This window comes from Rattus norvegicus, chromosome X, assembly GCF_021556685.1.
Source record: "Rattus norvegicus strain SHRSP/BbbUtx chromosome X, alternate assembly SHRSP_T2T, whole genome shotgun sequence".
NCBI lineage: Eukaryota > Metazoa > Chordata > Mammalia > Rodentia > Muridae > Rattus > Rattus norvegicus.
Window position 1 is genome coordinate 136,779,590 of NC_141554.1, and position 60,948 is coordinate 136,840,537.

The window sequence follows — 60,948 nt, forward strand, 5'->3', positions numbered from 1 at the left end:
CTGTGAGGGTGGCAAGCAGGAGGGCCTGAGCTGCCTTTTCCTGGAGCCCCAGTGAACCAAGATGTTTATTCTTAAAAGCTAAAATGTCAGTATCTAATTTAACATCTCATTTTGAAATTTTGTGTGTGTGTGTGTGTGTGTGTGTGTGAGTGTGTGTGTGACTGTGTGTGCAAGTGCACATGCCTGCTACAGAGGATATCAGAAGAGAATACGTAGGAGATGGTTCATCTTTCTCAGGTTGTCAGGCTTGGTAACAAGTCCTGAGCCATCAATGACCATTATCCTCCATTCTTGAAATACTTCTTTTTCTGGATACCCAGACTTTGTAGTTAAGTCGGTATTTCTATTATTATTTAAAGACCAGCATGTACGTTTGTTACCAGTGCTCCAAACCTCTTGTACTTTGCGGGCGGGGGGATAATAGATTACATCAGTATATTTTAGAGTACCTATTATGTTTGTGTTCAAAGGTTATATTTTTTTCTTAGACTTTCCCCTGAAACACCTTCCCCTATATGTGTAAACCCTAGTTCTCAACCTTCCTAATGCTGCTACCTTTTAACACAGTTCCTCATGTTGTAATAATCCCCAACCATAAAATTATTTTGTTACTTCATAACTGTGATTTTGCTACTCTTATGTGTAATGTGAATATCTGATATGCTACCTTCAAAGGGGTCCTGCATCACTGGTTGAGAACTAGGGATGTAGAGTTTTGGTGATGCAGTGAATGGTTCCCATGATCTGTTGGCTGCTTTTGCATAGGACTCTGCCTGAACTTTCAGTGTCAACTTTTGTATTAGTGCTTCATTGCATGAAGTAGAGTGTCTTGAACTACCTGAGGATATGCCAGAGTCAGAAGCCAGTGGGTTTGTATACTTTCACAGTGTAAATTTATTCTGTGGATGGGCCTACTCCTCCACTTGTTATCTTAAACAAAGCTAATCCTTAATACGACAGATCTAAATAATCATGGTGTGTAGACAGAACATAGGTATTTTAGGGTTTCTATTGCTGTGACAAAACATCATGACTAAAGCAACTTGGGGTGGAAAGGGTTTATTTAGCTTACACTTTTAAATCACTGTTAATCATTGAAGGAAGTCAGGACAGGAACTCAAACAAGGCTGGAAAGTAGAGGCAGGAGCTGATGCTGTGGTCATGGAGGGGTGCTGCTTCCTGGCTTGCTCATCATGGCTTGCTTGGTCTGATTTCTTATAGACCCAGGACCACTAGTCCAGGTATGGCACACCCAAAATGGACTGGGCCCTTCCCTATCAATTGCTAATTAAGAAAATGCTCTACAGGCTTGCCTGCAGCTTGATCATATGGAGGAATTTCATTATCTGAAGCTCCCTCCTCTCAGACTTCAGCTTGTGTCACGTTGATATAAACTACCCAGGTACAATAGGAAAATTTTTTTAGAACATCAGATAAAAGTTTGATTGCTCTCTAGGGCCATGACTTACTTTGGCATCCATATTTTTGATTCAAAAGCCCTTGGAAACTTCCTTTCATCACTGATTACTGGGAGTACATGACTTTATGGTTAAAAGCAATATTCTGGTAGACTACTTTAAGTTCATATAAAACAAATGGTTTGGCATTAAATAAAACTATATTTATTATTTAGGCAATGTTTTTTGTGTTTGAAATATCTTTCATCATCATCATCGTCATCATCGTCATCGTCATCATCAATATATTTCTTTGTATATATGACACATTTGGTTGGGTGCCTCAGAAGCCAGAAGAAAGTGTCAGATTCCCTGGAGCTTGAATTACAGGTGATTATGCGCTGAGTTACATGGATATTTGGAACTAAACTTAAGTCCTCTGGAAGAGCAGGAAGTACTCTTTTTTTTTTTTTTGAGCTGGGGACCGAACCCAGGGCCTTGCGCTTGCTAGGCAAGCGCTCTACCACTGAGCTAAATTCCCAACCCCTGCAGGAAGTACTCTTAAGCACTGATTCATCTCTTCAACCAACCCCTGTGGGTATTTTTGAGACAGGGTCTCACTTTGTAGTGTAAGCTAACTCACTGCATAGTCCAACTTGGCTTTAAGTGCTTGGCAATCCCCTTGTCCAGCCTCAAGGATGCCGTGATTATAGATATAGACTACCTTATGATATTACACTATTGAGGAATCTTGATCTTGTTTATTCTGTAGTGAATGATTTTGGAAGAGAGGAGGAGGGAGGGAGAGAGTGAGGAGAGAGAGGAAGGAGGGAGGGAGGAAGGGAAGGAGGGAGGGAGGGAGGAGAAAGAAATAGAGAGCAAATATCCTGCTCCTTTTGCCTGCACTTTGTGATCACTTTCTATCCATCTCCTCAAGATTCCTAGTCATCTTCTCACAATAGGGAATTGTCTGAAGGTGATGACTTGATATCTACATATTAATATGTGTTTGCATTCAGATTTAATACAGAATTAGATCTACTCTTCTAAGCTGTCACAATATTCTGCTCTATGTTCTAGGCAGAATTATTACCACACAGACACAAAATGTTTACTATAAGTAAGAGAACTATGTGATCATGTAAACCGTAGGCTAAAAATAGGTCTAAGACTGCAATTCTGAATTATTGTCATCTTTTTCTGCAAACACGGACCTTCTTCTTTCCTTCTTTGACTTTCCTGAGGGAAAGCTGGCGATCTGTCTTCATTTTTAGGTGCCTTGCACTTCATACTATTGAGTTTACCTTTTCTCTCAAGGTCTCCAATTCAATTGTGAGAAATACAGCTGGAGTGAGAAATTACAACCTAACTTAGGTTAGAAAAGGAAGTCTCCCAACTTTCAGCTAAGGAACATGTTTAGGTAGCAATAACCCATCCTCAGATGAGTGCCTTCTGCAGTATAGAACCAAGAGCGAGAATGTGATGTAGTTTTCATCCTGGCTTCCTTTATTGTACTTTTCTAAGACCCTTTATTTTGCTTTTTCTATTTTTACTTTCTTTATTCTACTTTTCTCAGGCCAATTCTGGTACAAGTTTCTTTCTATATGGATACCATGCAGTTTAATGTTCACAGGTTCTTCTATCTCTCAATCTTGCTCTCTGTCTCTCTGTCTCTGTTTCTTTGCCTCACACTACAGGCAGCATGTAGTGTCCAGTGATTTCCTCAACCTGTTGCTATGTGGCCCTATAGGGTTTTTGTCCAAAAGGCAAACACTTAGAAAGAAAGGAAAACAACCTAACTTTTAAGAAGACTCCTGAAAAAACCAATAGAAACTAGTTGTTATATCAAATACAATCAAGAAGTTTTATTGGATCATCTTGTTGCAATGAAGTGAGCAGAAACATGTAGATGAATAGAGCAACATGTTATACTGCACAGTTTTCTCAGGAGTGATTTGATAACCCATTTACCACCCAAGGTGGTTCTCTCTTTCTTTGAATTTTAAATTCTTTGACAATTTTGCGCTTGTAGATGCTGTATTTTTTTGTCATTCACACCTCCATCACACTCTTTTGTCATCCACCTATGATGACTCTTTCTGACAGGTCTGCCAGTATGTTAAGAATGCTACTTAAAGTGTCTAAAATTTAGATAATTTATGATGCCTACTCTACTTCTTGAAGAAAGCAATATATTTTTGATAATTATTTCTTTTAAAATATTTTTTCTGCATATGGTATGTGTTTATGGTGTGCTCTCCCTGCCTCCTCTCTCTCTCTCTCTCTCTCTCTCTCTCTCTCTCTCTGTGTGTGTGTGTGTGTACATTTGTGAACCACGGTATAAGTGTAGAGGTCAGAGGACAACCTTGGTTCTCAGCCCTTACCTTTCATATTCAGACATGGTCCCTTCGTTGTTTTTTGCTGCTGTGAAATTCTGACTAGCTGGTCAGCGAGCTTGTGGGTCTTCTCCTGCCCTTTCTTCCTATCTCCTCTTTGTAAAACTGGAGTTATAGGTATGCATTCCTGCTCCCAGTTTCATGTGGGTTCTAGGAACTTCAACTCAGGGTCCTTACTCTTGATTGGCAAACACTTAACCTAGTGACTTATCTCCCTGCTCAGAAGCAGTGGCTTAAATGACAATCACTTCAGAAACCCTTAAGAGAAGGAACAGGTTTCATGATTTAGTTTATCATGTTATAAAACAGCAAATAGAGTTTACTCTTGACCTTCACATAACCTCACTTTAATCCACAAATTTATACCCAAATAGAATCTTTACTTGATCAGTCAGCCACCACCCACTGAAGATTAATGTGGCAAAAATGAAGATTAGTTTGCCTAGTCCATCTTAATATATGTAATTCTGATTGGAGATCTTCTATCTGTTTTTCAAACCCATAGGTTTAAGCTCTGGTACCTCTTGATTTTCTTTATAACTTACCTACTGTTGAATTCACTTATTGTAGCTGCTGAATGGGATTTGAATTCAGCATCCCTGGATCCCAGCATCAGCCAGGGATCATGACAGCCTGACAGCCAATGACTACATAATTCTATTGGTGATAGTTCTATTGGTTCTATTGGTGGCTGATCGATCTCTCTCTCTCTCTCTCTCTCTCTCTCTCTCTCTCTCTCTCTCTCTCTCTCTCTCTCCCTCCCTCCCTTCCTCCTTTCCTCCCTCCCTCCCTTTCTCTTCCTTCTTTCTTTCTTTCTTTCTTTCTTTCTTTCTTTCTTTCTTTCTTTCTTTCTTTCTTTCTTTCTTTCATCTAAACATCATCCTCTCTACCTCTCTAGACTGATGTGACACAATGTTTGGCCTAGTCAGTTTCTTCCTTATGACGTTGTTGATTGTCATGAACACTCAACTAATACAAACGGATGTTTGTGAGTCCTTAGCTCCAACTCCTCTAGGATACTTGATCTGAGTGTCAATACTGTTTATTGCACAGATACTTCTTTGCCTACACATTTGCGTCATAGTTTGGGACTTATGAAGCTCCTCCCGCACCTCATTTGGTTTACTGAGTATCTAAAACATGATGTGTTGTGTTGGAAGTTATTTTTGCACATGTAATATATTACTCAAGGTTGCAGAGAACATAACATTGTCAAAATAGATGGTTAACAACGTTTGAGAGCTGAGAGGCCCATAGACTAAAAATAGACATCTCTGCAGCCTTTAATTTCCATTACTAGAGAAAATATCTTTAAGGTGGAGTAACAGTGGTTAATAATATAGTGGAGAATAATTTATTCTCATTGGGAAACTAATAACCTCACGAGATGTAATTAGAGGTGCAACTTTGACTAGTTCCGTGGAAGAGCAGTTGCTTCAGATTCACAGAAGCTCCAGAGAGGAGAGGCGATGAAAACCGACAGGGGAGTAAAGGTGACAGCTGTGAAGAGAGGAGAAAAGTAGATGAAACAGAGAAATAGATGGAAGAATGGAGCAACTAACTTCGTCTACTTTATTTACTCGTTTAGTTTAGACCTGAGAGGTTATAAGAGATGGCAGTGCCACTACATGAGAAAAAACTTCTATCAATAGAGAATGAATAAAATCAGAGATGCCTCCCTCTACTGATTCCCTTTCTCTCTCCCAGTCTTCTCCCCTTCCTCTCCACACCTGATTCCCATTCCACTTCCTTTAGCACCCAATCCCCTACCTCCATTTGCCCCACTTCCACATCTATTTTATTTCCCCTTCTCAGTGAGAACCAGGCATCCCTTCTTGAGCCTTCCTTGTTATTTGGCTTCTTGGGGTCTTTGGATTGTAATGTTGTTTTCCTGTGCATTATGGCTAATATCCACTTATAAGTGAATACATACTATGTGTATCTTTCTGGGTCTTGATTACCTCAATCAGGATGATATTTTTTTTCTTTTTTTCTTTTTTTATTAACTTGAGTATTTCTTATATACATTTCGAGTGTTATTCCCTTTCCCGGTATACGGGCAAACATCCCCCTCCCCCCTCCCCTTCCTTATGGGTGTTCCCCTCCCATCCCTCCCCCCATTGCCGCCCTCCCCCACCAGTCTAGTTCACTGGGGGTTCAGTCTTAGCAGGACCCAGGGCTTCCCCGTCCACTGGTGCTCTTTCTAAGATATTCATTGCTACCTATGAGGTCAGAGTCCCGGGTCAGTCCATGTATAGTCTTTAGGTAGTGGCTTAGTCCCTGGAAGCTCTGGTTGCTTGGCATTGTTGTACATATGGGGTCTCGAGCCCCTTCAAGCTCTTCCAGTTCTTTCTCTGATTCCTTCAATGGGGTCCTATTCTCAGTTCAGTGATTTGTTGCTGGCATTCGCCTCTGTATTTGCTGTATTCTGGCTGTGTCTCTCAAGAGAGATCTACATCCGGTTCCTGTCAGCCTGCCCTTCTTTGCTTCATCCATCTTGTCTAATTGGATGGCTGTATATGTATGGGCCACATGTGGGGCAGGCTCTGAATGGGTGTTCCTTCAGTCTCTGTTTTAATCTTTGCCTCTCTCTTCCCTGCCAAGGGTATTCTTGTTCCCCTTTTAAAGAAGGAGTGAAGCATTCACATTTTGATCATCCGTCTTGAGTTTCATTTGTTCTAGGCATCTAGGGTAATTCAAGCATTTGGGCTAATAGCCACTTATCAATGAGTGCATACCATGTATGTCTTTCTGTGATTGGGTTAGCTCACTCAGGATGATGTTTTCCAGTTCCAACCATTTGCCTACGAATTTCATAAAGTCGTTCTTTTTGATAGCTGAGTAATATTCCATTGTGTAGATGTACCACTTTTTCTGTATCCATTCCTCTGTTGAAGGGCATTTGGGTTCTTTCCAGCTTCTGGCTATTATAAATAAGGCTGCAATGGACATAGTGGAGCACGTGTCTTTTCTATATGTTGGGGCATCTTTTGGGTATATGCCCAAGAGAGGTATAGCTGGATCCTCAGGCAGTTCAATGTCCAATTTTCTGAGGATCCTCCAGACTGATTTCCAAAATGGTTGTACCAGTTTGCAATCCCACCAACAATGGAGGAGTGTTCCTCTTCTACCACATCCTCGCCAGCATTGTTGTCCCCTGAGTTTTTGATCTTAGCCATTCTCACTGGTGTGAGGTGAAATCTCAGGGTTGTTTTGATTTGCATTTCCATTATGACTAAAGATGTTGAACATTTCTGTAGGTGTTTCTCAGCATTCGGCATTCCTCAGCTGTGAATTCTTTGTTTAGCTCTGAGCCCCATTTTTTAATAGGGTTATTTGTTTCCCTGCGGTCTAACTTCTTGAGTTCTTTGTATATTTTGGATATAAGGCCTCTATCTGTTGTAGGATTGGTAAAGATCTTTTCCCAATCTGTTGGTTGCCGTTTTGTCCTAACCACAGTGTCCTTTGCCTTACAGAAGCTTTGCAGTTTTATGAGATCCCATTTGTCGATTCTTGATCTTAGAGCGTAAGCCATTGGTGTTTTGTTCAGGAAATTTTTTCCAGTGCCCATGTGTTCCAGATGCTTCCCTAGTTTTTCTTCTATTAGTTTGAGTGTGTCTGGTTTGATGTGGAGGTCCTTGATCCACTTGGACTTAAGCTTTGTACAGGGTGATAAGCATGGATCGATCTGCATTCTTCTACATGTTGCCCTCCAGTTGAACCAGCACCATTTGCTGAAAATGCTATCTTTTTTCCATTGGATGGTTTTGGCTCCTTTGTCAAAAATCAAGTGACCATAGGTGTGTGGGTTCATTTCTGGGTCTTCAATTCTATTCCATTGGTCTATCTGTCTGTCTCTGTACCAATACCATGCAGTTTTTATCACTATTGCTCTGTAATACTGCTTGAGTTCAGGGATAGTGATTCCCCCTGAAGTCCTTTTATTGTTGAGGATAGCTTTAGCTATCCTGGGTTTTTTGTTATTCCAGATGAATTTGCAAATTGTTCTGTCTAACTCTTTGAAGAATTGGATTGGTATTTTGATGGGGATTGCATTGAATCTGTAGATCGCTTTTGGTAAAATGGCCATTTTTACTATATTAATCCTGCCAATCCATGAGCATGGGAGATCTTTCCATCTTCTGAGGTCTTCTTCAATTTCCTTCTTCAGTGTCTCGAAGTTCTTATTGTACAGATCTTTTACATGCTTTGTTAAAGTCACACCGAGGTACTTTATATTATTTGGGTCTATTATGAAGGGTGTCGTTTCCCTAATTTCTTTCTCGGCTTATTTCTCTTTTGTATAGAGGAAGGCAACTGATTTATTTGAGTTAATTTTATACCCAGCCACTTTGCTGAAGTTGTTTATCAGCTTTAGTAGTTCTCTGGTGGAACTTTTGGGATCACTTAAATATACTATCATATCATCTGCAAATAGTGATATTTTGACTTCTTCTTTTCCGATCTGTATCCCCTTGACCTCCTTTTGTTGTCTGATTGCTCTGGCTAGAACTTCAAGAACTATATTGAATAAGTAGGGAGAGAGTGGGCAGCCTTGTCTAGTCCCTGATTTTAGTGGGATTGCTTCAAGTTTCTCTCCATTTAGTTTAATGTTAGCAACTGGTTTGCTGTATATGGCTTTTACTATGTTTAGATATGGGCCTTGAATTCCTATTCTTTCCAGGACTTTTATCATGAAGGGGTGTTGAATTTTGTCAAATGCTTTCTCAGCATCTAATGAAATGATCATGTGGTTTTGTTCTTTCAGTTTGTTTATATAATGGATCACGTTGATGGTTTTCCGTATATTAAACCATCCCTGCATGCCTGGGATGAAGCCTACTTGGTCATGGTGGATGATTGTTTTGATGTGCTCTTGGATTCGGTTTGCCAGAATTTTGTTGAGTATTTTTGCATCGATATTCATAAGGGAAATTGGTGTGAAGTTCTCTTTCTTTGTTGGGTCTTTGTGTGGTTTAGGTATAAGAGTAATTGTGTCTTCATAGAAGGATTTCAGGAGTGATCCATCTGTTTTAATTTTGTGGAATAGTTTGGATAATATTGGTATGAGGTCTTCTATGAAGGTTTGATAGAATTCTGCACTAAACCCGTCTGGACCTGGGCTCTTTTTGGTTGGGAGACCTTTAATGACTGCTTCTATTTCCTTAGGAGTTATGGGGTTGTTTAACTGGTTTATCTGTTCCTGATTTAACTTCGGTACCTGGTATCTGTCTAGGAGATTGTCCATTTCCTGAAGATTTTCAAGTTTTGTTGAATATAGGTTTTTATAGTAAGATCTGATGATTTTTTGAATTTCCTCTGAATCTGTTGTTATGTCTCCCTTTTCATTTCTGATTTTGTTAATTTGGACGCACTCTCTGCGTCCTCTCGTTAGTCTGGCTAAGGGTTTATCTATCTTGTTGATTTTCTCAAAGAACCAACTTTTGGTTCTGTTGATTCTTTCCATGGTCCTTTTTGTTTCTACTTGGTTGATTTCAGCTCTGAGTTTGATTATTTCCTGCCTTCTACTCCTCCTGGGTGTATTTGCTTCTTTTTGTTCTAGAGCTTTTAGGTGTGCTGTCAAGCTGCTGACATATGCTCTTTCCTGCTTCTTTCTGCAGGCACTCAGCGCTATGAGTTTTCCTCTTAGCACAGCTTTCATTGTGTACCATAAGTTTGGGTATGTTGTACCTTCATTTTCATTAAATTCTAAAAAGTTTTTAATTTCTTTCTTTATTTCTTCCTTGACCAGGTTATCATTGAGTAGAGCATTGTTCAATTTCCAAGTATATTGGGCATTCTTCCTTGATTGTTATTGAAGACCAGTTTTAGGCTGCGGTGGTCCGATAGCATGCATGGGATTATTTCTATCTTTCTCTACCTGTTGAGGCCCGTTTTTTGACCAATTATATGGTCAATTTTGGAGAAAGTACCATGAGGAGCTGAGATGAAGGTATATCCTTTTGCTTTAGGATAGAATGTTCTATAAATATCCGTTAAGTCCATTTGGCTCATGACTTCTCTTAGTCTGTCTACATCTCTGTTTAATTTCTGTTTCCATGATCTGTCCATTGATGAGAGTGGGGTGTTGAAATCTCCCACTATTATTGTGTAGGTGCAATGTGTGTTTTGAGCTTTAGTAAGGTTTCTTTTACATATGTAGGAGCCCTTGTATTTGGGGCATAGATATTTAGGATTGAGAGTTCATCTTGGTGGATTTTTCCTTTGATGAATATGAAGTGTCCTTCCTTATCTTTCTTGATGACTTTTAGTTGAAAATTGATTTTATTTGATATTAGAATGGCTACTCCAGCTTGCTTCTTCTGACCATTTGCTTGGAAAATTGTTTTCCAGCCTTTCACACTGAGGTAATGTCTGTCTTTGTCTCTGAGGTGTGTTTCCTGTAGGCAGCAGAATGCAGGGTCCTCGTTGCGTATCCAGTTTGTTAATCTATGTCTTTTTATTGGGGAGTTGAGGCCATTGATGTTGAGAGATATTAAGGAATAGTGATTATTGCTTCCCGTTATATTCATATTTGGATGTGAGGTTATGTTTGTGTGCTTTCATTCTCTTTGTTTTGTTGCCAAGATGATTAGTTTCTTGCTTCTTCTAGGGTATAGCTTGCCTCCTTATGTTGGGCTTTACCATTTATTATCCTTTGTAGTGCTGGATTTGTAGAAAGATATTGTGTAAATTTGGTTTTGTCATGGAATATCTTGTTTTCGCCATCTATGTTAATTGAGAGTTTTGCAGGATAAAGTAACCTGGGCTGGCATTTGTGTTCTCTTAGGGTCTGTATGACATGAGTTCTGGATCTTCTGGCCTTCATAGTTTCTGGCGAGAAGTCTGGTGTGATTCTGATAGGTCTGCCTTTATATGTTACTTGACCTTTTTCCCTTACTGCTTTTAATATTCTTTCTTTATTTTGTGCGTTTGGTGTTTTGACTATTATGTGACGGGAGGTGTTTCTTTTCTGGTCCAATCTATTTGGAGTTCTGTAGGCTTCTTGTATGCCTATGGGTATCTCTTTTTTTAGGTTAGGGAAGTTTTCTTCTATGATTTTGTTGAAGATATTGACTGGTCCTTTGAGCTGGGAGTCTTCACTCTCTTCTATACCTATTATCCTTAGGTTTGATCTTCTCATTGAGTCCTGGATTTCCTGTATGTTTTGGACCAGTAGCTTTTTCTGCTTTACATTATCTTTGACAGTTGAGTCAATGATTTCTATGGAATCTTCTGCTCCTGAGATTCTCTCTTCCATCTCTTGTATTCTGTTGGTGAGTCTTGTATCTACAGCTCCTTGTCTCTTCTTTTGGTTTTCTATATCCAGGGTTGTTTCCATGTGTTCTTTCTTGATTGCTTCTATTTCCATTTTTAATTCCTTCAACTGTTTGATTGTGTTTTCCTGGAATTCTTTCAGGGATTTTTGCGATTCTTTCAGGGATTTTTGCGATTCCTCTCTGTAGGCTTCTACTTGTTTATTAATGTTTTCCTGTGTTTCCCTAAGGGAGTTCTTCATGTCTTTCTTGAAGTCCTCCAGCATCATGATCAAATATGATTTTGAAACTAGATCTTGCTTTTCTGGTGTGTTTGGACATTCCATGTTTGTTTTGGTGGGAGAATTGGGCTCCGATGATGCCATGTAGTCTTGGTTTCTGTTGCTTGGGTTCCTGCGCTTGCCTCTCGCCATCAGATTATCTCTAGTGTTACTTTGTTCTGCTATTTCTGACAGTGGCTAGACTGTCCTATAAGCCTGTGTGTCAGGAGTGCTGTAGACCTGTTTTCCTCTCTTTCAGTCAGTTCTGGGGACAGAGTGTTCTGCTTTCGGGCGTGTAGTTTTTCCTCTCTACAGGTCTTCAGCTGTTCCTGTGGGCCTGTGTCTTGAGTTCACCAGGCAGCTTTCTTGCAGCAGAAAAGTTGGTCTTACCTGTGGTCCCGAGGTTCAAGTTCGCTCGTGGGGTGCTGCCCAGGGGCTCTCTGCAGCGGCAGCAACCAGGAAGATATGCGCCGCCCCTTCCGGGAGCTTCAGTACACCAGGGTTCCAGATGGCCTTTGGTGTTTTCCTCTGGCGTTCGAGATGTGTATGCAGAGTGCAGTCTCTTCTGGTTTCCCAGGCGTGTCTGCCTCTCTGAGGGTTTAGCTCTCCCTCCCACGGGATTTGGGTGCAGAGAACTGTTTATCTGGTCTGTTTCCTTCAGGTTCAGGAGGTGTCTCAGGCAGGGGTCCTGCCGCTCCTGGGCCCTCCCCCACGGGAGCCCAGAGGCCTTATACAGTGTCCTCTTGGGCCAGGGATGTGGGCAGGGGTGGGCAGTGTTGGTGGTTTCTTCCGCTCTGCAGCCTTAGGAGTGCCCACCTGACCAGGCGGTGAGGTCTCTTTCCCATGGGGTCTGGGAGCAGAGAGCTGCTGCGGGCCGGGATCCGCGGGTGTCGATATTTTTTTTATCATCATTTTATGATGGATTCTTTTTAATAGCTGAGTCGTATTCCACTGTGCAAATGTACTACATTTTCTTTATCCATTCTTCCATTCAAGTATATCTAGGTTTTTTGTAATTTCTGGCTATGAACATAATTGAACAAGTGTCCTATGGTGGAGTCTGTGAAAGTGACTGTAGCTGAGACTCCTAGCAGCAGGGATATAGATGGTGATATGCCCACTTCCTGCCATGCTTGTAGACAGGAGCCTAGCATAACTGTCCTCTGAGAGGCTTTGTCCAGAATCTGATGGAAATGGATACAAAGACCCACAGCCAAACATTAGGCAGAGCTCTGGGGTTCTTCTTGAAGAGTGGGAGGAAGTGTTGAGGGAACTGGAGGGGTCAAGGATACTACAAGAAGACCTACACAGTCAACTAACCCAGGGCCATGGGGGCTAAGAGACTGAACCCCCAACAAAGGGGTATACATGGTCTGGACCTGAACTCCCTATACATATGTAGCAGAGGAGTGGCATACTCTCCATGTGGGTCCCCTAACAATCGGAGCAGGGGCTGACTCTGACTCTTTTGCCTGTCTTTGTATCCCTTTCCCCTAAGTGGGCTGCTTTGTCTGGTCTTCGTGGAAGGGTGTGCACTTAGTGGAAGGGAATGCTCTTAGCGATTTGATGTACCAGGATCGGTTGGTACCCATGGGAGCCTTCCCTTCTCAGAGGAGAAGAGAAAGAGGGAATGGGAGGAGGGGGTGTGAAGATGAAATTGTGAGGAGAGGAGGGTGGGAGGTGCAATTGGGATATAAAGTGAATAAATACATAAATTAAGGAAAAATTAAAAAAATAAAATATCTAGTCTCTTAAAAACACGTGTAAAATCTGTTCTCAACAGCATGCCTATGTAATTAACAAATAGTCGATTAGATTTTAATAGTTATGTTCCTGCTGTTACTGCTTTCTTTTGGTCTTCAAAGTACTCCTCGGAGACCTTTCTTATCTTATCTCAGGGTTCGTCTTCACAATATTCCTGTTGTCTGGAACCCCAATGTTCCTTTTGAACCTCTTACCCTTTCAGGATTTGTTCAGCTCATGTCATCTCCAAACAGCCTTCCTTGAAATTAGCCAAGGCATCTTCTGTCAATGCTCCTGAAGAACTGTAAACACAGACTGAGTACAGGACTTTCTGTGCCGGATTGTCGTTACTACTTCACAGTTTCTGATAAATAGAGAAAATGGAATAACATAATATGTGTTGAAGAAATGCTTTATGTGTTTGCTTACTTGTCTGCATATCATTAATTTCTTCCCATTCAAACGCCATTTAACATGCTTTCCCATCATCTAGTTCCACAAGTGAATTTTATAACATATTACTGGGTATCGATATTAAAGTGAGTACTCATAGAAATAATGTTCATTGGAGTCCTGGGAGTTCTGGGATGGTTTATATCAATCACACACAGACCTGAGAAAAATCAAACTTTAAAGAGAATGCTTGGAATAACAAAGAGTAGTACTGATTGGAGCCCAGATCATATTCAAGGTGTATTGGTATTTTTCTCTCAATAACTGTAAAGTATATTATGAAGAACCAATATATTGTGGTTAGGGCCAGGAATATATCTTAGTGGAAGAGCATTTATCTAGCCTGTGCAAGGGCCTGGGCTCAGAAATTGTAGCATCACAAAAAAGAATCAATGATTCATTTTGAATATCTTATTTAAATTACATGTACTTTCTTCTGTTTCTCTGTATGATGTGTGTTGGTGTGTGTGTGTGTGTGTGTGTGTGTGTGTGTGTGTGTGTGTATGTGTGTGGTGTGGTGTTTCTGTGTGTCTTCAGTTTCAAAAAGATAAGGTTTAGAATGAAGTATCCACATTAAAAGGTTAAATAAGTATGAATTCACTATATCTGTTATTTATAACATGCCCACAAATTCGTTGATATTCTTCATTCCAAAAGAACTTCCTGTTGGGTGTGGAGTGGACTCCTGACAGTTTGAGTGAATAGTGCATGGTGAACAAAAGTGTACTTCTGACAGTGGGTTGCAAAATATTGGGGATTTTTCTCCTCTTAGGTCTCTTCTAGTAAAAACAAGGTATTACATTATGAGGATTCTCAGGTAGCCCTATGGAAAAATCCACATTGTGAGGAACTGAAACCACTTGCCAATAGGAAACAAAGAATGGTCTCCTGCCCAAAAGACTTGTCAGCAATGCATTTGGAAATGAGTCAATTAGTCCTGGTCAAATTTTCAGATAACCGTAGCATACCTGGGTGATGATCTTTATTTAAAAATTAATGGACATGTGTGCATGCTTGCATGTTTCTGTGTATGATTTTGAGCATGTCATCACACATGTGTAGTTTAGAAGTCAACCTCAGGTGCTCAAGGCTCAATTGCCTCGTTAGAGACAAAGTCTCTTCTTGTTGTTCACTGCTGTATATAGCAGGCTTAACTGGTACATAAGCTTCAGACAAATGTCTCCTATAAAAATGTATTCAAAACTCTTTCCCAGGTCTCTTCCCAGGTTCTGTGTATCTGGTTTTATGTGGAGGTCTTTGATCTACTTGGACTTGAGCTTTGTATAATGTGATAAATATGGATCAATTTTTATTCTTCTACATGTAGACCTGCATACAGACCAGCACCATTTGTTGAAGATACATATTCCCCATCATATGACTTGTGTGTGGGTTCATTGCTGGGTCTTCAATTCTATTGCATTGATCTAACTGCCTGTCTCTTTACCAATACCATACAGTTTTTATCAATATTGCTCTGAAATACTGCTTGAGGTAAGGGATGGTGATTCCCCCAGAAGTTCTGTTATTGTTGAGGATTGTTTTCGCTATCCTGGGTTTTTGTTATTCCAAATGAATTTGAAAATTGCTCTTTCTCTCTCTATGAAGAATTGGAATTTTGATGGGGATTGCATTGAATCTGTAGATTGCTTTTTGGCAAAATGGCAAAATTTTTACTGTATTAATCCTGCCAATCCATGAGCATGAGAGGTCTTTCCACCTTCTGAGATCTTTTTCAATTTGTTTCTTCAGAGACTTGAAGTTCTTGTCAAACAGATCTTTCACTTGCTTGGTTAGAGTTACACCGAGGTATTTTATATTATTTGTGACTATTGTGAATGGTGTCATTTCCCTTATTTCTTTCTCAGCCTGTTTATCCTTTGAGTAGAGGAAGGCTACTGATTTGTTTGAGTTAATTTTATACCCAGCCACTTTGTTGAAGTTGTTTATCAGGCTTAGAAGTTCTCTGGAGGAACTTTTGGGGTCACTTAGGAATATTATCATATCATCTGCAAATAGTAATATTTCGACTTCTTTTCCAGTTTGTATCCCTTTGACATGCTTTTGTTGTCTGAGTGCTCTGGCTAGGACTTCAAGTACTATATTGAATAAATAGGAGGAGAGTCTGATCTTAGTCCCTGATTTTAGTGGGATTGCTTCAAGTTTCTTTCCATTTAATTTGATGTTGGCTACTGGTTTGCTGTATATTGCTTTTACTGCTTAGGTATGGTCCTTGAATTCCTGATTTTTCCAAAACTTTTATCATGCAGGGGTGTTGAATTTTGTCAAATGATTTCTCATCATCTAATGAAATGATCATGTGTTTTTTCCCTTTGAGTTTGTTTATATAGTGGATTATATTGGTGGATTTCTGTGTATTGAACCATCCTTGCATCCCAGGGATGGAGCCTACTGATCATGGTGGATGATCATTTTGATGTGTTCTTGGATTCAGTTTGTGAGAATTTTATTGAGTATTTTTCATTGATATTAAAGAGGGTAATTGGTCTGAAATTTTTTTCTTTGTAGGGTCTTTGTGTGGTTTAGATATAAGCACAATTGTGGCTTCAAAGAATGAAGTGAGTAGTGTTCTTTCTGTTTCTATTTCTTTTTTGTGGAATAGTTTGACTTTCTTTGAAGGTCTGATAGAATTCTGCACTGAATCCATCTGGTCCTGGGCTTTTATTGGTTGGGAGAGTTTTAATGACTGCTTCTATTTTTTAGGGGTTATGGGACTGTTAAATGGTTTATCTGTTCTTGATTTAACTTTGGCACCTAGTCTAGGAAATTGTCCATTTCATCTAGTTTTTTTAAGTTTTCTAGAGTATAGGCTTTTTTAGTAGGATCTGTGAATATTTTGAATTTCCTCAGTTTCTATTTTCATTTCTAATTTTGTTAATTTGGATCCTGTGTCTTTGCCTTCTGGTTAGAGTGGCTAAGGGTTGATCTATCTTGATGATTTTCTCACAGAACCAGCTCCTGGTTTTGTTGATTCTTTGTATAGTTCTTTTTGGTTTTACTTGGTTGATTTCAGCTCTTTGTTTGACTATTTCCTGCAATCTACTTCTCTTGGGTGTATTTGCTTCTTTTTGTTCTAGAGATTTCAGGTGTGCTGTCAAGCTCATAGTGTATGTTCTCTCCAATTTCTCTTTGGAGGCACTCAGAGCTGAGTTTTCTTTTTATGTTGCTCCTTCATATTCATTAAGTTCTAAAAAGTCCTTAATTTCTTTATTTCTTCCTTAACCAAGTTGTCATTGAATAGGGTGTTGTTCAGCTTCTATGTGAATGTGGGCTTTCTGTTGTTTTTGTTGTTATTGAAGACCAGCCTTAGTCCATGGTGATCTGATAGAATGCATAGGATTTTTTCAATCTCCTTGTATATATTGAGGCCTGTTTTGTGATCAATTATTGAGGCCTGTTATATGGTCAATTCTGGAGAAGGTACCATGAGGTGCTGAGAAGAAGGTATATTCTTCTGTGTTAGGATTAAAAGTTCTATAGATGTCTGTTAAATCCATTTGTCTCATAACTTCTGTTGTTTTCACTGTGGCTATGTTTAGTTTCTGTTTCCATTATCTGTCCATTTATGAGGGTGGGGTGTTGAAATCTCCCAATATTATTGTGTGAGGTACAATGTGTGCTTTGAGCTTTAATAAAGTTTCTTTTATGTATGTAGGTGCCCTTGCATTTGGAGCATAGATATTCAGGATTGAGAGTTCATTTGGTTGATTTTTTCCTTTGATGAATATGAAGTGTCCTTCCTTATCTTTTTTGATAACTTTTGGTTGAAAGTCAATTTTATTCGATATTAGAATGGCTACTCCAGCTTGTTTCTTGGGACCCTTTGCTTAGAACATTGTTTTCCAGCCTTACTCTTAGGTAGTGACTGTCTTTTCATGGAGGTATGTTTCCTGAATGCAGCAAAATGCCGGGTCATATTTAAGTATCCATTCTCTTAGTCTCTATCTTTTTAATGGGAAATTCAGTCCATTGATGTTAAGATATACCAAGAAATAGTGATTGTTTCCTGTTATTTTTGTTGTGAGAGGTGGAATTATGTTTGTGTGGCTATCTTCTTTTGGGTTTGTTGCAAGGCTATTACTTTTTGTAGAGTGTAGTTTCTCTCCTTGTGTTGGAGTTTTCCATCTATTATCCTTTGTAGGGCTGGATTTTGGGAAAGATATGTAAATTTGGTTTAGTCATGGAATATCTTGGTTTCTCCATCTATTGTCATTGGGAATTTTGCTAGATATAGTAGTCTGGGCTGGCATTTGTGTTCTCTTAGGGTCTGCATGACATCTGTCCCAGATCCTCTTGCTTTCATAGTCTCTGTTGAGAAGTCTGATGTAATTCTGATAGGTCTGCCTTTATATGTTACTTGACCTTTCCCCCTTACTGCTTTTAATATTCTTTCTTATTTTTTTGTATTTGTTGTTTTGACTAATATCTGATGAGAGGATTTTCTTTTCTTTTCAAATCTATTTGCAGTTCTGTTTGTAGGCTTCTAGTATGTTCATAGGCATCTCTTTAGGTTAGGGAAGTTTTCTTTTTTCTTTTTTCTACAATTTTGTTGAAGATATTTACTGGCCCTTTAAGTTGGGCATCTTAGCTCTCTTCTATACCAATTATCTTTAGGTTTGATCTTCTCATTGTGTCCTGGATTCCTGGATGTTTTGGGTTTGGACCTTTTTTGCATTTTGCATTTTATTTGACTATTGTGTCAATATTTTCAAGGGTATCTACTGCCTCTGAGATTCTCTCTTCTATCTCTTATATTCTGTTGGTTTTGCTTGCATTTATGACTCCTGACATTTTTCCTAGATTTTCTACTTCCAGGATTGTCTCACTTTGTGATTTCTTTATTGTTTCTATTTCCATTTTTAGATCCTGGATGGTTTTGTTCAATTCCTTTACCTGTTTGGTTGTGTTTTCCTGTAATTCTTTAAGGGACTTTTGTGTTTCTTCTTTAAGAGATTCTACTTATTTACCTATGTTCTCCTGTATTTCTTTAAAAGAGTTATTTATGTCCTTCTTAAAGTCCTCTAACATCATTATGTGATGTCATTTTAAATCCCAACCTTGCTTTTCTGGTTTGTTGAGATATCCAGGACTTGCTGTGGTGGGGGAACTGAGTTTTGATGATGCTAACTGTTTCTGTTGCTTAGGTTCTTGAATTTTCCTCTCACTATCTGGTTATGTCTGATGTTAGTTAGTCTTGCTGTGTCTGACTGGTGCTTTTGCCTCCTGTGGGTCCATGAACGTATAAGCCTGTGATCTTTGGAGTGATTGTGCTCCTGGTAGACCAACTCTCTGCAGGCAGGTTTTGGGTCCAAGAGCTGTGGGACAGTCCCACAGATGCAGAGGACCTTTCTGCATCTCTCTTGAGAGGTCTGGTGTAATTGATAGGTCTGCCTTTATATGTTACTTGTCCTTTTCCCTTACTGCGTTTAGTATTCTTACTTTTTTGTGTATTTGGTGTTTTTATTATTATATGGCAGGAGGAATTTCCTTTCTGGTCCAATTGTTTTGGTGTTCTCTACGATTCTTGTACATTTCTTCTTCTTTTTTTTTTCATCTTTATTAACTTGAGTATTTCTTATTTACATTTCGATTGTTATTCCCCTTCCCGGTTTCCGGGCCAACATCCCCCTAACCCCTCCCCCTCCCCTTCTGTATGGGTGTTCCCCTCCCCTTCCTCCCCGCATTACCACCCTCTCCCCAACAATCACGTTCACTGGAGGTTCACTCTTGGCAGGACCAAGGACTTCCCCTTCCACTGGTGCTCTTACTAGGCTATTCATTGCTACGTATGCAGTTGGAGTCTGGGGTCAGTCCATGTATAGTCTTTGGGTAGTGGCTTAGTCCCTGGAAGCTCTGGTTGCTTGGCATTGTTGTTCATATGGGGTCTCAAGCCCCTTCAAGCTCATTCAGTCCTCTCTAAGATTCCTTCAACAGGGGTCCCGTTCTCAGTTCAGTGGTTTAATGATGGCATTAGCCTCTGTATTTGCTGTATTCTGGTTGTGTCTCTCAGGAGAGATCTGCATCCGGTTCCTGTCAGCCTGCACGTCTTTGCTTCATCCATCTTATCTAGTTTGGTGGCTGTATATGTATGGGTCACATGTGGGGCAGACTCTGAATGGGTGTTCCTTCTGCCTCTGTTCTACACTTTGCCTCCCTATTCCCTCCCAAGGGTATTCTTGTTCGGCTTTTAAAGAAGCAGTGAAGCATTCGCATTTTGGTCATCCGTCTTGAGTTTCATGTGTTCTGTGCATCTAGGGTAATTCAAGCATTTGGGCTAATAGCCACTTATCAATGAGTGCATACCATTGTTGGTGGGATTGCAGACTGGTACAACTATTCTGGAAATCAGTCTGGAGGTTTCTCAGAAAATTGGACATTGAAATGCCTGAGGATCCAGCTATACCTCTCTTGGGCATATACCCAAAAGATGCCCCAACATATAAAAAAGACACGTGCTCCACTATGTTCATCGCAGCCTTATTTATTTTATTTTTTTTTATTAACTTGAGTATTTCTTATATACATTTCGAGTGTTATTCACTTTCCCGGTTTCCGGGCAAACATCCCCCTCCCCCCTCCCCTTCCTTATGGGTGTTCCCCTCCCAACCCTGCCCCCATTGCCGCCCTCCCCCCATAGACTAGTTCACTGGGGGTTCAGTCTTAGCAGGACCCAGGGCTTCCCCTTCCACTGGTGCTCTTACTAGGATATTCATTGCTACCTATGGGGTCAGAGTCCAGGGTCAGTCCATGTATAGTCTTTAGGTAGTGGCTTAGTCCCTGGAAGCTCTGGTTGCTTGGCATTGTTGTACTTTTGGGGTCTCGAGCCCCTTCAAGCTCTTCCAGTTCTTTCTCTGATTCCTTCAATAGGGGACCTATTCTCAGTTCAGTGGTTTGCTGCTGGCATTCGCCTCTGTATTTGCTGTATTCTGGCTGTGTCTCTCAGGAGCGATCTACATCCGGCTCCTGTCGGTCTGCACTTCTTTGCTTCATCCATCTTGTCTAATTGGGTGGCTGTATATGTATGGGTCACATGTGGGGCAGGCTCTGAATGGGTGTTCCTTCAGTCTCTGTTTTAATCTTTGCCTCTCCCTTCCCTGCCAAGGGTATTCTTTTTCCTCATTTAAAGAAAGAGTGAAGCATTCACATTTTGATCATCCGTCTTGAGTTTCGTTTGTTCTAGGGATCTAGGGTAATTCAAGCATTTGGGCTAATAGCCACTTATCAATGACTGCATACCATGTATGTCTTTCTGTGATTGGGTTAGCTCACTAAGGATGATATTTTCCAGTTCCAACCATTTGCCTACGAATTTCATAAACTCGTTGTTTTTGATAGCTGAGTAATATTCCATTGTGTAGATGTACCACATTTTCTGTATCCATTCCTCTGTTGAAGGGCATTTGGGTTCTTTCCATTTTCTGGCTATTATAAATAAGGCTGCGATGAACATAGTGGAGCACGTGTCTCTTTTATATGTTGAGGCATCTTTTGGGTATATGCCCAAGAGAGGTATAGCTGGATCCTCAGGCAGTTCAATGTCCAATTTTCTGAGGAACCTCCAGACTGATTTCCAGAATGGTTTTACCAGTCTGCAATCCCACCAACAATGGAGGAGTGTTCCTCTTTCTCCACATCCTCGCCAGCATCTGCTGTCACCTGAGTTTTTGATCTTAGCCAATCGCACTGGTGTGAGGTGAAATCTCAGGGTTGTTTTGATTTGCATTTCCCTTATGACTAAAGATGTTGAACATTTCTTTAGGTGTTTCTCAGCCATTCGGCATTCCTCAGCTGTGAATTCTTTGTTTAGCTCTGAACCCCATTTTTTAATAGGGTTATTTGTTTCCCTGCGGTCTAACTTCTTGAGTTCTTTGTATATTTTGGATATAAGGCCTCTATCTGTTGTAGGATTGGTAAAGATCTTTTCCCAATCTGTTGGTTGCCGTTTTGTCCTAACCACAGTGTCCTTTGCCTTACAGAAGCTTTGCAGTTTTATGAGATCCCATTTGTCGATTCTTGATCTTAGAGCATAAGCCATTGGTGTTTTGTTCAGGAAATTTTTTCCAGTGCCCATGTGTTCCAGATGCTTCCCTAGTTTTTCTTCTATTAGTTTGAGTGTGTCTGGTTTGATGTGGAGGTCCTTGATCCACTTGGACTTAAGCTTTGTACAGGGTGATAAGCATGGATCGATCTGCATTCTTCTACATGTTGCCCTCCAGTTGAACCAGCACCATTTGCTGAAAATGCTATCTTTTTTCCATTGGATGGTTTTGGCTCCTTTGTCAAAAATCAAGTGGCCATAGGTGTGTGGGTTCATATCTGGGTCTTCAATTCTATTCCATTGGTCTATCTGTCTGTCTCTGTACCAATACCATGCAGTTTTTATCACTATTGCTCTGTAATACTGCTTGAGTTCAGGGATAGTGATTCCCCCTGAAGTCCTTTTATTGTTGAGGATAGCTTTAGCTATCCTGGGTTTTTTGTTATTCCAGATGAATTTGCAAATTGTTCTGTCTAACTCTTTGAAGAATTGGATTGGTATTTTGATGGGGATTGCATTGAATCTGTAGATTGCTTTTGGTAAAATGGCCATTTTTACTATATTAATCCTGCCAATCCATGAGCATGGGAGATCTTTCCATCTTCTGAGGCCTTCTTCAATTTCTTTCCTCAGTGTCTTGAAGTTCTTATTGTACAGATCGTTTACTTGCTTGGTTAAAGTCACATCGAGGTACTTTATATTATTTGGGTCTATTATGAAGGGTGTCGTTTCCCTAATTTCTTTCTCGGCTTGTTTCTCTTTTGTATAGAGGAAGGCAACTGATTTATTTGAGTTAATTTTATACCCAGCCACTTTGCTGAAGTTGTTTATCAGCTTTAGTAGTTCTCTGGTGGAACTTTTGGGATCACTTAAATATACTATCATGTCGTCTGCAAATAGTGATATTTTGACCTCTTCTTTTCCGATCTGTATCCCTTTGATCTCCTTTTGTTGTCTGATTGCTCTGGCTAGAACTTCAAGAACTATATTGAATAAGTAGGGAGAGAGTGGGCAGCCTTGTCTAGTCCCTGATTTTAGTGGGATTGCTTCAAGTTTCTCTCCATTTAGTTTAATGTTAGCAACTGGTTTGCTGTATATGGCTTTTACTATGTTTAGGTATGGGCCTTGAATTCCTATTCTTTCCAGGACTTTTATCATGAAGGGGTGTTGAATTTTGTCAAATGCTTTCTCAGCATCTAATGAAATGATCATGTGGTTCTGTTCTTTCAGTTTGTTTATATAATGGATCACGTTGATGGTTTTCCGTATATTAAACCATCCCTGCATGCCTGGGATGAAGCCTACTTGATCATGGTGGATGATTGTTTTGATGTGCTCTTGAATTCGGTTTGCCAGAATTTTATTGAGTATTTTTGCGTCGATATTCATAAGGGAAATTGGTCTGAAGTTCTCTTTCTTTGTTGTGTCTTTGTGTGGTTTAGGTATAAGAGTAATTGTGGCTTCGTAGAAGGAATTCGGTAGGGCTCCATCTGTTTCAATTTTGTGGAATAGTTTGGATAATATTGGTATGAGGTCTTCTATGAAGGTTTGATAGAATTCTGCACTAAACCCGTCTGGACCTGGACTCTTTTTGGTTGGGAGACCTATAATGACTGCTTCTATTTCCTTAGGAGTTATGGGGTTGTTTAACTGGTTTATCTGTTCCTGATTTAACTTCGGTACCTGGTATCTGTCTAGGAAATTGTCCATTTCCTGAAGATTTTCAAATTTTGTTGAATATAGGTTTTTATAGTAAGATCTGATGATTTTTTGAATTTCCTCTGAATCTGTAGTTATGTCTCCCTTTTCATTTCTGATTTTGTTAATTTGGACGCACTTTCTGTGTCCTCTCGTTAGTCTGGCTAAGGGTTTATCTATCTTGTTGATTTTCTCAAAGAACCAACTTTTGGTTCTGTTGATTCTTTCTATGGTCCTTTTTGTTTCTACTTGGTTGATTTCAGCTCTGAGTTTGATTATTTCCTGCCTTCTGCTCCTCCTGGGTGTATTTGCTTCTTTTTGTTCTAGAGCTTTTAGGTGTGCTGTCAAGCTGCTGACATATGCTCTTTCCTGTTTCTTTCTGCAGGCACTCAGCGCTATGAGTTTTCCTCTTAGCACAGCTTTCATTGTGTCCCATAAGTTTGAGTATGTTGTATCGTCATTTTCATTAAATTCTAAATAGTTTTTAATTTCTTTCTTTATTTCTTCCTTGACCAGGTTATCATTGAGTGGAGCATTGTTCAATTTCCACGTATATGTGGGCATTCTTCCCTTATTGTTATTGAAGACCAGTTTTAGGCCATGGTGGTCCGATAGCACGCATGGGATTATTTCTATCTTTCTGTACGTGTTGAGGCCCGTTTTTTGACCAATTATATGGTCAATTTTGGAGAAAGTACCATGAGGAGCTGAGAAGAAGGTATATCCTTTTGCTTTAGGATAGAATGTTTTATAAATATCCGTTAAGTCCATTTGGCTCATGACTTCTCTTAGTCTGTCGACATCACTGTTTAATTTCTGTTTCCATGATCTGTCCATTGATGAGAGTGGGGTGTTGAAATCTCCCACGATTATTGTGTGAGGTGCAATGTGTGTTTTGAGCTTTAGTAAGGTTTCTTTTACATATGTAGGTGCCCTTGTATTTGGGGCATAGATATTTAGGATTGAGAGTTCATCTTGGTGGATTTTTCCTTTGATGAATATGAAGTGTCCTTCCTTATCTTTTTTGATGACTTTTAGTTGGAAATTGATTTTATTTGATATTAGAATGGCTACTCCAGCTTGCTTCTTCTGACCATTTGCTTGGAAAGTTGTTTTCCAGCCTTTCACTCTGAGGTAGTGTCTGTCTTTGTCTCTGAGGTGTGTTTCCTGTAGGCAGCAGAATGCAGGGTCCTCGTTGAGTATCCAGTTTGTTAATCTATGTCTTTTTATTGGGGAGTTGAGGCCATTGATATTGAGAGATATTAAGGAATAGTGATTATTGTTTCCCTTTATATTCATATTTGGATGTGAGGTTATGTTTGTGTGCTTTCATTCTCTTTGTTTTGTTGCCAAGACGATTAGTTTCTTGCTTCTTCTAGGGTATAGCTTGCCTCCTTATGTTGGGCTTTACCATTTATTATCCTTTGTAGTGCTGGATTTGTAGAAAGATATTGTGTAAATTTGGTTTTGTCATGGAATATCTTGGTTTCTCCATCAATGTTAATTGAGAGTTTTGCTGGATACAGTAACCTGGGCTGGCATTTGTGTTCTCTTAGGGTCTGTATGACATCAGTCCAGGATCTTCTGGCCTTCATAGTTTCTGGCGAGAAGTCTGGTGTGATTCTGATAGGTCTCCCTTTATATGTTACTTGACCTTTTTCCCTTACTGCTTTTAATATTCTTTCTTTATTTTGTGCGTTTAGTGTTTTGACAATTATGTGACGGGAGGTGTTTCTTTTCTGGTCCAATCTATTTGGAGTTCTGTAGGCTTCTTGTATGTCTATGGGTATCTCTTTTTTTAGGTTAGGGAAGTTTTCTTCTATGATTCTGTTGAAGATATTTACTGGTCCTTTGAGCTGGGAGTCTTCACTCTCTTCTATACCTATTATCCTTAGGTTTGATCTTCTCATTGAGTCCTGGATTTGCTGTATGTTTTGGACCAGTAGCTTTTTCCGCTTTACATTATCTTTTACAGTTGAGTCAATGATTTCTATGGAATCTTCTGCTCCTGAGATTCTCTCTTCCATCTCTTGTATTCTGTTGGTGAAGCTTGTATCTACAGCTCCTTGTCTCTTCTTTTGGTTTTCTATATCCAGGGTTGTTTCCATGTGTTCTTTCTTGATTGCTTCTATTTCCATTTTTAATTCCTTCAACTGTTTGATTGTGTTTTCCTGGAATTCTTTCAGGGATTTTTGCGATTCCTCTCTGTAGGCTTCTACTTGTGTATTAATGTTTTCCTGTGTTTCCCTAAGTGTGTTCATGTCTTTCTTGAAGTCCTCCAGCATCATGATCAAATATGATTTTGAAACTAGATCTTGCTTTTCTGGTGTGTTTGGACATTCCATGTTTGTTTTGGTGGGGGAATTGGGCTCTGATGATGGCATGTAGTCTTGGTTTCTGTTGCTTGGGTTCCTGCGCTTGCCTCTCGCCATCAGATTATCTCTAGTGTTACTTTGTTCTGCTATTTCTGACAGTGGCTAGACTGTCCTATAAGCCTGTGTGTCAGGAGTGCTGTAGACCTGTTTTCCTCTCTTTCAGTCAGTTATGGGGACAGAGTGTTCTGCTTTCGGGCGTGTAGTTTTTCCTCTCTACAGGTCTTCAGCTGTTCCTGTGGGCCTGTGTCTTGAGTTCACCAGGCAGCTTTCTTGCAGCAGACAAGTTGGTCTTACCTGTGGTCCCGAGGCTCAAGTTCGCTCGTGGGGTGCTGCCCACGGGCTCTCTGCAGCGGTAGCAACCAGGAAGACCTGTGCCGCCCCTTCCGGGAGCTTCAGTGCACCAGGGTTCCAGATGGTCTTTGGCTTTTTCCTCTGGCGTCCGAGATGTGTGTGCAGAGAGCAGTCTCTTCTGGTTTCCCAGGCTTGTCTGCCTCTCCGAAGGTTTAGCTCTCCCTCCCACAGGATTTGGGTGCAGAGAACTGTTTATCCGGTCTGTTTCCTTCAGGGTCCGTCGGTGTCTCTGGCAGGGGTCCTGCTGCTCCTGGGCCCTCCCCCCGGGAGCCCAGAGGCCTTATACAGTTTCCTCTTGGGCCAGGGATGTGGGCAGGGGTGAGCAGTGTTGGTGGTCTCTTCCGCTCTGCAGCCTCAGGACTGCCCACCAGACCAGGCGGTTGGGTCTCTCTCTCACCGGGTCTCGCAGCCTTATTTATAATAGCCAGAAGCTGGAAAGAACCCAGATGCCCTTCAACAGAGGAATGGATACAGAAAATGTGGTACATCTACACAATGGAATATTACTCAGCTATCAAAAACAACGACTTTATGAAATTCATAGGCAAATGGAGGGAACTGGAAAATATCATCCTGAGTGAGGTAACCCAATCACAGAAAAACACACATGGTATGGAACACACATGGAATACCCTTGGTAGGGAATAGGGAGGCAAAGATTAAAACAGACACAGAAGGAACACCCATTCAGAGCCTGCCCCACATGTGGCCCATACATATACAGCCACCCAATTAGACAAGATGGATGAAGCAAAGAAGTGCAGACCGACAGGAGCCGGATGTAGATCGCTCCTGAGAGACACAGCTAGAATACAGCAAATACAGAGGCGAATGCCAGCAGCAAACCACTGAACTGAGAATAGGACCCCCGTTGAAGGAATCAGAGAAAGGACTGGAAGAGCTTGAAGGGGCTCGAGACCCCATATGAACAACAATGCCCATCAACCAGAGCTTCCAGGGACTACGCCACTACCCAAAGACTATATACATGGACTGACCCTGGGCTCCAACCTCATAGGTAGCAATGAATGAATAGCCTAGTAAGAGCACCAGTGGAAGGGGAAGCCCTTGGCTCTGCTAAGACTGAAACCCCAGTGAACATGATTGTTGGGGGGAGGGCGGTAATGGGGGGAGGATGGGGAGGGGAATACCCATCAGAGGGAGAGGGGGAGGGGTTAGCGGGATGTTGACCCAGAAACCGGGAAAGGGAATAACAATCGAAATGTAAATAAAAAATACTCAAGTTAAGAAAAAAAAAAAAGAATACCACAGAGCCATGGATTTGACTGCTATCACAGTGAGTTGGTGGCCCCTAGAGCAGTGGTTCTCAACATGTAGGTCGCAACCCCTTTAGAGTCACATACCAGATATCCTAAATGTCAGATATTTACATTATAATTCATAACAGTATCAAAATTAGTAAAGAAGTTACAATAAAAATAATTTTATGATTGGAGATTGCCAGAATATGAGGAACTGTATTAAACGATCACAGAATTAGCAAGGTTGAGTACCACTGCCCTGGAGACAATGAGTTGCCATCAGAACTTTCACTGTGAATATCTGTTGCCAACTTCCCAAGATGCTGCGTACCAGTGCCCAAGGCGACAAATGAGACAATATGGCTGTCCCTGCACTCTGTTAGAAGTAGAAGAAAGCAATTCACAGTTAATTGGATGTATTCTCTGCAGGGCACAGCATATGTCTTATATTTCTTATATCTACTAGTGAGAAACCCTATAACCTAATGGTTATTAAGGTGAACACGCAACTTCCTTCAGATGATCACTATTAAGAATCCTGGCAAGTTGGGCCTAGAGATCAAGGTCTTAATTCCAACTACTTGTGGGAGGTTAGGCCTGACTGAGCCATATAGTAGTGATTGAGGCTAGCAGGAATAACTTAATAGGACCACAATTCAAAATAAAAAGAATAACTGGGAGTATGTAGATCAGTGCTTTCCTTGTGTATACAAGATGCTAGAGTCAATCGTCAGTACAACCAAATGCAAAAAGAAGGCAAATATAGTGTCCCAATTCAGTTCTGCCCAACAAAGTTAAAACCCAAAGCTCATTGCATTCAGATGTTTGGTGGCAGTCCTCATGTGCTGAGACTGTCCATGGGAGCAGTGAGTGCCCACAGACAGAAGTTTTGCAACCCTATTTCTAGAATTCACACATGCCAGGAATCGAGGTTTTTAAAATTGTCATTTAATCAATGAAATTTTTACATTAATCTTGGCCATCATTCCGTAAATCACTTGCTCTGTTTATGTGTGTTTTGTTGTAAAGAAGGATCTATCGCTTGTGTTGGAATATCATGTGATTGTCTGGAAAGTACTGTTGATTGCAGAGAGTGAGATGGAGCAGGATTTGGGATTCTTTTGATGCCTGGGATGAAGAAGAGGTACCATTAAATATAAAAATAGCAAACATTATCCCTTGCTGGGAATACAGAATGTCTACACTACCTGTTGTAAGAGGGTATTATTTAGAGAAGGCAAACAGACCCTCCAAAGATAGGACAATTCCATGGCTTTTAAAATTCTTCTTATTACATTCCAATGGCTACCATTTCTTCAAGGCTTCCTACTGTCTAGTCTTAATTTTATTTGGAAGCCTCAACTACTCTCACTGTCCCTGTAGCCCACCAGAAGGAGCAGCTCTTTCACAGTTCACTCAGTAGGCAAGGGGAATGAGTGATTGGGGACTGGCCAGTGGGAGAATCCTATGTTGAAAGCTGACATGTAGGGTCAACTGAGATGCAGTAGTGGAGACTAGGGGCTAATTACTGCAAGACAAATAGAATAACACAGAGAGAAAGGCACTGCGGTTGGTTGAATTTAAGATCAGAATACAAAAAAATGTAGGATGTGAAATATACACCAATAGAGTGAAAAATGAGTTAGGCTCTATGCCTGGGAAAGTACAGGGTAAATGAAGAAACAGGGCTTTGGTTCAGTGAAATGTGAAATATTTGGTTTTCTGCATAATAAATATTAGGTCTTGATAACCATCCAGGTGGTGATGTATGTCCTAGTGTTTTTCATAGGTGTGTGTGTGTGTGTGTGTGTATGTGTGTGTGTGTGTGTGTGTGAGTAGTAGTAGTAGTAGTAGTAGTAGTAGTAGTAGTAGTAGTAGTAGTAGTAGTAGTAGAAGCTAGCAGAGGTATGCCTAATCACGAGTCCAACCCTCAGGAGATAGAAGATAGGCTTCATTATGTTATGCTTATGAGAAAAGTAAAGTAATAGAGGGTGGATACCTTCTTGGGAGAAGTTTCTTCATGCAAACTCCCAAATCACAGTGTAATATTAGAATTTAGCCTATCTGTTATAGGCAGATATAGCAAAGACCCTAACTTCATTATATGTTACAAATACCAAAAGGGCTTGTTTGCCTAGCCACTGCTCCAAAATGGATGAGTGACATTTATACAAGTATACTTTAAGCTTTTTGTAGCAAAGAAAACAGGAGCTTTATAACCATGAAAAAATACAAAACTAGTTATTTAATAAAAACCCTATGAATATTGTTCCTTTTCTTACCTCTGTTATATGAATGATGTGTTGTTCCTTTATCATACTGTGTGGTATAACATTCAAGAGACAATATTAGTGATTAAGCTTCTAAAAGGGACTTTTAATCTACACTACAGCAATCCAACACAGTAACCCCTTAATCCCCACATCTTTACTTAGCACTCTTCTCAATGCTAATAAATAATACCAGTGCTGTTCTGGGTGTCTCACAGAGGTACCTAAATATAACTATGTTCAAAATGAAGAATTATGCGAATACCCCATCTTTCCCAATTAGCTTTTCTTCTCTTTTATTTTGGCTAGATACATGGCCAGTATTCAATGTCAACAAAACTTAAGAGTTGTTTCTTTGTTTCAGAGGAGGCTAATCCAATCCAATCTAGCACACTTGTTGGAACAAAAATAGACAGTTCTGACCTGAAGAAGTGCAGCTTCTAGAACAAATACAACTCAATATCGTGATTTCTGATGTGGAGGTAAGGCTAAGCACTATGAGAACCTACCTACACACAAAACTATCATCATCACATTCCTCATCTACCTCAGGAGTTTAGTGGCCAAGTCCTGAATGTAAGTCTGAGATCCACTGAGTATGCGGCCTCTAGTTCAATCTCGTTGTCACGGCCTTAGTTTGGGTCCTGTTTTCATTTTTTCAGTCTTAGTCACTGAACCCTGGTCCTTTTACATGGTAGGCAAGCACTCTACTACCGTACTACCTTCCCAATCCCTGTGCTCTACATTTTTATCACAGCTTTCCAAGGAGACTTGGAACTAGCTTTCCCTCCATCTTTTTTCCCTCTCTATTATCCTTTCCACAATGACAGCTAGATTTTTATTTTAAAATCCAAATATTTTTTCTTCCTTTCACACTGCAACTAAAAAATTTCAATGTCTTTATTACTGAGAGGGAAAATTCATACTTCAGCAAGGTTCTGATTTCAGTCTACCTTTACAGGCTCATCTCCTTCATTTCTTTGCCTCATGCCCCCATATTTTCACTCCATTGTCAATATTGCCTCAATATATCCTCACATCTATCAATGTGGGAAGCCATTACTTATATCTCAAGGTTTAAATCAACTAAATCTTCCTTTAGTAAAGCCTTTCTAGACCTCTCAAAGCAGAAGTGGTCTCTATATCTTCTGTTCTCCCACTGATGTTTATACAAATAAAATGTTGTGGAATATTGTGAGAAGTTTTGTTTAAGTGTGCTTTACATGTAGATGGTAACTATCTCATGTCTTGATATCTTAGCTTACCCACATTTCTTGACTCTCAATAAATGTTAGCTATTGTCTTCATCATTAGCACCATGACCATGACCACTACCATCATCCAATGCTTACACTCATTTCTGCTAAAGTTCATAGTATACTAAGCATGAAGCTAACTCAGCATACCTTTTCATGGAGATGTAAAGACCCAACCAGAACTCCATGATTTCTGACTAGATAGCATCAAGTTAAAGAAGAGGGTATCCCAAATACAAATAGGTACTAGATAAAGTCACCATCAATGCAGAATGTATGTGATACAAGTTTTACCTTAAGTTCTGTATTTTGTATATCCCTCTGTTGAGGTGATAAACTTGTCTTAACAAAAACCTTGATACTATTTTGAGAATGATGGCTTGATCCTGAGGTAGACCAAGAAATTTATATAAATTTGGAAGTTTATTATCATTAAAATAGAATAAATTGCATATAATCAAAATGTGCAATTTCTTCAGTTTTGATATATTAAACTTATGAAACAATTTCCAGAACTAACAAGTGTTTACATCACAACAAAAAATTTCCTTATGCTTTTCTCTACCCAGTAGAATTCCCACAAATTCATAACATTTCAATTACGTTTGGATTCCAGAGATTCTTGAGATGATTTCTGGTCAGCGAAACTTGTTTTCTTTATGTACTGTGGAGGTGCTGAAAAAAAGAAAACATTTAGTTTTAATAATGGTCATAGCAAAAGATAAAATGGCAAACAATAAAAAATGACAACTGATTTCTACTCAGACTTTTTAGAATAAGATCGGGGAACAAGAGTAGAGACTAGTCCACAGCTTCAGAAATATATGTGTATAAAATATTTTTGCTGCCAATGGCATGCTTGTTACTGCGTATCCCCAAAGCCCAAGCTAAAGAAAGCATGAGAGCCAGAAAGCACATTGGCAGGGCTCTTGGTTCTCCTTAGTTTCTTAGGGCCAGAGGCTTCAATGACCCCAGTAGATCCTCATTCAATACTAAGGAAGGACAGTTATTCAAGTGGAACAAAGGACAGAGAGGCTACCCTTCTTCCCTGTAGACATAGCTATGGAGCAATTTGGTGGGTGGCAGCATCATAGGCTGCAGCCCCAGAGGTGTAGACTGAAGAACTGCCTCTCTTCTTAGGAATAGAAAGGCACAGAGATATGTTAAAATATGGAGAATTGGAAGGTCACTCTTCTGAGTTGAACTTAGAGAGTTACAAGCTGCAAAGAGCGGTCTAGTCTGCGGGGATGTATGGAGAGAGCAACATCAATTTACGATTAGAGTGTCTAATCCTGGGGCCAACAGGGACTTGGATGCTATTCAAAAGCATTACCCAAATTAAATCATACAATTAAATTAGAGGATTTCTTTTTTACATTATAAGCAGAAGAGATCCTTACTAAATCCAGTATTCCCATACATTGTTAATTTGTAATAATAAAAATTCAATTACTTATTGCTTCCATAAGTTGTTGAAATGATTTCTCCTCAGCAAAACTTGTTTTCTTTATACTTGGCGATGCTGCTTAAACAAAAAACAAAAGGACATTTAATTTGTACAGTGAAAAGGACAAAATAACAAATATTAAAAGAATGACAGATTGCTAGTGTTGGACTTTTAAAAATCAGGAAAAGGGAGTGGGCAAAACTCTATTGCTGTTGGCATATACGTAGTTCATAAAATAGTTCTATTGCCAGTGACATGACTTTGTCACTCCAGGTCTCAAAAGCTCAAAGCTAAAGAGAGGCTCGGATTAATACAGCACGTAAGCAGAGGTCTTGGTTATTGCTCGGTTCATACTGCCACAGGCTTCAGAAGCATGAGTAGACCACCTTGTCATCCATGTGTGAGGACAGTATTCTAGGTGAACCAAAAGGAGATGGGTGTAAAACCTCCCTGGGAAACAGAGTCAAAGGACAAATGTGTGGCAGCAGCAGACACACAGGCTTTACAGAAAAACCACTGTTCTGAACTGTGCTTGGAGAGATATTGACTGGGAAAAGTGGCATGCCCTGCTCATGAGACTATGGGAGGAGCACCAATTAAGTAATCAGACTTCCAATCCAGAGGACGACTCAGAGGACACAATCATTGTTAAGCATTGCCCCAACTCCTCCATCATTTGATGAAAGAAGCTAGAGGTCCCCCTTTTTTTGCATTATTAGCAAAAAAGCTCATTGCCTAATCCAGTATTGCCCATTAATTACTATTTTTAATAATGAAATTTCAATTACATTTTGGTTTGATATGGTCATAAACCAATCTGTGGTCTGAAACACTTGTTCTTTCATTTGATGAAGTCACCAAAAGAAAAGACAACGGAGTTCACAGTCAAATTGCCAACAAGAGAAAACAGGAGCTATTAAGGGCCACTGACTGCTGCTGAGTTGGGTTTTGTAAAATGGCTAGAGGAGCAAGACTGAGGAACACTATTTTGTTGAGGAAATATAGGTGGTAAGCAAACATCTGCCACCAGTGATGACTATGCCACTGCAGCTAAAAGACAGGCAGGGCTAAGAAAGCACACATGGGCTGGGCAATGGTGGTGTACACCTTTAATCCCAGCACTCAGGAGGCAGAGGCAGGCAGAGCTCTGTGAATTTGAGGCCAGCCTGGTCTACAAAGTGAGTTGTAAGACAGCCAGGGCTACACAGAAAAACCCTGTCTCAAAAGGAAAAGAAAAAGAAAAAAAATGAATAAAGGATGCACACTGGATGGTTCCTTGATCCTTCTAGACTTGTAGGGCCCCAAGCTTCAGAGACACTCATAGAACTTTTGTTCAGCAATATGGTAAGATAGTTCTCCAGATGGAACAAAGACTCAGGATAAACCATCCCTGAAAAGTCTAGGTTCTGAGAAAGGGATGGCAGCAGTGACAGACACTGAATATCTGACACTAGATCTTGTTGGAGACCTAAATGAACAAATACAGTTCCACAGTGGTGGGAGCTGTGCTTTGAACTGGGCTTGGAGAGTTGTCCTCTGCAAAAAACTGAGCTACAGTCTCTAGAAGTTTGAAGAGAGAAGTACCAATTGACTAACTGGGGAAACGAATGCAATGGACAACAAAAGTGATGACACTTTTCACAAGCACTATTATGGGATACATCATTCCATAGACAAAAGCATTACCAACCGTGAATTAATGAAATTATAATAATATTTCAATTACATGTTGGTTCTAGATTGTCGTCCATCAGTTTCTGGTCGGTGAAACTTGTTCTTTTAGTATTTTGATAAAGATCTTAAAGGAAAAAAAAGACAGCAACTTCAAAAGTGGAAATGGTAAAATGACCAATGTTACAAGACAAGTTTTAGTACTACTCCACTAGGTTTTGCCAAAAGGCCTAGGGGAACATGAGTGGTTAAAAAAAACATGAGAAATATATTGTTCCCATGAGGGATGTTGTGACATGTTAATGTAGGTCTCAAAAGCATAAAGCCAAGGAAGAGCAGGACTGACATAGGACACTGGTTGAGGGTCTAAGACCATATTTGCTTTCCAGGGTCCCAGGCTCTCTGTCAGCAGTGTAGCAGCTGAGTTCATCAGGTAGAAAAAGTAAATTAGAGGTCAACTCTATGCCAAGCAGAGCATCTGAACATGGGGTAACAAGAGCAGAGGCTAAAGGTCTGCCTTAAGTTGTCTTTGAGGGTAAAAATGTATAAAGACAAGTTCAGTTCATGCACTATAGGAAACGCAGGAGATCACTGTTATGAGTTGGAAAATTGTGTTCAGGAAATGTAGTTTACCCCACTCTGGAAAAGTGGAAAGAGCAAGAGCAATGGAGTGATCAGGGAGTGGAACCAAGATGGTGACAGAGAGGATAGCGGAGTTACTATCTCCCCAAATATACCATTTGATAGATGATAGAGGATTATTGGCATTGTATGCAGTAGAGATAAATATCAAATCCATAAATTACCCAGTCCCATAGATTACATATTTCTAAGCAGGAAATTGTAATTACATTTTGCTTCTAGAAGTTCTTCTATGAATTTCTCATTAACAAAACTCGTTCTTTTGCTGGTTGATGGACCGTCTTAAAAAAAAAGACATCTATTTTTAACAATAGAATTGACAAATTGATACAGTGACATTATATAAACATGATTATTGTCTACTTTACAGCTGAGATTTTCCAAAAGACTAGGAGAACAGGAGTTAGGGAAAACTGTCCTGCTACAGAAAATCTATGTGATGAATATTATTTATGCAGCCTTGGAAACTACTGATACAGTAGATCTCAAACCCTCAAAGTCAAGGGAAGACATTTGAGAAAGTACACTAGCAGGAGGCTTGTTTTTCTCAGGTTCCTAGGGCCAGAGGCTTCAGAAATAGCAGTCTCCATTCAATAATCTGGAAGGAGAGTTCTCAAGATACAATAAAGCATTTAGAGGCAAAACCCACACAGAAGGCAGAACTGGTTATCAAGGAGTGGCAGCAGAGATGGGCTGTAGGTATATCTCCAGAAGCTCATTGGTAATAGAAAAGTACAGAGATGGGTCAAGGAGCAGGGAAGGCAGGAGAGTTGAGGCTTTGAAATGGGCTTGGAACTACGATAGGAGGGCTTTCCTCCTTTGGGCAGGTGGAAAGAATGACACTGGTTGAGGAATTAGGAATCTAACCCAGAAGGCTATGGAGATAGTAACATTGTTCATGAGCACTATCAAAACTACATCATCTGACAAAGGACTACAGAGGATTTTCCCCCTCCTCATTTAACAGGAGAGATTCCCAGACTTTATATTCCCACGAATCCCTAACTTTCCATCATAACATTTCAATTACATCTTTGTTCATTATGTTCATAAAACAATGCCTCCTCAGCGAAACTTGTTTTCTTCCCACTGGGATGGTGATAATCTTTAAAAGAAAGAACAGATATTTCTTTTTAATTGTGCAAGTGACAGTAAAATTACAACATTACAATCATGACTACTACTCAGTTAAGATTTCCTGAAAAGACAAAAGAAGAGTGAGGGAAACTCTTGTTGTACAAACACACGCTGTAATTAGACCATTTCTATCGCATGTGATGTGATGTGAGAAGTTGGCAAGGCCACAAGTTTCACAAGTATCAGTAACGTGAAAGGATAACTTTCTAGGCAGGTGTGCTCAACCTTCTGATAGCATGTTACATTGCTGTCATCTACAATATGTGTACTTGAGAAATGTGGGATGGTGTTATAAACAATAATGCCAAAAACTTCACTGTTTTATGTTAGCTTACAATTTTGTATTGGGCTGCATTTGTAGCCATCCTTGGCTACAGGCAGGATGTAACAGTGTAAGAATGGAGTTTGAGGTAAAACCTTTGTGGGAGGCAGAGCTGCTGAGCAAGGTGTGGCTGCAGCAGAGGCGCAGGCTGAAGATCATGAAGATCAAGCTGCCTCAGAATCATATTGGCAATAGAGAAATACAGAGGCAGTTCAATAGCCAGGTCTATTGGGAATGTCAGGGTTATAAATAGGGCTTGGGGAGTTGTCACAAGATGAGACCTACTTTCACTTTGGAGCACAGTGACTCCCTAATTACCAAATTAGTAATTAGGGAGTCTAACTCAGAAAGACATGAGATGGCAAGAATATTACCCCAAATATCCCATTTTGCATGAGTGTAGAGGATTTTCTGTATTATAATCAGAAGAGATCCTTACATTACCAAATCTTTCCCCCAAATTGCTAATTTCTAATGATAAAATTTCAATTACATTTAGGTTCCAAATCTTCTTGATATGTATGATCCTCAGGCAAACTCGATCTCCTTGTATCTGCTGGAGAAACTTAAGGGGAGGGGTATCATATATTAACAATGGAGAAGAATAAAAGACGACATGACAAATGTTAAAATGACATCAAATGTTAAATTGGGACTTCCCAAAAGAGCCAGGGGAACATTCTTTGCTGCAGAAATGTAAATGAGAAATGAAATATGTCTGCTGTGTATATTACTGTGTTGTACCAGAGACTCATAGACAAGGGAAGGTGGCGAGTGAGAAAGCACATTGGTCCTGGTCCTAAGCTCACAGGGACACAGGCTTCAGATGCATGAGGCGAGCCTCTGTTGAGTAATCTGGAAGGACAGCTCTCCTGGTGAAACAAAGGTATCAGAAGCAGAGGGGCTGCCATCAACAGAGGCACATGCTGAAGAGCTGCTTCAGCTTCTCATTGTAGTGCACAGCGCAGAGAGGAGTCCAGTAGTGGGAGTCACGAGGAAGTTGGGATTCCGAGTTGGGTTTGGAGAGTTGTCAGTTGTGAAAAGTTGTGAGCCCTGCCTAGCAATGTGGGGAGAACCTCACTAAGGCATTTCTTCGGGGGGTAGTAGAGAAGGGCACACAGTTCCTAAGCATTAACCCCAAGGATGCTTTAGTGGAAAGGGATGGAGGACTTCTGCATTATGAACTTTTAATTACATCTTGTTTCCAATAGTTCGTAAATTGAAGATCTGTCCTCATCAAAACTGATTCTTGTCATTTGTGATGAAGCTTTAAAAAAAGATAGTTGTTATTAACAATGGAGATGATAAAATTAGAAAAATCACAAATATTAAAAGGATCACTGACTACTACCCAGCTGTGCATTTATTTCTAAAAGGACCAGGGGAACAAGAGTAGGCAGCATTCTATTCATATAGAATGTGTGTAGTGAATAAATTGTTTCTACTAGAGTGACAAGACAGATTCCTGGTGGTCTCAAGAGCCCAAAGCAGGATTGAGAAGGCTCATTGGCAGGACTCTTGGTTTTTTGCTAGCCTCGTGAGTTGATAGACTTCGGTAGGACTAAGTTAAGTAGTAACAGAACCTCCATTCAATAATCTGCATTGTTGGTTGTTGGGATAGAGCAATAGACTTGGCAGTAAAATCCTTGTGAGGTAGAGCTGCAGAACAAGAGGTGTCACAGTAGAGACATAGCTGAAGATCTGTCTCAGGATCCTCTTAGTAAGGGAAATTATAGGGAAAAGTTAAGTAACAGTGTCTGTGAGGGTCTACATTGGGCTAGAAGAGTTGTCAGTTGCAAAGAATGGGTCTCCCTGCTCCTGAGAATGCTGCAAAAGCCATAGGAATTGAGTAGTGGTTCTAAAGTCTAATCTAGAGGGCAGTAGAGATGATAGCACCACTGGCAAACACTATTGCCAGGCATCATTTGATGGATGGGGACAGTGGGTTCATCTGTGTGCTAAGAAGGAGTAATCCTTACCAAGTATAAATTATTACTAAATCCCAATTACAACACAATAGTTACATTTTGATTCCCTCAATTCTTGCATCAGTCTCTCAGAGGTGCTTGTCAGTATACTTGATGTAGATGCTGTTTTTTTTTTAAAAAAAAAAAGACATTTATTTTTAGTAGTGGTAAAGACAAATTAGTTGATGACCAATATTAAAATAACTACTTGATTGTGCCTTCCCAAAGAACCAGGGGAACAATAGTGAGGAGTGCTGTGCTACTGCATAAATGTGGTAAGTTAAAAATATGTCTGCAGACAATGGTGTATGTTGTTGTACCAGAGACTCATAGACAAGGGAAGGTGGCGAGTGAGAAAGCACATTGGTCCTGGTCCTAAGCTCACAGGGACACAGGCTTCAGATGCATGAGGTGAGCCTCTGTTGAGTAATCTGGAAGGACAGCTCTCCAGGTGAAAGGGATCAGAGACAGAGGGCTGCCATCAACAGAGAGAGCTACTTCAGCTTCTCATTTTAATGAACAGTGTAGGGAGGAGTCCAGTAGTGGGAGTCATGAGGAAGTCAGGGGACTGAATTGGGTTTGGAGAGTTCTTAGTTGCAAAACAAGGTGGCTTATCCTGCTCTGGGACTGTGGAGAGGACCTGCCTGAGTAATTAGGGAGTCTGGCCTAGAGGAGTGAAGACAGTAACAGTTGTTCATGAGTATTACCCACAAGACACCATTTGATGGAAAAGGATAGAGCTTTTTTCTGCATTATAAGGAGAAGTGATCATTACTAAAGCCAGAATTCCTAAAAATTACTAATTTCCAATCATAACATTACAGTTACGTTTTTGTTCCAGATGTTCTTCATATTTCTTCTCCTCTGTGAGACTTGGCTGCTTTTGAGTTGTTGAAGAAGCTTTAAAAAAAGGACATTTATTTTCATCAATGGAGATGACAAAATGATAAAACGTCAAATATTAAAATGACAACTACTACTCACTTGGTACTTTCCCAAACCGCTCAAGATAACAACAATGTAGAAAACTCTGGTGCTGTAGAAATTTATGTGTACATTATTTATGACTAATAAAATATATCTGTTCCCAGTGGCATGATATATTATTACTGTAGATCACAAAGGCTCAGGGCCAAAGGGAGGAGATTAAGAAAGCACATGGCTTTGTTCTTGGGACCATAGGTTTCAGAGGAATCTACAGAACTTCTGGTCAGCATTCTAGATGGATAGTTCACTGAGCAGAAAGAGGAGGATGCAGAGGTGTTGATCAAGGGGTTGGAGAAGCAGAGGCATGGGCTAAAGTCTGCTCGGGATCTCACGGGTAAGGCAAAGTATAGAGACATATCACTAGCAGGGCCTGTGGGAAAGTCAGTGTTGTGACCTGCCCTTGAGGACTGTCAGCTACACAAAGTGAATGTACAGGGAGCAATACAATTGAGTAGTTATTGAGATGAATCTAATGATCAATAGATTATGTGATATGGTTTGGATAAGCACTGTATGTATTATACCATGTGATGGCTAAAAAGATTGATTTGCCTTGTAAGCAACAGATATCATGACCAAATCGAGTATGCCTACAATTTTCTATTTTCTAATCATCATAAATAAAATCTAATTTTGGCTCCAGGCCTCCTTAGTATATGCTTGGAGCAATGTCACTAATGTAGTCTAGCATTTGAGGCAGAAAACCACACTTGGTCACTGAATTGTATTAGGAACTTCTTAATGACTCCTTTGTAAAAATGCCATTTCCAAGTTCAATTTCTGTTGTTTATATACTCACTGGAGCATGTTCAAATTTCCAGTGGTCACCCTCTAAAGATAACCAAGTGGGAAGTGAGTATGATCAGGGGACATTGTATGGAATTACCAAATAATTAATGAAAATATTATATTGGGGAGAAATGGTCTTCCTTGTCTCAGCTAATCTTTTCTTGTTTGTGCTGCCTCTTCTATTTCCCATTGTTACTCTGTTTGCCCTCTCCCTTCTTTCTCTTCCCCATTTCATACCTTCTTTCAACAGTTTTTTTTCTCCTGATTGTCTTTTGATTCCTCCAGCCACACCTCATATCCTCTCTTTATCTCACTTCATTTCTCTTTCTCTTTCTCTTCCTCCATTTGTAATTTCTCTTTCTTCATTATACCTTTCAACTGATTCCTCATTTTTAACTGGTCTTACCCTTACTCTCCACCTCAGACTGGGATTACTTAGGGGTTTGAGCAGCTACCGATGGTCACTGTTGGGTTGTCCAATCTATATTGTTTGAGCCAGTGTAATATGTATGTATGTATGTATGTATGTATGTATGTATGTATGTATGTATGTATGTATGTATGCATGCATGAACGTACACATCTATCTATCTATCTATCTATCTATCTATCTATCTATCTATCTATCTATCTATCTATCTATCATCTATCCACTATACACCCATCCATCTCTTCCACTGGTTCTGTTCCTTTAGTTACTTACTCATCAGGTTATTCCAACATGCTTTCCCTACTATTTCCAAAACATCAAAATAAACATATGGTTAAACAACAAACTAAATAAAAATCCGATTCCCTTAAAAAGAGAGTAGACAGATTAAAGAAAAAAACAAGGAGAATAAAAGAAAGGAAATGAGAGGAATAAAGGGGCAGAAGATAAGAACGAAGACTTGCAGGGAAGGAGACACATAATGAAACATGAGAAAAGTGGAAAGGTAGTGGTCAAAGAAATGAAGGTAGAAAGAAAATGTTAAAATGATGAGTCTGGAGGAAAGAGTAGGAGAGAGGGCTGTTAGAAGGGCAGGGAGAGTAGGAAAGTAAGAGCTGCTGCACCAGCTCCAGTGGAGCCTGTCTGACGTGGAACAATCGTGGTCCGCAGGCCCAGAGATATGTGTTCCTCGGAACTTGGTCTCCTGGAGACACTTGGCCACTTCCTAATCGACTTTCTGCCTAGCTGATTTGAATCGGTATGGTTGGGAGTTACATATTTGCTCTTTTGTTTCTTTCTCTACTAACAGGAACATGGAGACCTGATTTGGTCTTTATGGACCATGCCTCTTTTGAAAGCACTAGCATGAATTTTGGCTAAGAGAGAGTAAAAGACTAAAGATTCCTTACAGCTGGCTGTCCTGTTGTTATCCGAGAGATAATATTTATAGATTGAGGTAAATGAGGTTTATAATCACCGTCTGGCACTGGTCTGATTCTCAGGAAAATTTATTTCTTGTCTTGCTTTCTGTTCTGTACTTCGTGTAAACTGTTAAACTTTTTCTTGGTTATTGAGTGAGTGCACCCTGGCAAGGGACCAAAAAATTAGCTCCTGTTCAAGCATTGTATATAACCACAAAGCAGATTTCAGTAAAATTGCAGCAGATTCAAACCACCCTGAGTGTATTGTGTCTGCCTGTCATTGCACTGAACCTGTGCCTTCCTGAGTACCAGAGCCCTGCTTCTCCCATGGTGTCCTCCCTCGTCTCTTCAATCTTTGCCGAGACTCCTCCTTTATTTTTCTGTCTTTTCCTCACATTTTGGATTGGCCTCTTCTTTTAGGATTTTTGTCATTCTTACTTTTGTCCCCAGTTCATCTATCTATAGTTCTCTAAACCTTTGAGGACATCTTAGAGATGTGTCCCTGTATTATCCTGTTCCTTACAATTTCACTTTTTTAATCCTGTCTTTCCCAACCTTGTCTTATACATTGTTTTAAAAACATTACTCTTTCCACTCTTCCCACAAACTTACGTTAACCATCTATCTCTTCCTTTTCTACATTGTTTTTTCTAATCTCACTTCATTTCATCCTCTTTCTCATTGTGCTTGCATCTTTTTCTCCCTCCATATCTTCCTTCTGTCTCTTCCCTTCTTTAAACTCTTCTTTCAGTATTCCATTTTCTTTCTGTTGGCATAATTTTCCTGTCCCTCCTTTTAAGACAGGGTTATATAAACCAGGCTAGTCTCAAAATCACAGAGATCAGCCTGTGCCTACCTCTAGTGTTTGGATTCAATAGGTGTGCTACCAAATCTATCTTCTTTTTGGCATACTTAAATTTTGACTTTGATTTTCTATGTACCCTTTCTTTTGAAACTCTTTGTATCTGGCTCATGTGTCTATCTTTATATTGTGTCTTGCGTTGTATGCCTTTATGTTTCATGTCTTTTAAGGTCTAATTTATGTGCCTGTTTGCTCACTCACCTATCCATCTATTTATCTAGTTTTCTATATCCTTTACAGTCATTCTTTGAATTCTTTCTCCTTCCCTCTTTCTTCTCCCTCCCTTCCTTTTTAAATTTGTTAGATTTTGTCACATCTTGCATGCTTAAAACTTTTTGTAGAAAGTCCTCCCTCCTCTTCCTTTCCTGCTTTTGTTTTCAGTAGCATTTTGCTTTTGACTTACAATGAACTTTTTTCCTTGTTCTCTAGCTTTTCTTTCCTCTCTTCACCCTTCCCCCATTTTTATAGCTCCAGGCTGGATTTGACCTCTACATGTAAACTAGGCTGGCCTGGAATTTGAAATGATCCTCTGCCTCTTTTGTGTTCTCCTTTCTTTTCAATGCTATTGTCTCTTAATTTTCCCTCCATCTCTCTTCAGCCATTTCTATTAAATAGGTTTCCCTAGCCCTTCACATTTTCTGTTTTTTCCTCCAAAAGTCTTGATGCAGGAATCTCATTATAAAACTTATGTTTTTGATCTCTCCTCCCTCCCTCTCACACGTTTGCCTTTGCTTCTTCTTATCTTGTTTGCATATTTTGGTCTTATCAACTCTTTCACAGTTGGACATGCTTCTTTTTCTTTCCTTTAGCATATTCAGGTGGTGTGTGTGTGTGTGTGTGTGTGTGTGTGTGTGTGTGTGTGTATATGTGAGTACGTGTGCATGTGAGTGTGTGTGCACGTGTGAGAGTGTGTGTGCGTGCGTGCGTGTGTATGTGTGCCATAAGTCAGCATTGGTGTCATCTTCAGGAAGGCTACTCACTTCCATTTCTATCTGTCCCCTCACAAATTAGGCCAGACTAGTTATCCTCCTGTCTCGGCATCTCCAGTGTTTGGACTACACATCCCCACATCATTTTTACACCCTCATGACATTTTCACATGGCTTTGGAAAATGTCACTCAGGTTCCCCCACTCTCCTAGGCTGAGCAACAAAGCTACAGTCAAAGCTCCTTCTTTATATAGCTCCATTCCCCTTCGTCTCTCTCTTTCCCTCTCTTTTTATCTCATGTTTCTTGTACAGCCTTTGTTCTTTCTGACTCTCCCTGCCTTTGGATGCTCTTCTTTTTATATTTACATTTCATGGTCTCTTTTTCTTTGTCTTTTATAATTTTATTTTGTTTCACTATTAATTAAAACTTTAAGAAACATCCATATTTTTTTTCTTCTTTCTCTGTTCTTTTTTTTTATTAACTTGAGTATTTCTTATATACATTTCGAGTGTTATTCTCTGTTCTTTTTATGAGTCACTTTTCTACTTTTGTGCCTACCTCAGGGTCCCTTGCCTACCCATACAGTCTTGCTTCTTTTCCATTTCCCCCCTACTTCTGCCTTCTGTCCCATCTGTCTTACATTCTTTTTTATTATTTCTCTACCCATCTCCCCTGAAGATGGTTTTCATTTCTCTTCCTCCTCCTTTTCCAACTGTCATTTACTATTTTTATTTTCTTTTGAAAAATTTACTTTTTTCTCTATCTTTATATCTATCTTCACTTCTTTTCTTCTCTACCTACCATCAAGACATGCATCCATGTTTTAGTTATTTTGGTTGAATTTTTTCATACAGACCTCTGTATTTCCCTGATATCCTCAGTTTTATTTGATTGCTTTGATATGGACTCTGTGTGCTGTATACATGTGTTTGTGTAAACATGTATGGCTATGCACACTTATTCACTTGTATACAGAGGCCAGGAGTCCCACTTTATTTATCCAGCCATACTTCTGGGACTTCTCCTTCCTTCCTTTCCTCTTTATTCCTCCCATTTCCCCTCTTTCCTGTGCTACTTTTGCTTTCACTCGTCTTTTCTACTTTTTGTACTTACTGGTAATGTTAAACTGTCTCCTCCATGCGCATTATTTTTGTCACATTCTAGTTTCACAATCTTTTCTACTGTCTTCTTCCTTGTATATTTTTCTTTACATCTTTCTATCTTCTGATGATTTATATATTTTATCTATGTATCTGTTTATGTATTTATGTATCTATCAATCTACATATCTACCCACCCATCCATCCATCTGCCTGCCTGCCCATTCGTCAATCCATCCATCTAATCTACCCATGTGCCCACCTATCAGATATGTCTCTATTTTCTTGCCCATTCCTAACATTTAAAATTCCAACTTACTTGGAACTTACATAATTACCTTTCCATCTTTCATTAAGTTTTTATAAATATTTTTCCCTTTTCACACAAAGAAATATTTTCCACCCTCTTACTCTCTTCATTCTCTAATGTTATTATTTTTAGCTTTCCCAATCCCTGCTCCTTTTCTGATCTTTTTGTGCTTATTTTAAATGTATTCTTTCTTTAGCCAGTCTTTCTGTCTTTCTGTCTTTCTGTCTGTCTGCCTGCCTATCTATCTATCATCTATCTATCTATATCTATCTATCTATCTATCTATCTATCTATCTATCTATCTATCTATCTATCTATCTATCTATCATTTAACTATTTTGTTTTTGAGACAGGCTTTCCCTATGTAGCCATGACTGGCCTAAACTTGTCATGTAGACCAGGCTGGCCTAGAATTCATAGCGATCAGATCTGCTAACTTCTGCTTCTTCAGTCATAGGATTAAAAGTATGTAGCACCACATCCTGCCTAATTTCTTTTTTTAGGAGGAGTCTCATTCTCTAGCTGAGACTGTCTTTGAACACATACCAATTCTACATTAGCCTCCAAAGGCTGATGTCACAAAATTGAGAGTACATGCCCATTTTAAAATTTATTTTCTTATTGGTGCTTCCTTTTAAACTACTTTTCTCTTTTATGAAAAGTCTTGTTATAGGCATACATTTAAAAAACCTTTCAGGCAGGTTCTCATTCTGTACTCCAGGCTGACCTCAAACTACTTTCTATTTATTTGCCTCTGAAAAAGCTTCCCATTTCTCCTTTCCTTTTTACTGTCTTTACTTTTTTTAAAAAGTGATTTTCCTATTTTTTCCACTTATTCTTATTTCCTTCTTGTCTAGTTGTTACTGATTCATCCCAAACATTCCTGTGATATATGGATAAGCTTCTTTCATATAGGATTCTTATTGCCTTACCAGCTACAGTTTTATTTCTCTTATAACCCTGCATTTTCAAACCAGTTTCCCATTCTCACATTTTAACATTTGGCTGTTTCCTACATATATCACTTGAAACTTCCTTCTTATCCCCTCTCCTCCCTTCTTTCTTCCTTCCTTTACTGCTCTTGTCTTTTCTCACTTCCTTTTCTTCCTTTATCTTGCCCACTTTCCTCCTCTCTTTTGCACTCCACCCTTTATATTTCTGATTTCATTCTTCCATGTTTTGCTGCTCCTTTAAAATATTCTCTTACCTGTATCTTTTGTTGAATTCCTAGGACTTTGAAAAGACATTTCTTTTCAATTCCAGTTACTACCTCTTTGTTTCCCCACTTGCCTGTCTATTTGGTTTTCCTTTTTCCTGACTCTTCAAATCTTTCTTTTTTTTTTTTTTTGACAATTTTTTTATTAACTTGAGTATTTCTTATTTACATTTCGAATGTTATTCCCTTTCCCTATTTCCGGGCAAACATCCCCCTAACCCCTCCCCCTCCCCTTCTATATGGGTGTTCCCCTCCCCATCCTCCCCCCATTGCCGCCCTCCCCCCAACAATCACATTCACTGGGGGTTCAGTCTTGGCAGGACCAAGGGCTTCCCCTTCTACTGGTGATCTTACTAGGATATTCATTGCTACCTATGAGGTCAGAGTCCTATACATGGACTGACCCTGGACTCTTTAAATCTTTCTTGTATCAGCACAATTATATTGCCTCCTTTCTCCAATAATCATATTCTCTTTTAAACTATTCTTGACTTATACACCCTTCAAAAGCTCTTCCTTATTTTCTTTTTTACTTCTTCTTTCTTCCACCTATCTGTCTATGGAACTGTCTCCCTATACCTAAAATGTCCTCTTTTATCTAAATGTATTTTATTTGCCTGAGCACTGGCTCTTCTACTTAGCTCCATCCCCCTCTGAGTTTATTTGCTTTCTCCTTGACTTAATTTTCTCAGTGCCTCCCCCTTTTAAACTCCTCTCTGGCTCCCTCATTCTCATATTCTCTTCTTTTCTTACTTTTTGATCCACCCCCATAACTTGAACCCTTTAGACATTCTTGACTTCCCTCACCTCTGCTTTCTGCTTCCTGTTTTCCTCTTTAATTCCCCTCCTTACATCGGTATCTGGAGACTAGCTTGCTTATTCCCTTGGAAAATCCTGATTTGTCTCTCTTTACAGATGGGAGTTCCTTTCGTAAATATGGATCCACAGAACAAGGTTTCCTAGGGTAACCCTTGCTGACACCCTTAAAGAGGAAGCCCTTCCCTCAGAGAACAGGGTCCAACTAGTACAATTAACAGCTTTAACCAGAGCTCTAAAGTGAAATAGGAACAAAAGTCAGCATCTACCTAAGTCTGACCTTTTATTCCTCCATGCCTATATAGTGGTATAAAAGGAAATTTTACTCCATTGTTTGAACACCTCAATCTTCCAAAAAAAAAAAAAAAAAAAAAAAAAAACGCAGACAAGATAATGAGCTCTTCAACAGAACTTAATGAAACTGACCAAGAAGTTAGCCTCTCTTGAACCTCTCTTCCCCTTGCTTCTGATCCAGACCAGAAATTACTCTCATGGCTGTGGTATCAACCCCAATAAAACGTTATGTGGGAGACCTTTTCTTCTTAATGAGATCTTAGCAACTAAAGACTAAGTAATCATGCAACTTTAGATAATTTGCAACAAACTCTTCACAACTGCTCAAAACATTACTGTCAGGAGGTGGGCCCTCTTCTGCCTTGGGGGATGTAGCGATGATCTGACCAGTATTTAATAGGTTCTCATCCTTAAAACCCATCTGGAAGAGACCCTATAATAAGTCGTTCTGGCCTTTCTGCAGTAAAAGATCCTCAAATTGACTTCTGTATTTCCACAGCTGCCTCAGACCTTGAACCAGACCTTCTCCATGGGCACTCCAACCCAAGAAAAGTCTTATTCTTGCACATAAGTTGCATGTAAAAGGCCTAAAGTATCTCTTCAACCAAAGCAAACTGCTGTTCTGTAAATACCTAATTTCCTGCCACAAGGGCTGACCCTTCTGTTCCCCAGCCCTCTTAACTTCTCTTCATTCCTGGGACATGTCCCTGCTCTCTTTTAAAATTTCCACCCCTTGCCAAAACATTCACAAACTAGATTACAACTTATAACCATAGGCTTCCTTTCCCTGGGTGTCCTCATTTGTGGGGTACTTATCCTTGGACCTTCTAATAATGGTAAAAAGAGTGCGAAGGTTTCTACCATGTTAAACCGCTTCAGAGCACAGGTTCTTAAAGCTTTTTCCCATCATCTGAAGTTTTTTCTAACTTCTGTACTTTTCTAAGGCAGTCTCTTCCATAAAATAACGTTTCAATGTGACCAATCCTCTTTCTCCAAGCCGTTCCTTGGAACCATCCACAACATCTTGATATAGCCTTAGAGTTTCATTATATCTACTATTTTTTACTACACTTGAACACCAATGAAATATTCACTATCCCTCTCAAGTTCCACAGTCTACTTGGCCTCCACCATCCAGGCCATTAAAGCTCAAAGCTCAACAGTAAAGCCTTAACTCAATGGCTTATGTGGTCCTTGGAGAGCCTTAGCCTTTTTCCCTTTGGAGTATACTTTGTGTTATACATGTGTTTGTGTATGATTGAGATCCATTCAATACCAGATGGTTTTGTTCACATAATCTGAAATGGGTTTTCTATTTTTTACTATAGCTCATTAGAAAAACCTCTAAATGGAAACCCTGACAGCTGTCAATCTTCAATACCCTTTCTCAGCCTGAAATAGCTGTAACTGTCTTTGCCCTAATCCTCCCCCACCAACACCAAAGGGCCACCTGTACTGAGGCACAAGACAGTTAAGCAGGCAGTTTGGGCTACTGTTCTTATGGGGTATTGAAGCAAGAGACAGTTAGGCAGTTAGGCATTTAGTCCAAGTAAGGCCCTGACTCCAACTACCTCAACGGAATTTCCTAAAACTAATCCCATGTGAAGTCTTATGGCCTTTAGTTTATTATTTTAGTTAATTATGGACCTCTGAGAGAAACCTATCATCTTATTGCACCAGAAGACAAATCACCTTTTAACCCCATACCTACAGTTTTCTGATCTTCCTCTTTGTTCTGTAACCATTTAAAAATCACAGTCCTTGTCACTTAGTAGTGTTCTGTTTTGAAACTCTTCATGCATTAGGAGTTCCCTTTTCTAATAAATGACATTGGTTGGAGCACTCAAGTCTAAGGGATTTATTCATTATTGTTCAGAGGACATGATCCTGGGTCCTAGCAACTTGTAAATATACACACTCCAACTTGCTGCCTGCTGCCTTTACACTTACATCATCCCTCTCATCTTTTATCAGGTTTAGCATCAAAAATGCATCCCTTTTTCTCATTCAAATAGTTTTATATACTATTAAACTAGTAGAAAATGATTATATTATGTTATTATATATTATGTATCATATACTATATATAGTATTATACACTATTAAACTATTTTATAAACTATTAAAGTATTAAAAATTATTGAGTTTTATATGCTATTTCACTAGACTAATTTTTTTCTTTTTATCTTTCCACCTTTTATCTACTTGCTTACCTTTTACTTATCTATTGAATCATCATCTCTATATCTATCATTCATCTATCTATCTATCTATCTATCTATCTATCTATCTATCTATCTATCTATCTATCTATCCATCCATTCATCTACCATAAACGATCAATTTTCTGGGGTTTTGCTCTTTTTCTTGACCCCTGCTTTTAAAATTTGTCTCCTCCAATAAAATTTCACTTGGATTCAGTCCCTACATCTCAGTCTTACATTCCCTCCAACTCTTTACTGATTCATCCTTTCTGGACTTTCCTTCTTTTTTATCTTTCTTCATTTATTTAAGCTTTTCAAAACTTGATATTGCTCATATTTGAACACATTTCCTTTATTTTCTGCTTTCCGTATCTTTATCCTGTGCTTACTACTGGCTTCTCTGTTTTAAAAAGGATTTTAAAAAGGACAATAAGAAAGGAAAAGGTTAAACCTTATTTCTTAGTAAATAAGTACCTCTCACCCATCTGTATTTGGCTTAAATCATTTGATGAGTTAGAGCTTTAACACAATAGACGAGAGACTGAAAGCATATTGTGAAACTATATTCCCTTCTTACAAATATCATAGCAACATTTTCTCTCCTCTCCCTGTTCCTTTCCCCCCTTCCCCACACTAATACTTTCTTCTACTGCTTTTTCATCAAGTTCCATTTACCTGCATCTCTGCCAAAGTAAACACTTACTTACCTTCAAAATTGTCAAATATTTGTTATGTTTTATAGGCTTTTAAAAAGTACCCTTGTCTTCTTCACTACCAATTGTGGATGTGCCCCTTTAAAATCTCCTCCTACCTAACCTCCCCAAGTCCCTCCCTTCTCTTCTCTGTTTCTGCGTCACCTATTTCTCAGTTATTTTTGCCTGCTTGCAGGATGTCTCTCTTTTCTGCATCCTTCTCTGTTGTTATATGCCTCCCCTACACCTTGCCTCTCTCCTTTCCTCTGGCCCTAGCTTCCATTTTTCTTTTTCTGACTTGGTTCATATTTGTTCTTTATTTTCCTATATCACTACAGCCTGCCTCTCCCTCTTGTCATCTGCTGATGGAAAGGAGTACCTGAGCTAGTCCTTGGTCCCTGATTTTAGCCTTTAAAGTCTGTCCTCACATCTACTTATCTCCCCACATACATCTGTTAGCAACCACTCTATTTTACTTTCCTCTACTGATTCTACTTTCCTTCTCTCCCCATTGGCTCCTAACTCTTGCTTGGTGAATGTCCACAGAAAACCAAGTTTGGACAAAAGCCTTGCTGCATCAGTTCAGCTACCATTTTCCCCAAGCCTACCTTTGACGACCCTCAGTGCTCAGCCTGGTCCCTTGCTCTCTGCCATTCCTCGGGGGATATCCTGTCTCCCTGGTCTGTCTTCAGCAAAAGTGGGTCACTTTGACCAGATCCCCCTGCACTCCTCTCCTCTGAAGTCTCTTCCTGAATTTTGCACCTTCCAAACTCCGCTGACTCCTTGACCGTTTCCACTAGCCTATGCGCTGTTCCGAGTCCAGCTCTCTGATGGCAGCTGCACCCAAGAACACAGTTCCAACTGGTGTCGGGCTCTTCCTTCTTTACTGTCTTTCCTGGCTTCTGTTCTCTTCTTTTACTATTTCGTTGCAAAGTCCCTTTGCCTTTCCTTAACAATGGTACTCGGTCTTCCTTGCTGGGTTTCTCTTTTGTTTTTCTTCAGACAGACTTACTTTGTAGCCCTCAATTCATAGTAATCTTGCCTTAGACATTCAAATGCTGGGATTACAGTATGTGCTTGCCACTTGCCTGTCTTGCTGGTCTGTTTCTTTTTGAAGTTTTTTTCTTACTTTTCCCTCCCTCCTCCTCCCTCCCTTTCCCTATCTTTCTTGCTTCCTTCTTTTCACTCTTGTTTACCACCCTTCCCTTTCCTTTCCCTTGATCTTCAATTCCATTCCTTTCTTACCATTCTTCACACCAGTCCTCAGCTCTTTCCTGCTTTTTATTTTTCTCACACCATCTTTCCATTGACTCCACACACTACATTTTTCTTTCCATGTCTTTTAACATTTTTTTGCTATTTTATCATTTTTTATGTGTATGGGTGTTTTGCATGAATAGGATGTGAACCACATGAGCTGGTGCCCTGAGACCAGAAAAGGCTTTGTGTCTCCTGGATCTGGAATTACAGTGCTGAGCTGCCATGTATGTGCTGGGAATTAAACCTAGGTCTTCTGCAAGGAAGTCAGTCCTCTTAACTGCTGAGCCATCTCCCCATTTCCTAGCGTCATCCTTTTAAGGTGGATTCTATCTCTACTTACCTGTTATCTTTTACTATGTTTATATTTTGATTAAACTTTGGATCTCTCTTGCTGCTGCAAATCTATTTCACTTTACTCCTTTTGTTTTCATTCACTATCGTATTTCCAAATTTTAAAAACGGTACATTTTCCTGCTCATCATTTTTATACTTTTGATCCTTTCCCTCTCCCTTTTTCTTTTCTTGCCTTCTCTGATTACTTTCTCTCACTCATTCTCTTTTCCATCTTCCCCCTTCTTCCTATGCTTTCACTACGTTTCCTGCCATTCTTCCTCCATTCTTCCACTGTCTTCCTCCCTTTATGAGTTCCTGCTATTTTCTTCAATGTCTGTGTATACGTGTGTACACCCCATGTATTCTGGTGCCTGCAGAAACGGGGACAGGATCACTGGAACTGGAGACTTACAGTTGTCTATGCCACCTGATGTGAGTGTTGGGACCAAGGTTGGTCCTCTGCAAGAACAGCAAATGTTCTTATTAACAGAACATTAATCATCTCTCTGGGTCCTTTTTATTTAAGCCTCTGCTTTACCTCCTCTACTTTCCATCATCTTAATTTAGAATCCAGTCTATGCTGAATTGCTTTCCCTATCAGATCCCCTATGTGTTTTTCTTTGTGTTTTTTTAATACACCCCTGCCCCGTGTTTGAGGGTTTTCTTTCTAGCTGTATGCTTCTTTCTCTTTCTACTTAATATTTTCCTATTTTACTCTTAAAATACCCAGAAGCCTACCTATCTACCTAGGATGATCACTATTTTCTTTCAACTCTTTTGGTGGCTTTTCAAAATACCTCCTATCCATATTGTACTAGTTCTGCACTTTGTCTGTACTGCTCCATTCCCTGTAAGTTTTGTTTTAGTTTTTAATCTCAACTTTTATTTCATTTTTACTTGGTTCATTTTGCTTTTCAAAACTTTTCCTTTTCTTTCCTCTCTCTAGACTGTTCTTCATCTCCTCCATTTCTCCTTTCTCCTCCCATCTCCTTTTATGACTTAGCATGTTATCAGTTCCTCTTCTTAAACTTTTCTCTTTTCCTGCTCTGCTGTTTTCTCATCTGTCTACATATGTTTTACTTTAGTTTAGTTTAGTTTAGTTTTTTTTTTTTTTTAAAGCTGATACCCCTTCCGCCGACAAGGTTTGGATTTCTTACTGGCTTCTCCTTTTCAAACATCTCTCCCACACAATTCCCTTTTTCTTTTTCTTGTTCCCACTGACTTAAAAAAAAAACTTGTCTTTCTTCTTTTTTGTTTTCTTTCCTTCTTTTCTATCCTTGCTAGTTTCCCTTGCTTCTTTACTTTCTCCCTCCTCCCTTTCCTCCAGTTCCCCCTTTTTCTTCCCTGTTTATTTTGTCCTTTTACTTCCCTTTTTCTCTTTCCCCTTTCTTCTTCCCTCCTTTCACCTCTCCCCCTCTGGCCTCCCATTTTCCTTTTCCTCCTCCCATGTTTACCCTTCCCTCCTCCTATGTTTACCCTTCCCTCCTCCCATGTTTACACTTCCCTCCTCCCATGTTTACCCTTCCCTCCTCCCATGTTTACCCTTCCCTCCTCCCATGTTTACCCTTCCCTCCTCCCATGTTTACCCTTCCCTCCTCCCATGTTTACCTCTCCCTCCTCCCATGTTTACCCTTCCCTCCTCCCATGTTTACCCTTCCCTCCTCCCATGTTTACCTCTCCCTCCTCCCATGTTTACCCTTCCCTCCTCCCATGTTTACCTCTCCCTCCTCCCATGTTTACCCTTCCCTCCTCCCATGTTTACCTCTCCCTCCTCCCATGTTTACCCTTCCCTCCTCCCATGTTTACCCTTCCCTCCTCCCATGTTTACCCTTCCCTCCTCCCATGTTTACCTCTCCCTCCTCCCATGTTTACCCTTCCCTCCTCCCATGTTTACCTCTCCCTCCTATCTTTTCTACCCTCCTCCAATCTTTACCCTTCCCTCTATCTTCACCCCTTCCTTTTTCATCTTCTCATTATCCATTTCTCCTCCCTTCCTCCCACCTTTTCCTTTTTAATCCTCTTTCCTTCTCTTCCTCATGTCTTCCCCTTTTCACTCTTGTCTCTACATCTACCCTCTTTTCCTCCTCTTTCTTGTTCTCATCTTCTTCCTTCTTTCCCCCCTTCTTTCCCTCGTTTTCTCTCCCCTTCTCTCCCCTTTTCCTTTTTACTCCCTTTCACTCTCCCTCTTGCCTCTCTCCCTTCCTTTCCCTCCCTCATTTTCTCTTTCTTCCTCTTTCACATAGCATCTTTTGCAATATTTCTGAAGCCTCAGCAAGCATGCTGTCCCTGTCCGTACTTCCTTTGTGGATTACTACCTTGCTTTCTCCCAACCTCTTCCCCCTTTGTAACTTACTGATCCTCTTTCCCCTCCTTACCTTTTTTACTTACTCTTTTTTTACTGCTCCATCTCGTCAGCTTTGTAGGATTGAAGTGTCTTGAATAAATCTTCCCTGCACACCTTCCCTGAGTGTTGGAATTTCTTCCATTTAAATCCTTTTTAAATCCCTCTGTCACAACCTTAATCTTTAGCTTTCTTCACTAGCTCTTCCTTGCTTGTCTGTCTAGTCTTCCTCCTCCTCCGCTCCTGCCTAGCTCTTATTTTTTTCTTTTCTTCCTCCCTCCCCATCCCCCCCATTAAATCTCCTAATGCTGGATTCTACTTATTTTCTTCTCTCTCTCCTTGGCTTCATTATTTCTTCTGTATCACCTTTATCCACTAGGTGTTTCTTCCTTGTCAAGGTTCTTTGTCCTTTTTTTCTATTCCTTGCTTTGTATATTGTAATTTTCTTTTTTGATCTCTGAATATTATCCCTTTCATTAATTTCTGTGAGTTTTTTCTCTTAGTGGTTTGTTTTATTTCACTTTTGAATGTTTTTCTTAACTAACTGTCTCAACTTACTTCACTCATCTGCTTCTGTATTTCTTACCTATGTCTGCATACTATCTCCTCGTACTGGCTGTTTGTTAAACTTTGTATATATATTTATTTCTTATGTGTGTTTATACCCTTTTGTTAATTGGATCTGTAACTGGAATGTGCCTCCTATGGTGCCTGACAGAGGTACTGTGGGCTTCTAGTATATGCTTTTGCATGGGGCTCATATATACATATACATATACATGTATATATATATGTATGTGTACATGTATATGTATATATATTCATGTGAGCATAGTGATTATATAAAGAAATGTTTACTATGTGGTTGTTCAGCCTCCACTTATCTACTTTGTCTTTTCTCTCTCTCTCACCTGTTTCAGTTTGTCTTCTAGTTTCAGGGACACTTGCTTCCTGCTTTTCTTCTATACTATCTTTCCTTTGAAGTCTTTGTAAATGGTAGGCAATTCTTTTCTGAAGCATTGCTTGTTTCTATAAAACATTAAAAACATGTTAAATGTTTCAAATTTAAATAGAAACTTTTAAGTAAAATTACAACATAGATGATTTCAAATGTGATGATGTACCTGAAGTAGACCTTTGTTCCTGTCTGGAGATGTCTATGTTCACAATGAATTTGAAGAAATGTAGTAAGAGGTAAGTTTTTAAAGCATAGCATAAAATTGTGTGTATGCATGTGCATGTGTGGATATTTTCTTGGCATATGGAAATTAAAGTTAAGGTATTGTGCATGCTAGGCAATCCCTTTTCTCCTTAGCATATTTTCATAATGCAATCTATTTTAACTTTCTGGGGAGTTTTGAATTACAGATTTGGGCTAGTATCTTCATTGATAACTATCTTCTGAAAATTCACACTTTAAAATATAAAAATGTGGCAAAAACGTCTCTTGAAATAGGCTGAGCCCAGCAAAAGCTAACTACCTTTCGGTTAATTTCCTCTCTGATTTTCCGGTGATGTTCTTCAACCTTTGTTTCTCTCCTTACTTCATCTCCGATCTTTGTCAGAAGTGACATCTCCTTGAATTGCCATTCCTAAAGGACATGCCATCACAGTGGTCAGCATATGTCTATTTCATTTTAAAAGTATTTTCTCTTTATTCAACCAATATATCAATTAGATCAAATTAATGGCCTAACCACATTTGGGCCAACATTAAAGCAAATCCTACATTGGGTTTTGAATGTGCTCATCTGACATCCATTGGGAATGTCTTGGTGGATGTAATGGAATGGAAAAGGAGTGACATTGCTTTATTATTACAAGCATGAATCCCACACAACATGACTCTAATGATGAATCTCAAGAGATATTGGCAAAAGGGAGGGTGTTTTCTTTCTTTGAAGTCAGGGAGGATATCACATGGAACTTGATGGTCATAAAAATATTCTGACAGAAACATTAAACAAACATCCATGTCAGAGCTCATGTGTAGGTCAAAGGACAACTCCATAGTGTGATCTCTCTCCTAATTTCACATATGTTCCAGGGCTTGAACTCAGGTAATCAGGCTTGTACAGGAAGTGCCTTTATCCATGAATTCATCCAGCTGTCCTGAACTTATCCTCTAAATTGAAAGAACTACGCATGATATAGTGAACCAACTGTAAACAACCATACAAGTTTCCCATTCAAAATTTATTGACCCTTACCTCTTCAATTTGTTGACGTAGACTCAGTTTTTTTCTAACCTCATCCCAATGTTGTCTGTCTTCTTCCTTCATCTGTACTGTACTTCGTCTTTCCAAGGTGTCCTCAATTTTGTCTAGTTCTTTATTAATCATATTTAAATGTCTAAATAAAAGTGAAATAGAGGAATGTAAAATGGATGTTTCCTTCAGGATACCTACTACTTTACAACTATGGTATAGCAACATGTATAGTGTGAGGTGAATGCATGGATTATGGGAGCCAGAGGATAAGGGAACTGACTTTCAATTAAGATACCTCTCATCTTCCTTTTTCCCTTCTAAGCCTGAGGCTTGATCTCTACATGGTAATGTGTGATTAAGTAGCTGAAGAAGGATGCACAGTTGGTAGCAGAATAGAATAGTAACATTAGCCTCAGAAAAGGTTGTTATAATTTGTTCATTGTGGCTTTGAAATAATTTAAACTTAGGTTTAAAATGTGTTAAAAAATACTTTCTTCCTCTGGTCCCTCAGGCCTGGCTTTCACAAGATTGGTGATTTGTACTTTGGATTTCTAGAAAAGTTTGACTTGCCTCTTAGGCTCCTGCTGGCTCCAATTTCTCAGATGGAAACTTACCATCCTAGCACTGTCATTAAGGTTTTTAATCCCTGCACCTCTTTATGTGCCTTTTGTAATTTTCTAAAAATTTAATTGTGTTTATGGGTGTTTTGCCTGCATATAATTCTGTGCATTGCATGCCTGCAGTGCAATGGAGGCCAGAAGAAGGCATCAGACCCTCAGAACTGGAGTTTTAGATGGTTGTGAACCACGATATGTGTGTTGAAAATCAGACCCTAATCCACTGGAAGAGTATACAGTACTGAGACATCTATTCAGCCTGCCTTGATGTATCCTTTTTGTTCTCCATGTTGAAAACTCTGAGGAACTTAAATGTATTTAATACTTTTATGAATCCATCTTCAATTATTTCTCATAGTTTTGTAGTTTTGGGTGTTTATAATGTGTCCATGAAATATTCATGACCGATGACTCTACCTGAGTTTAATTAAGTGGTTGTGATGAGGGCTGGCTTTTTTCCCTTCTTGTAACAACCACTGCTGAAACTCAGCAGCAGCAGCGTTGTCACAGGCCCGTCTCTCTTCGTTCAGTTTGTTTACTTGATTTTCTATTATTTTCTGCAAAAAAGTATTAGATGTTATATACTTGCCATAATAAATGTATCCTTTGATATATTTTCATAAAATGTAAGCTTACATAAATGTTCCAAGTTTTAAAAGCTTCTAATTCTGCTAACCTGTTTTTAGGCCTTGTATGGCCCCTTCCCACAAGTCAACTTTTTAATGCAAAATTCAAGTGGGTTGTCTTTTACAAACTCTTTACAGAGACTGTATTCCAAGAATATTTTAAGGAACTATTGTGCAAAGGGTCTACCTTTTCACAAAATTCTTTATGGGTCCCAAATAAAAGAAACTGAAATGTTTAACTTACTTGTTCTCTTATATAATTTCGTTCAAAGTCAATTTTTAAAGTGGTAAGATATTGTCTGTATTTGTTGAGCTCTTTTAATGAACATACAACCTACAAATACAAACATGAAAAATATTATTATAAAATTGTAAAAATGATAACACATTTAGAGAAGAGGATAAGATCATTTTAGTAACAGATTTAGGATCAAATGGAACAATAACAGATTTCGCAACAGTTTTGTAGTCACTATCTCTAGGTGATTGAACCTCCGAAAACCTTTCTAAATATCATTTCCCTAATATAGTGCCAAGTCAAAAATTTTTAGAAACATATGCAAAATAAATTTATCAGTGTATTTGCACATCAAAATGGTTTGGTGATTATCTTTTCAATCATTCAAAAATGTCAAGTAGAATGTTTTCACAAAAAAAAGAAGCCATCCAATACCAAGCATTTTATTGACTTTTGTCTGTGTTATTTACGAGTGGTCAACTAGAAGTGGTCAACAGATATCAAAGCACTTAACATGTGCTTAGATTTTTCTTTTTGAAGAAGAAAGTTTTATTGAAACAGGTCTGTTTCTCTTGGATAAAAATACAAACCTTTCCCCCCCTATATGAGACTTCTTTATCTCTCATCTTTCTTTTCTGTAAGTTTTTTTTTAAACAAAACTGATTACATTTATCAAAAATAACAGACTAAAGAAACTAAAACAATTTTTTTGAGAGATAACAGCTAGGAATCTTAGAAAAATCATAATCCTGTGGTAGAATTCTCTAGGAAAAACAGTGAAGTCAAGAATTTGGATTGAAGTAAAAAGACTCAGCATCTTACTTGGCTTTGTGTTGTAATATTTAAAATTTTGTAATAAGGTAAAGTACCAAATAAATGACATATTGTGGACAATAATACATTAATACATACATGTCAAAGAATGAATTTTAGGAATTCAATTATGATTTCAGGATATGAGAAAAATATTGAATTTTCCTGTATAGTAACATAATGATCACTGATACTGTGAGGGAGAAGGGAAGGATGGTAGAGAAGATTTTCGAAGTATATGAGGGAAACAAAGGTTGCATATATCAATAAATTTCTTCTAGGTGCTTAGATTTTTTTACTGGTAAGAAGTAGGCCTCAACGCACTTTATTATTGCCGGTGATGTATCCTCCCTTTCTTAGTTTCTTGAGAATGTCTTTTCGTTTGAAGTATGATTTTAAGTGTGGATCATGAAGACTTTTGTAGGTGGTTTCCATGAGTTTACAATATGGGTCATTAAGGTTAAAATCGAAAGAAGGCTGGTAAAGCTGCAAAAAGTAATAGATTTGAAATTAATGCAATTGCAAAATTCATGAAATCACAGTTTAAAACCTCAGTTTATTGAAATAATTAGAATGTTAATTGAAAAAAACATTCAAGCAACCAAAGTGAGAGAATGCGATGGGTTGATCTGGGTAAATACATTGCCTTTCAACTTCCCTCTATTCTTCTGGTCTACTTATAAATTCTGTGCTTGATCTACCTATATAACCTCAACCTTAGTCCAATTCCTATATACATAGGTCAGGGTAGACTGTCAGGAAAGAGTAGAGAGTACATGGTTGGTTTCAGGAGCCAGATGGATCAAGGCACAGAAGCAGCAATCCACATGTTGTATATGAGTAGTCCAGAAAGCCCTCAATTTGTCAAGTTGATGCTGCGGTTGAAGAAAAGTCTGGAGAGAGTGATTACAGCTCTTTCTGGGGATTCCTATTATTAAAGTGAGTTTAAGAAGGTTAAAACATTGTAATTCAATTCCATTTGTGTGAAAATAAAGGTGATACACAAATCGTAATCATGGCATAATGTTTCAAATTCAACAGCTAAAAAGGGCAAAGTAAGCCACTTAAACACCATTAAAACATAGTTTACCTTTTCACTTATATTTGTTGTGTAGAATATATTAGTACTTCCTGGGATAATAGGCAGTTTGGCCCCAAGAGGCAAATCTAATAGACTAGCTGGTCCAATCTTTGGAATGATAGGTTTCTGTTTTTTCTGTGGGAAAGAAAATTGAAATTTACGTCTTTTGTACTAGGAAGTCTTCATTTAGTTTATATCAGTTGCTTCACTTCAACTAGATAGCACAACCCAGGTTGCTAGGCACTTAGGTGGAAGAAACTCCCTGCCCATGGATCAAGAAGGCCTTGCCTCACCAGTTCCTAAGCTACAACCCTACTTTTGGGTTCTGCCCAAGAGTATCAGCTAGTGGCACCTTGAATCACCCATTGGCATGGTCAGAGAGTGACCTAAGTTAAAAACAAAATAATTTAAAAAAAGCACACACACACACACAAAAACCCCAAATCAAAACTGCCCTGTTTCTGTCCTTCAGCGCAGGCTCTATCCGCATCATCCCACCTGCTGGCCTTAAACCTGCCCTGGGCAAGAAAGAAGGGCAATGCACAAATGGACACTGGATAGGCCACCACTCACAGAACTACATGTGTCTTTGTTGTTTGTTAGGTTGCCGGAAGCCGCTTTAGAGGCAGCAGCTTCAGCAGCCTTTAAACAGTTGCTTAGGTACAAGTCCATAGCTACCCAGCAGCCCCTAAGGGCTGCGGCCTGGGGTAGCAAACTGTCTTCAGGTCTCCCTTTCTGTGACCGTCTCCTCCAATGTCCTGAACAAGACTGAGCCAAGGCCCTAGACACCTGGGTAACAGGACCTCAAGGATGCACACATCACAATGCTGATTTGCTGGCGTTCTCAGTAGATGTCCTCAAGGCCACGCCCAATGGGTGTCGCCCTTAAGACGCGTCACACCAGCATAAGTCACCCCAATAGAAGTTTCCATAATAGAGGTGGCTCAAACAGAAGTAGCTCTAACAGATGCCACATCGACAGTTGAGTCGTCAGCTTCTAAAGACGTTGCCAAGAAAAACGTTGCCTGAACAGCCAACACTCCAACAGACATCCCCTTCATAAACTGTCCCAGTATACATTGTTCCAACTGATGTCGCCCCAGTGGATGTCATCCCAATGGATGTCGCATTAACAGACGTTATTCTGGATGGTGGGGGCAAGGACCCAGTTGCTGCTCTGGAAGCGCATGTGCATCACCCAGTTGCTGCTCTGGGAGCGCATGCGCATCACCTAAACCTAGCATTTTCAATGATTTGAATTGAGAAAGTAGTCTGAAAGGCCTTTAAGAGTACCACAGGAATGGGGTGGATTTCACAGTTCTCTTACATGAATACCCTCACCAAATGCAGAGTACCACAGGAAGGGGGTGGATTTCACAGTTCTCTGAAATGAATACCCTAACCAAATGCATCAAAGCTATCATTTCTTTTCAACAAACATCCAGATTCATGAACAATTGGCTTTCTCTGTTATTTTCCTTTGCTCCTGGATATGTGAATTTCCAGTCCTACTTGAGACCCAAGTTTTGTTAAGACAGGCATTTCAGACTAAGAGATATCTGGGACACTTGGGACACTTTACTGAACTGTATTAGATGCTAGCCAAGATGAAAGAACCAGTTGTGGAACTAATTCAGCAACATGGCCAGATAGCAGCCGAAAAAACATCTGTTGAAATTAAGGGGCTAGGTGTTTAACAATATTATGGGTTAAAGTATATAAATTATTGACATGGAACCTACATCAAGACAACAGAAAACAGGTCAAGTCCTGGGATAAGTTAGTCCATAAAGAGTTTTTTTTGTTGAGGCAGGGTTTTACTAAGTAGCCTCGACTGACCTCACAATCACAGATCTTCCTGTCTCAGCTTCCTGAAGGATGGGATTGCAGACATAT

At 39.5% G+C, this 60,948-nt stretch overlaps 1 protein-coding gene across 8 annotated transcripts; it reads right to left on the reverse strand.

Annotated features, from left to right (window-relative positions):
* Positions 1-28,197: 28,197 nt before the first annotated feature.
* Positions 28,198-60,098, reverse strand: Fsip2l1 (fibrous sheath-interacting protein 2 like 1). Of its 8 annotated transcripts, none has more exons than NM_001433184.1 (20): positions 59,626-59,822; positions 59,062-59,187; positions 58,296-58,457; positions 57,165-57,254; positions 56,712-56,851; positions 55,678-55,819; positions 54,949-55,059; positions 54,379-54,496; positions 38,806-38,883; positions 38,041-38,106; positions 37,212-37,283; positions 36,510-36,581; positions 35,588-35,662; positions 34,767-34,838; positions 33,971-34,042; positions 32,251-32,319; positions 31,401-31,472; positions 31,092-31,183; positions 29,554-29,590; positions 28,198-28,399 (listed from the first exon to the last, which is right to left on the reverse strand). In NM_001433184.1, exons 1-20 carry the CDS (start codon positions 59,722-59,724, stop codon positions 28,266-28,268), a joined length of 1,899 nt encoding a protein of 632 aa, NP_001420113.1. In that variant the 5' UTR covers positions 59,725-59,822; the 3' UTR covers positions 28,198-28,265. The 8 variants fall into 8 exon arrangements, with proteins under 8 accessions (NP_001420113.1, NP_001420117.1, NP_001420115.1 ...); XM_087600572.1 differs by having other exon boundaries at positions 28,204-28,399; positions 38,812-38,883; NM_001433188.1 differs by lacking the exon at positions 31,092-31,183 and having other exon boundaries at positions 36,510-36,572; positions 38,812-38,883.
* Positions 60,099-60,948: the final 850 nt, after the last annotated feature.

Excerpts from the sequence above, each read along its gene's own strand:
- Fsip2l1 (NM_001433184.1), bottom strand. The coding sequence starts at position 59,724 with ATGGACTTGTACCTAAGCAACTGTTTAAAGGCTGCTGAAGCTGCTGCC. Across the intron at positions 54,497-54,948 it reads GAGAGGAAATTAACCGAAAG|AAACAAGCAATGCTTCAGAA; the intron begins GTAGTTAGCTTT and ends AATGTTTTATAG. Across the intron at positions 36,582-37,211 it reads CGAACTATTGGAAACAAGAT|TTTCTCCAGCAGATACAAGG; the intron begins GTAATTAAAAGT and ends CCTCCCCTTAAG.